Source organism: Chinchilla lanigera, unplaced genomic scaffold, assembly GCF_000276665.1.
Source record: "Chinchilla lanigera isolate Chin_1 unplaced genomic scaffold, ChiLan1.0 scaffold00052, whole genome shotgun sequence".
NCBI classification, from domain to species: Eukaryota; Metazoa; Chordata; class Mammalia; order Rodentia; family Chinchillidae; genus Chinchilla; species Chinchilla lanigera.
Genome location: NW_004955453.1, coordinates 15548439 through 15620527, shown reverse-complemented (window position 1 = coordinate 15620527; position 72089 = coordinate 15548439). Strand labels below are relative to the sequence as shown.

The following is a 72089-nucleotide window of genomic DNA, read 5'->3' as shown; positions in this document are numbered from 1 at the left end:
AATAAATTAATGAACAAACCTTAGCCTAAGGAAACCACCTTCTCGCCAAAGGAAATTATAGCTCTAAATACATGAACTTTTAGAGACAAATACATAAATTTAAAAAAAATGATACCTTATCGTAAAGTTTCTTGAAAGGGCATCAGTTCCATCCTTCCAGTGCAGGAGATAAACCTCCAAAGAATTCCACATCTTCGATTTAAATACTCCATGCAATCAGAAATTTGTTGTCTTGGGGCTGGGGATTTAGTTCAGTGGCAAAGCGCCTGCCTGGCAAGTGCAAGGTCGTGAGTTCGGTTCCCGGTACCAGAGGAAAACCAAAAAAAAAAAAAAAAAACAAAGAAATTTGTTGTCTTAGTAAAGCAGCCCACCACACTGTTAGACACCTTTTATTGTTAAATGTTCTTCTTTATATTCAGCTTAAACCTTCCTTCTAACAATGTCTCTGTAGACCCCAGTTATACCCTCTAAGACATCACTACAACACTCTAAATCTATCACCATGATTCTAGAAGGTGCCATGTGGTTTCTTGGCCTTTTGGCTGAGATTAGATCTAGAGGGTGCCACAGTCATGGGACATTTCAGATCTGTGATCTCTAACAAATACTGTGCACTTCTAGGAGTTCATTTTTATTTTTTTATTGCCTCTAGCTAAAACCCCCAGATATCTATCCTAGTCCATTCTGAACAGCCATAGGAAAGAAATCCAGCTCATTTCTCTATTTTTGGTCCTCACATTCAAACATCCTAACTCTCAGTTCTAATTTAAATTCCTTTTTTTTTTTTCTATCTCTGAGTCTTCTTTCAGTGAGGCAAGAGAACTTTTGGCCCTTGTCCACTCTGCAAAGGGGAACCAATTCCTTTCTTTTCCTCCTCCCACAACACATGCCCTTGGCAACTCAGCCTTCTCTTTTATGAGCTGATTCATGGGTTCTGAGTGAACAAAGCCCTTCCTTACGCACCCTCCTCTGCCACGTGTGGGTGAGTCTGCAACTTCCCAGTGACCAATAGAGCTTGGAAGTTGTGACTCTGTGCACTGTGCCAGCATGACCCAGGACACATCATGAGTTCCTTGTGCCCAAAATGTCACCACCGGGACAGCCACGTGTGGGAACACCACCTCCAAGAGAGATGGAAGGACGTGAGAACCAGCAGGTCCCTCCTGGCAGACCTATTGTGGACTCCAACCCTCCCACGCTGGCCAGCCATGAGCAGCACCCGCCCCCATGCCGAGCGCTTAATTACTTTGCAAGAGGACAGTTTGTAGCTGGACTTCCTCTTTGTTCTCAGCAAAAGCTGGGAGTGGACAACAGAACAAAGACGGGTTTCTGCAGAACATGGGCAAGGGAGAACCCACGCTGTGAATCTGGGCCTGGGCCCGTGTATGGAGGGGACTGGGGACATGGACGCTTGGGAAGCATGAGCATGGGACAGAAGGAGCCAAATCTCTGACTCAGCTCCGACAGACCAAGCCATAGCTGGTCTGGTTTAAGGAAACCCCAAGGGAAAAAAAAAATGCCTTAAGGGTTTCTTTTGTCTTCTGTGATCCTAGAGGGTCATTCTGAAAAAAAGAATCTCCTTTCCTAATTTTAGAAAATGCACTGGGTTGGAGGGGATGTGACATTTGTGTTACTTGCCTGATCTAGGATTTCAACTCTCACTATTAGGACATGCTTCTTCCTGTCTCATAGTATCGGGGTTTTGCAAGGGGGAACAATTTAATACACGGTACATATTTTATAAGATTATTTATAATAGTCACCCAAAGAATCATATACAAAAAGAGTGTGCAGGAAGTATGTCCACACATAAAGACCAAAGAATCCAGCTGAGGGTCTGAATCCCACAATAATGTCTTGCATGAGTCCATCTGAAGACCTAGAACACATAACCATGCCTCCTACAAGTCTAACTGGAGGCCTAGAGCCCATGACAATGTCTCATGCAGGCCTGTTTCAAGATCTGTGCTGGGAAGACCCAGAGGTCAGTGGTGGAAGCTAGAAAGTCTGTGCCAGCGGGATAAAGGATCTGTGCTAGCAGGCTAAGGTATCTGCACTGGAGCCAGGAAGCAATGCTCAAAGTAAGAACCAGAGCTCCCCCAAAAAGTACCACAGCCATCCTCAGCAACAGTGAAGTTCCAAGCTCTTCTGATGATGAGGAAAGCTGAGTTCCCATTAGGAAAGCCAACTCAACAAGCTTTTCCAGGAGACTGAGTGGTGCACCACCTTCCGCTCGGGAGCCAGGAAGTGATGCTCAAAGTGAGAACCAGAGCTCCCCCAAAGCGAACTGTAGCCATTCTCAGTGACAGCGAGGTCCCACCTCCTCCTCCAATGAGAATAGACAAGTTTATCAGGAAAGGCAGCATGACAAGATCCTGCAGCTGAATAGCCCAAGAGAACCAGCAGCTCTCTAACAGCTTCCCAATAGCTTCTCAACAGCTCCTAACAGCTTCTACTAGCTCCCAACAGCCTCTTTTCTTCTTCTCCAGTTCTACCTTCTGTGCTGCTGGTAACAGTCCTATAGTGGGCCTCCAACACTCAGCACCACACTGGTTCACTTCAGCTGGGTATTACAAGTTGACCACCAGTTGTCTGTCAATCAACCACACTGTCTGACCTAAATTTCTCATGGTACTTCATGACTACTGGGGCCTCCTTCAATATGATATGGTGGGATCAATGGTCTATTCATTCTTTTGACTCCCTCCCCTTCCACATCTGAGAAGAGAATCCTTTGATAATCTAACTCTGAGGTTACATCCAGAGGCCACCAATATCATCAAGAAAAATGGCTGTGTGTGATCTGAGCTCTGGGTAGAGTCACCTAAATTGCAAAGCTTGCTTCTCCAGAGGACTGTGGGGCTCTTCTAGCTATAACAGCCAGGAGAGGTACAGAGAGAGTAAGAGAGAGGGCCCAGAGGTGGATAGGGGAAGAGAAAAGCAGACAAGCTCAAGGAGGAATCCCCAGGTACCCATCCAAGACTGAAAATCTGTGGCTGAAAGACTTTTCCACAGGGAAACTAATCTCTGTCCCACCCTTCCCACACCCTGTTCTCCACTCCATGGGCTTGTAATAATGTAAAATTCTTTTCTTCAGGGAATAAAATGTGAATACCTATGGGCCTCCCATCCTATATGTCAAGATGACTTCCAACTCCTTTGGCCTTTTTGTCTCCAGAAAGGTGCCCTCCTTTCACTTTCTGCTACAAGTTTTACAGTAGGAAGAAGAAAGAAAACTCAGGAACTGAATGTCTAACCTGAGACAGGAAATAAGAGAAGTGCCTTATAAAATGCTTTCATTTCATCCTCCCAGCCACACTCAAAGACAAGTGTAATTTCATCATCAGAGGGAAATAAACCCTTCTCAGGTAAGGAAACTGAGGCTGGGGAAATAAAACAAGTTGCCCTGGGCCACAGAGCTAGGAATGGTAGCTGTCAGATTAAGCCTTGCATCTGTCATACAATACATACATTACCTGTAAGCTCCCATTAGCTACCCTGAGTTCCCATTAGCTCCCCTTAGTCCATTCGACCAACGCTGACTTACTCCCTTTCCCCTCATATTCCCTTAGCTCTTCCACTAAACTGAGGATCTCATGTAGAGCTCAGTGTAATGGGAAAACAGTTTCATTAACCCAACTTGGAAGGGTCAAAATAACCCCTAGCTCTGGGGTCAGACTTATTCATGAAACAATGACAGAAGATGCCAGATGGGGTAGCTGAATGGAAACTTCAATCATAACCCATGAAGCTTAAGTATGAGGTAAGAGTCCCAATTTGTCTACAGTAAATCTTCTCTAGAAGTCACAGATTTTAGTGTTCATGGCCCAATCTCCATAATTACCATAGGGGTGTCAGGAAAATTCATTTTTTCAAATGTGACAGATTCCCAAACCTGTTTTTCTCTTTAATCCATACCTGTGAATCCTAAAGAAATATGAGACACAATGGGGATGACAACTAAACCATAGACCCACAGGCTATCAAGGCTGGACTAGATCTGAGACTTCATCTGGCCAGACCTCCTTTTATCAGCCCTGGGAATGAACAATGCAGAAATGAAGAGTCTCCCCAGATCAGACTCTAAGAAGGTGAACTTAATTCCCAGGGTCCTGCGTGAGCTCTGGGGTGTTGTGAAAGCAATCTGAGTGGGTGTCAGAAAACCCTCACAAAACCCAGGCACTACCCCATCTAGGAAAGAAGTCCCTGCATCGCTGTCATCTCTTCCATGAGATCCAGCTAAATCTGTCCCCTCCTCCAGGCCTCCCACAGCATAAATGCACAGTCTAAGCTTGCATTCTTCTCCATTGTTTCTGTGTTGTCTCAGTCCAGAGAGGCAGAAAGAAGGCTAGGTATTGGGATAAAGAGCTCAATGGCAGGAAAGTGGGCTCCAGGATGGGTTAGGGTTCATGGATCAAGATGGGTAAGGCCAAGATCCCTACACCAAGCTTTAGGAAAATGAATATGCACAGAAGGGAATCTATCAAATGGCAAAGAATCTACTTCCCTATCTCTAGCCAGAACTGTGTGACCCTAATTCACAGGGACCCCTGTTTTAAAGATTCAGAAATCCTTTTAACAGATCATGCTTTCAGTTTTCTATTATGTTTTTGTTTGGTTTTACTCTCAGGAAAAGGAATTAGAAACTTAAATGAGGATTCCTTCCACCTATTTTGGGAGGGCCTAAGCCACATGACCAGTCCACTTTTTGCCTGGAAGACACCCTCCTTGTTCTAAGGGTGAGAGACCCTCTCCAAGTTCATCTCACACCCACTGCCTTCCATGTCAAGTTATGAAAGAGCTGGCCAATCACTCACAGTTGCCATAAACATTCTTGAATATTATCTTACCATGAAGAGGGTTATCGGACACAGGATCTTGCTGTGTAGCTCAGGGAAATATTCCGACAGCCACAGAAAGGTAAACAGAGACCCTAAACTCTCGCCAGCCCGGGCCAGTAGTAACACAGCCTTTTGCCTGGCAGTTCCAGGACGTTTCTTAAATGTAAGCACATATCCTCTTCTTTCTGTTTTCCCCTCTTCTCTTTTTGTTTTCTTTCCTAAGGATTAAGAGATTTCATTTTCATTGTTCCGTAGATGGAAAGGAAGGTCTTTCTGAGCCAACATCAAGCAATGTGTGTTTCTTATGGTTTGGAAATCACTTGAAATGCTCTGCTTTCTCCTCCCCAAACCAACCCACACTGTATCCCCAACCTGCAGGAGTTCTTCTGTCAGAGTCCTCCATTAAAGCTGCTGCAGAATCTATGAGTCCTTTTTCCAACCTGTCCTAGCAGGAAGGCACAGTCAATAGAATTGCTACCTTCCTATTTGAGATAGGGCATGAGTATTCCAAGGAGCATGAGGGTGATAGAGACCTAAGGCTTTCCCAGCAGCCACTCCAGGAGCCCCAGTGTCTTGATACCATTCTAGGCCAACACAGGCATCCTGACTTACTACATGCGGCCTGTGGATGGTTGCAGGCATTGTGAAACCTATCTTCTCACTTGGTTGGCTGGCCCCTACTGAACTTCCAAAGGAAACAGAGGTGTGTGTCAAAGGCATAGAAGGGATGAGAGAGCAGAATCGTGACTATCTCATTACTCTCCATTTGCCCTCCACCTCACCCAAGATCTCTGCTCTATTCTGTGTCCCAGGAGCCTGATCCTGGAAATCACTTACCACATTGCCTTCTGGAACACAGCGGATTCTACCAACAAACTCAAGAGATGACTGGAGAGTAGAAGCAGGTTCCTTCTTGTTGTGCTGCACTCCTGGCAATACCCACGTGCCTCCATGAAACCAGCTTCCCCTGAACTGTCCACTGTCCACAAGCCCAGCTCTTGCCAAGCCTGGATAATATTGTTGCTTCCACAAGGCTCAGCAGCCTGGGGTGGTGGCGGCTTCCCGCTTGTGGTCTCTAGTGCCTCAGCAGTCATGTGCATTCCTTTAACATCCTTCCCACTCTCCTGAACCAGCGACTTCATCAGCCTTTCTGTTTGGACCATCTGAGGTGAGCGCTGTTTCCTGCCGTGCACCTACCTGATGTACCTGGTGTGTTCAGTGCAAGTATGGAAGTTTTAAAAAATGAGGAGGGGATTTTACCCCACTGAGGAAATACTGTGAGAAAGAGAAAACAGAAACCATTGCTGGGCTTCTTCTACCCCAGAGGGCCACTAGAGATGGCTCTAGAACAGTGCTTCTCAAAGGGTGATGCTCAAGGCGGCAACATTAGCCTCACCTGAGAACTTGTTAGAAATACAAGTGCTTGGACCCCACTTAAACTTAAAATCAGAAACTCTTTGAGGGAATCCAGAAATCTTTGCTCCACAACTTTGGGAGCTGTAGCTCCCACTGGGGAGCATCTATTGGCTCTATTTTCCTTCCCTATGTCCTTGCCCTTCCCAAGAAACAGATAAGGGAAACTAGCAATCAGATTTCCAAAGCCACTGAAATTGAGTTTCTGCTACCCCTTCATACAACTAGACATCCAAAGATGACCCCAGAGATGGCATTTACCATCTGAATCACAGCTTAGGCTAAAAAGCGCACTTTTGCCATCCTTTCACCATAGGAAAGGAGATAGATGTCATTTGATGCAGTCAGTAGCTGGTGCATGCCATGCCTGCTACAGTCACAGATTCTTTGCACATAAACACATAAGATCAGACCACACTCTTTAACCTCTAATGCATGAATCAATGGCATCTTGGCTACAGATACTTCCTAACTGCTGTCTTCCAGCTGTGTCCAGCTGTGTCATGTGGACTGAAATGCTGTGATTTTTAATGGTTAGGAAAATTTTCTATGCTCTCTCAGCTCACATGTGGTGCATATTCACCCTTCTTATACAAGCTGCTTGGGAACCATTGGGAACCAATTCACACTTGTAATGGAAACCCTTGGACTCGGGTGGGTGGAGCGGGACCAGACTTCATTTTAAATCTGACAATCCACTGTAGCAGCTGCATGCCTGCAGCCAGTTACTTCATTTAACATCTGTTCCTTTCATTTGTAAAATGAGGGTAATAATATCTGCTTTTCAGGGTGAGGTAAGGATTGAGATGACATATGCACAATGCCTTAGCACAAGGGGTGACACATCCTAAGTATCAATCAAAATGTTTCCTTTCTTTCCATTCATCTTTGAAGATTATAGTACACATTTTCTATGATGAAGAAGTAGAGTACAGTAAATAGGGCAGAACCAGGAACCTGACTATCTGTGTCATTTCTAGCACTACCATTTACCACTTACATACCTTGGAGTAATTTACCTAACCATTATACACCTCAATTTTCTTCTCTATAGAATGGGGAATGACAACATGGGGGATGACCTACCCTTATTGGAGCATTATCATATTTAATTCATAGTGTCTGTAAATCTTGCTTATCTAGTTAGCACTAAGTAGATGTCAGCTCCTGCTCATGGTTAAACATTATCTATATTAACATAAACGTGGATTAACTATTCCATACTAGCTCATCATTCATAATATTATTATATTATTACTCTATAATCCAAGCAAAAAAATTGAAATAAAATATTTATCAAGTATGAGCCAACAAACAACAAAAATGGGACACAATCTTTGAAACTGTAACCACATTGTGCCACTTTGTATCTTGCTCATCTCAGTGACTGAAAAAATTAACATGTACCTTAGGTGAGAGTTTGGAAGACAGTGGCAAGAAGACCAGCAAAGAAGGTATGAAAAGTGTGAATGGTCCTGGAGGACAGAATGCTAAGTGAAATAAACCAGACACCAAGAAACAAACACTGCATGATCTCATTCATATGTGGAATCTGAAAACAATTGACCTTATGGAAGCAAAGCAGAAAAGTGGCATTCTGGTTTTGGTTTAGAACTTTTTTTTTTTTTTTTGGTACAGGGAATCAACCTCACGACCTTGTATTTACCAGGCAGGCACTGTGCCCCTGAGCTACATCCCTGGCCCCTGGTTTTGGTTTAAAATGTCCACCAAAGGCCATGTGCTGGGGCTTTGTTGCCAGCTAATGTGTTTTTGGAAGGGGATTGGATCATGAGGACTCTAACTTCATTGTTAGATTGATCCATGGATGGATTCATAACTTGATGGCATTACTGGGAGAAAATGAAAATTTAGGAGATGGGCCTAGTTAAAGGGGGTAAGCCATATGGGTGTGACCTTAGGGATTATACTTTATCCCTGGCCTCTCTCTCTCCTTCTCTTTCTCTCCCTTCCTCCCTCTCCCTCTCTTTCTCTCTCCCTCTCTCCTGTCTGCCCTCTCTCTCCTCTCACCCTCCTCTCTCTCTCTCTCCTCTTCCCTCTCTCTTCTCCTCTGTCTCCTCTTCCCTCCCTCATTCTCCTCTCCTCTGCTCTTCTCTTCTCTCCTTTTTTCTTCTTCTTCTCCTTCTTTATTCTTCTTCTTCTCCTCCTCCTCCTTCTTCTTCTCCTTTTCTTCTTCTTCTTCTTCTTCTTCTTCTTCTTCTTCTTCTTCTTCTTCTTCTTCTTCTTCTTCTTCTTCTTCTTCTTCTCTGCCTTTCTCTCTCTCTCTCTTTCTCTCTCTCTCTCTCTCTCTCTCTCTCTCTCTGTTTCTCTCTCTCTCTCTCTCTGTTTCTCTCTCTCTCTCTGCTCTCTCTTTGCTTACTGGCCGCCATGAGGGAAGCAGCTTTGCTCTCCCACACCTTTCCACTCTGATGTTTTGCCTCACCACAGGCCTAGAAACAAAGGAACCAAGTAACCATGGACTGAAACCTCTGAAATCAACAGTCAAAATAAATTTTTTCGCCTTTAAATTGTGTCTCTCAGGTATTTTGTCACAGCAATGGAAAACTGACTAACATAGGGTGGTTACCATGGGCTAGAGGCAGAAGCGACAGAGATGAGGAAAAGGTACACATTTCAGTTAGGCTAGAAGAATAAGTTTTACTATGTATTATACTTCATGGTGACCACAATTAACATATTAGTCCATTTTCTGTTATAATGAAATAGCTGGGATGGGTACTTATAAAGAAAATAGATTTATTTAGCTCAAAGTTTTAGAAGCCCAAGCAGCATATGACCAGCCCTGAGGAAGTCCCCCCAGGCTGTATCACCTTAGGGATGATGGCACCACAATGGCAGGAGAGATCAGGAGGTGAGACAGGAGGCAGAAGATGGGAGGGGCAGTACCCACCACCCAAGAAGCCACATCTCTTAAAAGTCCCACTGTCTCTGAACATGGCAGCACTTGGGACAAGGCTTCCAAGACAGGAACCCATGGAGACAATCTACATCCATACCATGAAAGTTAATGTTAATGTGTTATAAATTTCAAAAATGTTAAAGGAAAAGATTTTCAATGTTCTCACCAAGCACAAAGAAAAAGTTAAATTGGTAAGGGATGCATATATGTTAACTACCTTGATTCAATGTTTTTACAACCCATACATGTATCAAAATGTCACATTCTGCCCCACAAATACAACAATTATTTATCAATTAAAATTCATAGATAGATTTAATAATAACAATGAAAATAATCTGGAAATAAAGACAATCTTGGTTTAGCTGATGGTAACAGAAATGGCAAAGCCAAGTCAAATCCAAGATCAGGGTCTTTGAAAGGTCCTTGCACAAGCACTTCTAGAGAATTTTACCATTGCTCTGGGAAAAAACCCATCTGTTTTCCATCCCTGGGTCTCTGCAGAATCATTGTCACTACCACCTACTTTGCTCACACCCTTCCCTGCCTTGAAAAGCCTTTCCTTCTTTCTTCCTCTTCCAAGTCCTTCCAAACCTAGCTCCCTTCCCACTTCCTCTGAAATACTCCCTGTGGATCTGTCCCTCTCCATATCCTCCCACACAGACCTTCTTGTGGCTCATGGTCAGTTCTGTGCCACTTAGCAAAAATGTATCTTCCTTCCTAGCCAGTGTTCTGTGGCTTCACATATGCAAGTCTTCTTCTTCAAACCATCATGGTTTCTGAGGGCAAGGACCACATCTGTCATTGCTTCTGAGTCTGAAAGAAATGAGACTGAGCCCCAAACGAAACAAAGTGAGCATAAAGTGAACGGTAACTGGACTCTTCACACTATGTCTTTCCATGTTCCTAGCTTCTGGTTGCACCCCTGTGCTCAGATCCTGAAAACAAGTAAAAATGGAAACAGGAAATGTAGCACAGTGTTCTTTGTCAATTTTAGGGGCTTACTGCAGTTGGCCTGGTTTCTAACCCTACCCTGAAAAACCTGATGCCTGACTCTCATATGTGGTTCTAATACTGTGCTCTTCCTCCCCTCCCTCCCACAGAGCAGCACTAGACTGTGGTATAAATTTAGAGGACTTTCTAATACATCTTGCTTCCTTTCCTTAGCTACAAAAGAGCAGAGAGGTGCTAGATGGCAGAGTCAGATTGAAATATGGGTCACAATTAATAAAATATGTATTAATACAATTTAATATAAAAGTCTGCACTTTAGAAGCCCAATGCAGAAAAATACATGAGAGATCATTTAAGTTGGGTACAGGTTAGCAAGCTGTAATAAATAATAACTCTTAAGAAAGTTAATGCAACTAGGAGATATCAATAAATACCCAATTTTCAAGACTTTGGAGGTGAAAATTTCACCCTACTAATGGTCAGAATAGAAATAGAACACTTGCAATTTTAAAAGGAGGGCATAGAATATAGCCAGAAGAAGACAAGGCCAAAAATGGGTGGACATATAAACCACATCACAAAACGAATGCTAGAAGGAACTGGAAGTATTTAGCCTGGAGAAGAACAGTCTTAAGCAGACATGATCCTGATTTTCAAGTATTTGAAAAGCTTTTGTGTACTAAAGAGACAATTTTTCTGCTGCTCCCAAATAAGGAGAACCAGATTTCAATACAAAAGAAAGTTTCTTTAGTGCTCTTAAAAACATAATAGGTTGCACTGTAAGGTAGTGAAGTCCCCACCACCACCACTGGAAATACTAAGGATATTAGTGAAAAACAGTCCTTTCAGAAGGCTTCTACTTCCTCCAGAAGTTCAGCTCTTCCTGCTATTCTTGAGCTATTTGGGATATTCCATGGTAGCACAGGACACCAAGCTTATTCTAGATGAATTTACTGGCCAAACTCTATACCCTGTGTCCCACTGACACTGTAGCATTCTTAGATGAATCAGACTTAAGGTTGCTGATTGACTAGTTGATGGAAATCATATTTACCCCAAGAAAACAAAGAATCCTAGGCAAAACGCTTAATAGCATCACCAGAAAGCTTCCTTTCATGAAAGAACTCCAGGCAGCAAAGGAAGTGGTGGTAAAGACATTCAGAGGCCTGAGATCCCCACTTTGGTCAACTAAATCCCAGTAGGAGGTTTTGCTTGGTGCCTCTTTCAGGAGAAGATGGTAAAAGTTAGAAATTGGAAAGTTCATGCAGTTGCTACATAAGCTAAAATTTCAGCTCTACCACCCGCCAACTGTGTGACCTTGGGAACAAGATTTTACCTATCTGTGCCTCCCTCCTTCTTCTACAAAATAAAGATGTTTATCCCCATATTACATGTGATGGTTAATTTGCTGAGTCAACTTGACTGGGCCAGTACCCATATATGTAACCAAACATTATTCTAAGTGTCTCCATAAAGGTGTTTTGGGGCGAGATTAACATTTTAATAGGAGATTGAGTAAATCAGACTGCTTGCCTTAGTGTGGGTGGACTTTGTTCACTCAGTTGAAGTCCTAAATATAAATATAGCCTGATGCTCCCCTTTGTAAGAGGAAATTCTCCTACCTAATACTGAAATCTTTGAACTGGGACATCCTCTTTCTGATTCTAAGGCAGAACTGCTGGTTGGGCTTGAACTGGGACATCAGTTCTGCAAATCTTGCCAGCCCTTGTAATAAGATGAGCCAAATCCTTATTGGTTCTGTTTCCCTGGAGAAACCTAATACAGCACAGGAGTTCACATTAAGATTAAACAAGCTAATGCAATTTAAGCCATTTTATTCTGTACCTGGTAGGTACTAAGCACTTAATATTATGCAAAGTATTTTATAAAGCTGTTTTTGATAAACAAAAATCATCTAATTGGTTTTATTTTGTAGGGAAGAGAAAACCTTGTAACCAGGGTTGGAAAACCTGTAGGCAGATGAGCTCACAGGCCTAGTTGGGTGGGTGGTACCTGTAGCTTAGCTGTCAGTAACATCCTCAGGGGCTCCTAAATTCTCCTGTCCAAGGACCTTCCTCTGTGATGAATGTACCTACTACCAGTCTCTGAGTTATTGTGGCAACATGCCCCAGTCTTAAGCAAGAATGTCTTTGAAAAATATAATGGTGCAACTCTAAGACAAAGAGGGGAAGAGAGGCCTCCAGGACACAGAAACCACATTTCCCAAAAGACTGCTAGCTATGTCAGTCCTTCTTGATTTCCAAACTAAAGCCTTTGTCCAAAGTTTGGATATTTCCCAGCTTTACCCCATGACCTCATCCTTTATCTTTTTGCCTTTCTGGATCTGAAGCCTTTATCTGAGTCTACATTCCCCGTTGAAATCATACCTGTCCTTCCAGATAGAGTCCACATTTACCTTTCCTTCACCATGAGATTCTCTCACCACCCCATCACTGTAATCACTTATTTGTCACTTCCTAGGCTACATTAGTCAGCTTTCCTACTGCTAGAATAATACCTGACATTCACAGCATAAAGGAGATTTTATTTGGCTCATGTTTTAAGGGGAGTCAGTCCATTCATGGTTGGCTAGTTCCAAGGCAGAAATATCTTGGCAGAAGGGCATGATGAAGCAAAACTGCTTAGTTCATCCCTCCACATCCCACTCAGATACACCCAGAGGTATGCTTCAGATGGAACCCTAAGTCAATCAAGTTGACACTACCCTAACTGCCACATCTCATCCCTTGTCAACTTTATACCCAAACACATCTCCTTAAACCATACTTAATGTCCAAATTAAAGCAATATCAAGTTCATAATTCTGCCTAACATAAAGCCACTATCCTGTGTGGAGCTGGGAATGTAACAATACCTTCCTCCAAAGTCTGAACATTTCCAGCATTTTTCAGAAGTGAAACTCTAAGTCGCTTGTGAGACACAAGGCAAACTCTTAGCTATGGACCTCTATAAAAATAAAAAACAAGTTATGTAATCCCAAGGTACAATGGCACAGGGTAAACATTCTCATTCCAAAACAGAGGAACAGAGAGCTAAAGAAGAATTCACCAAAGCAAGACCAAAACTTAGCAGGGTAAACATTAAAGACTGTAGCTTTATATCTGGCATCTGGGGCACACAGTGGTAAAATGCAAGTTTCAGAAAAATTGGGCTGCCCCATCATTATGGCTTTGTTTGCTGCAGTCTGTATGGCCTCTTGAGAGAGAGAGAGACCATACAGCTCTCTTCAGCAGACATTCCCACGTTCCTGGCATCTCCTGGCCGCTCCTAAGGTCTTCACTGAATGTTTGGCTTCATTCTCATTCTCATGTCATGCCTTTTGAGCAGTTTCTTTTCTGGCCTCCTAGGCATTCCTCTGAAATCTAGATGGAAGCCTTTTTTACACCAAAACTTCGCATTCTGCATACCAGTAAAAACAATATCAGGTAGATGATATCAAGGTCAGCTGCCAACTCAAGCAGTAACCAGGCCACCTTAAACAATGTCTATAGCAGCCTTTGAGTGACTGAATGGCTCAGCATAGTTAAATGAATCCTGGGGAACCAATTCCCTGTGAGGGCCTTCTAGAACAGAGGATCCAGGGGCTCTCCTGGGCTTAGAGTGAGTGGGGTCTTGCTGATCTCTGAGAAGCCTTCAAGGTGTCTTTCTTCCTGTCCATTAACAAAGTACGTGGCATATTTTTAATGGTACTAATCTCTTCAGCAACCACATTTCCCTTAGCCTCAACTTACTCATAGTTCCTCTTAAGCATTTAAGTTGTTCAAATTTTTATTGAAAATTTGAAAAGGGCTCTACTATTTGCCCCTGATTCTCATTATAAATCTAACTAAAAGCAGCCAGAAGCATCCATGCCATAGCCTAAGTTTTGGGCTGCCTTAACATTTTCTCCACCAGATTAATTATTCCATCGTTCTTAATTTCAATCTCCTGCAAAGTCTCAGGACATAGGCAAAACACAAACAAATTTTCTGAGTGTAATACACATGGCCTCTAGTCTAACTACCAATAGAGTCCTTCCTTCCAAATAAAACCTCCTGAGCCTGCCCTCTACTGTCTGCATTACTATCAGTATTCTGGTCTGCATTTTTTACACTGTTGTTGCTCTTTTTACATGAATCCTCTGACGATTCTTAGACAGGATCTCAGAATATAGTTCAGGATGGCCTAGAACTCACTGTATCTCCCAGGCAGACCTCAAACTCACTGAAATCCTCTTTCCTTAGCCTCCCAAGTGCTGGGATTATAGGTGTGCACCACCATGCCCAACATCCCTCTGTCTTTTCTGAAACACTTTTCAATCTCCTTAACGACAGAGTCCCCTGTATCCTTCACCCATCCCGTCACCCAGCCCAGTCCCACATCTGCTCAGTTGTTCAATGGAATAATCAGTGCCCTTGCAACTCCTGAGTCATAAACAACTCCGAGGTTTTCTTCACTCTGGGGCACTGCTTCCCAAGTGTGGAAGTCACCTGGAGAATGTCCACAAACTGAAGAATCTTGGGCATCTCCCACAGACCTACATAATCATAAGTGGAGATTTGTAATCTGTATATTTTATAAGGTGCTCAGGTGACTGCGATGAGTTGTTGCATTTGGGTACCATTTCCATTAGACATGAGAGGTATTTTTCCTGTGTCCTTACACTCTCCCTCTGACTGACTCAATTCTTCCAAGACTATGTTATTAAAACTCATCCTTCATGCTCATCAGGCCAGCCTTCCCAAGCTACCTCACTGCATCTTCCTGCTCACTATCTTTCACTAGTCTTCCCTGTGCATCAAACATCCTTTTATCATTCCTTCCTTCTACCTCTTTTCTCCCTATGATTGAGCACTTTCTTTCTTCAGCAGCACAGTTCAAGCCTCCTCCTGAGTGGACCCATGTGTTAGCACTATCTCTGCCTTAGCCTTAGTCTTCCTAATCTGCATACTTTTTCAATAATGACTTGGGATGAACTAAAGAGTTATCTTAGCATTTATGCTGACTATTGAAGGGTAGTTTGTCTGTGTTATTGTTCCAAAACCAACACTCAAGAATATGGCTGATTAGGCAGAATATTTCTATTTGTTGGCTGTCTCTTATCATGAAGCAAGTTCTCAAATGGTGGAATGTTCTTCGTTTAAAGAAGTTTAATACCTTTGAGAGCATGTGAGAGTTTCCAAAAATTGAGATCTTCCTAAATGAGGTCTCCACTTCGAAGAACAAATACCATTTATGCCTATCTGCTCAGAATAAGTTTGAAATACACTAAATTCCAGAATACTAGGGTTGAAAGGGAACTTCATTGTGATATTTCTCAGGTGATGACAGTTTCATAGAAAGTTCTTGGAATGCAAACCAAGTGATTGAAAATTTCTTTAAAATTCATTTTTTGTGGTCTTGTTGTCTACTCAAAGGGCACATTTCCTGTCTTGTCCCATGAGATGGAAAGAGTTAGTGCTTCTCTCGGACTATATTAACTCTCAATATATTTGTGCCAGTAGTTCAAGACTTCAGTCAGGGATTGATTCTCAATGACAAGTTTCTCAAGGCAGCATTATTGACATCTTGGAGCTGATATAGTTTTGTTTTCAGAGGCTACCCTGTGTATTGTAGGATGTTTGCCAACATTCCTTAACTCTTCCCACTATATGTCACTTAGCACTATTATCACAACTCCCTCATGACAAATTCTCCAGTGAGAAGCTCTACTCTGTAGTATGCTATTCAGCCCCAACTCCCAGTGGTTCACAATCCAGTGGAGATATTGATATCTACACAATGCCCACAAATTCCTATGAAAACTCTATACCAGGTATACAAGCATGAAGAAAAGAAGCTTCACGAACATGGCATATCCTGGTGTGTTCAGAGTCCACAGAGAAAAGTGACATACCAGAAAGTCTTAATCAAATTGTCACCAAGTGCTTTCAACCCCTGCACTGCCCCCTCAGCTGACTATAAATCTGAATGCACTCTGTAGCAAAGTAAGTGTAAGCTATGAGTTATAGCTGAGTGGTGATCCCTTGAGATGATACATCATATAACTGCATCATAAACAATCTTCCCTTGGTATACATGAGGAACTGCTTCTCACACCCACCGTAAATGCAAAACTCCAAAGATCTTCAAGTTCCTGATGTAAAACAGTGTAATATTTTTAGGTAACCTATACATATCTTCTCATATACTTTAAATCATCTCTAGATGACTGATACCTATTACAATGTAAATGCTATGCAAATAATTATTATACTGTATTGTTGAAGGAACAAGGACAGAAAATAATTCTCTAAGCTCAGTAAAGACATACTTATTTTTCCCAACTATTTTCAATCTACAGTGACTCTGAAGATAGAGCACCCATGGACACAGAGCACTCATTTTTTTGAACTCAAATCTTAAAGTTTTCTTCCATCAGGCCTCTGCACTAAGGATGTTTGGACTGCTACATTGTGAATGAGAAGCCTGGCTGCAAACCAGAATAAACCAGCTCCATTCAATACCTGTGTAAGACTGTCAACTCCCAGAAGTAGGTGGTAGAAGTCAGGTACAGACAGCCCTTGCTGCTTCCTGAATAAGGAGATATAAATAGGTAGTAGTGGCCTACTAGGAAAGATGATGGTGCACAAAAGAAGTCTGTAGACTACTGAGTCACCACAAGTCCCCAGGCCTGGTACATTAACTGCTCATGGAAAGAACCACAATAACTCCCTATATGACCTCAGTTAAGCTACATCACCCTCCTGGGGCTTAGTTCCCCCAGTATTCAAGATTGGAACTGAACTATTAGTTTGAAATCTTTGAGATTCACAGTGTCCTTGAGGAATATCCTTTAGGAAAGCTATGCCTTCCCCTCTTGTTCTATAAAAATGGGCACATCTGCAATTTTGTTTTTCAATTCAAGCCATTCTCAGAACTCTTAGAAGCTCCAGGTGAGGGTCCCTGTACTAGGTGATTTCTAGTTAGCAGAGGCCAACTCTGAAAACCTGTGGCCATAACTGCCATGGATCAGATCCAATGAGCTTGTGTCCAGGTATACTTGGGTGGGTAAGTTTAGGGAGGGTCATTGCCAAACAATAAATGTATCAATCTATCCAGAGAGAAAGCATTAAAGTCTTTACTAAGAAGAGACACACTTTGTCATTTGCCATGGCTTCTGATGGTCTAGAATATTCTGGGGAATTCTCATTCCTTCACAGCTTCTCCCACTGACCTTAAAATTTAGTACTGTGCCTCTGTCCCTTCAGCTCATTCATTATCCATCTACTCTTGTATCTGCCTACACTTGAGCAGAATTACAAAAAATCACTATCTCCTATATCCATGGTTTTTTCTCATATGTTTGACTTCTTTTTCCTTTGTATTATCCTGAACACCTCACTCAGGCCCTGCCCAGTTCAGGTTCTTGTCAACACATTCAAGGGATAAAGTGACCTTTGGAAGACCCATCCAACTGACGTCCATTTGATTCTCTGTCACTGAGAAAAACTGAAGAAACTGTTTATTAAAATCAGTGAAGTCTAACAAGGGAGTGGAGACAAAGGAAACATCTAAATTCCAACACAGTCCCCACAGAGAAAGGGTGGAAAAGCCCAGGCCTTATTGCCTGGACATCATCATAGCTTGGCCTTGCAAGAACCAGAAATCAATGGAAATGTATATATCTTTTAATATGCCCTCATTACAAATAAAAATAGTTTTACATCAATACAGGGGTTGGTTGAAATGTGTTCCAACTTTGCTAAACAGAGAAAGCATCAAAACGCCTTCAATAATATCAAGCAAGGCAGTCCCTCTGCCAAACTTGGACAGAAGGGAATTTGCACTGCCAGGGAAAATCTGTTCTTCATCAATGTTTCAATATTCAAGGAAGCCGGGGACATTTTTCTGTGATTGAAGCAAATTGCCAGCTGCCAATACTGTGATTTAATTCCCTCCTTTTTTCCCCACTCATTTGAAATAATTGCCACAGGCATTTTGTGGGTCATGAAGGCCAGACATATAACAAAGATTATATTGAGACAAGAGAGAGTAAATATGAGAGAGGAGAAGGAAGACAGCGAAAGCAGAAAAAGAAAAGAAGGGTAAAATAAAAGTGGGAAAAGAGGTCTGGATAAAAAAGACACTGAAAGTATGCAGAAGAAACTGAATAAGTAAGAGAAAGTTCAAGACAAGCAGAAAAGCAGAAAATGAGATGGAATGTGAGCAAGTGGAAGAATAATCAGATTAAAAGTCACAGATATAGAGGAAAGAAGACCAAAGTCAGAGTGAAATAAATATTAAAGATCCGAGGGCCTGATCTCCCCTTAAATTTCAGGCAAGAGGCCAAAGGATGAAGTTATTTGCCATACGTTGCTGAGCTTACTAAGGTCACCTTCTGAGTCCAGCGTGAGTCTTCATTCTGCATCAGGTGGAGAGCAAGGCTGAGTCAGGGGAACAGAGAATAGAAAGACGCTACAAGCATGTATGTACACATACACACAACTCTGACTTCTTCGAACACTTGCACTATCTGACAGAATCTAAATTCCCACTATCGAATATTCATAGTTTTCTCATTCTTCAATGCTAGAAGCTTCCCATGAAATGTACCTAAGACCTAGAAGACACAGTTTGCTCCCTTATTAGATCATACATGGTACAATCAGAGAGCTGAGAGGGACACTAGGATGTCACTGGACTAATGTCTGCCCTCTAGGTGGAACTTCAAGGCCCCCAAGCTCTCTCACTTCTCAGGATAATGAGCATGCTGCCAGGGGCCACTTCCTATTTGTACCCCAAACTCCAAGACACCAATCCTTACTTTGGAAGGGCCAGTCACCCAGCCTAAGATGAGAGACTTTCTGGTGAAGGCATTAGTTATTAGTGTTCAATCCATCTTTAGTTATAATATTATACCAATGATAAATTATTCTGATAATGATATCATGATTGTTAAAATTAGACAAAGGTAGGTAAAAGATATATAAGACTTCTCTATTTGCAAGTTTTCCAAATTTCTTTACAGAAAAAAAAGTCCTTCATATAGATTTTAAAGACCATGTGTGAATTTAAAGTGCCCATCAGTGCCTAGGTCCCCCATCCCTATTCCCTGGCCAGTGTCACCTCTCTTCTCTCCTCTTTCCCAGTCCTTCTTCTAAAACAAGTAGACCTACACACAGACACATGATGCACTAGACTGCCCATCTAGTGTCTGTTCTTCTAATCAGATCCCATAAATAGCCCCTCCCTCCACGCCCCCCCCAGGAAGTACAGGTGCACAAAGTGATGTGTAGTCCACTGCTGAGAGGACAGATACAGGAAAGTGTTACTTACTGCCTATGGAAATTTCCATGCAACATGGAGGAGTTGAGTATCTGTGACAGACACTATATAAGCTTCACAGCCCGAAATATTTACTATTTGGCCCTTTACAGACAGTTTGCAAATTCCTGGACTAGAGTATTTTTAATCTTCCTTCCAGTTTTGATTTGGGGCCATTTGGGCAGGGAAATTCAGGGGTTTGGACTCCAGGGAGACACAGCCCATGCTAACAAAAGACGTGAAAAGACAGTGGCCAGCACAATGGCCTTCTGATGTATGAAATGTAGGGCAGGAGCGTCACTTGCCCAGGTCTGAGTGTAGGATTGTCTCTACCTCACTGACTACCTGCTGACTAAGCCAGGCTCAGAGACAGTGCAGGAAATGACAAATTCATTCTAGTTATGTGACTACTCTTCAGGACCATGGATGAAATCTTAGTGATGGTGTTTGCCATATCTGCTGGAAGGAGAATTGAACATTCTTTATCCTGTACTTTGAAAGCCTCTTGGGCAGTAATTTATTGACTATGAATCGCCAGGCCTAAGAAAGTGTCTGGCATATTATTTATAACTAAGGAAGGAAGGAGAAAAGATTAAATGGATATTTTCAATAAAATTAGGTAAGTATAATAATCAGTAAGATGAACAGTAGATATGATTCTATAGAGAACAGAGAATACTAGGCACATGCTGGCCCGGTGCGTCAGGAAAGCATTCCTGGAGAATTTTAAAGAATGGGCTAGATAGAATTCATGATGGGATGAGGGAAGGCCAGGCAGAGGGAACCTGAAATTTCATGGCATTTTGAAATAATTGTGATCAAACAGAACTTCAATGCCATGAAGGATGCTGATTCTTGTCTACATGTGCAATACTCTGCACAGGCAGGAAGTAGTAGACTTTGAATATGTGTGTTGGGTAAATAAAAGGATGTGATTCATCTCCATTTAAACCCATAGAAAAATCAAAACTGGGAGGAAGCTTACAAATATTCTAGTCTAGGAACTGGCAAAATTTCTGTAAAGGGCCAAATAGTAAATATTTCAGCCTGTGAAGGTTATATAACATCTGTTACAGTTTCCAACTCCTCCATGTTGCATGAAAACTCCCATAGAAAGTAAGTAAACAAGTTGGTTGACTTCTTTTTTATTTTTATTTGATCTTGTAGTCTATCTTATTGCAATTTTTAAAAATTTGTATCAGTACATGTTTGCAGTATGTAGTTATTATATTCATCATGTTGTGTTCTAATTAAACTTTAGATTAAGTGTTAATAAAATGTTATTTACAAAAATAGGCAAAGAGCCAGATTTGGCTCAAGAACTATGGTTTAGCAACCACTGCTTTAGTTCAACATTTTCATCTTATAGTTAAAAGCCAAAGAAATGATCTGGTTGCCCAGGATCACGTAGCTCCTTGGTGGTAGGACCTATACCAAATATTAACCTTCCACTGTAAGCATTTGAGTAGAGAATAAGTAGCATAAATATCTGGGGCAAGAAAGAACATGGTAAGCCCCAGACACCAATCTTCACAGGGGAAGCATGACTGAAATTAGATTCACAGTCTCAATGTAGTTCAAATAATGAAAAGGCAAGATAATGTAAAAAAGAACATAAACTGATAGTTGACTGTCTTCTCTCTGATGCATTCACAATACATTCTCATTTTGTTTCACTGAACCTCAAGTAGAGGGAGTCAGGGGCACCCAGAGTACACACCAAACCATGTTCCAGGACAGCCTGACAGGCCATGGATCCGATTTGACACTGTGTTTCCTGAATGGAGTATTGGTCAGCTTAAGAACCTGAGTCTCTAGGTGAACAACACATGACCCAGAAGCAGCCAGTTTGATCCATGAAAGAGCACAACCCAGTCTACTGCCCAGGAGGGGAACAAGCCTCTGATCACAATATCCTCAACTCAGAACACATGCACTCTAGGGACTCCAGATGTTAGAAGCCACTGCAAGATCATCCAGGCACAACTTTTTATATAATACATTGAGAAATTGAGTTCTAGAGAGAAGCTACAACTTGCCTAAGGTCCCAAAGCAGATGAGTGGCCAGAGTGGTTCTGGGTATTCAGTCTATCCCCAAATTCTCTACAGATGTTTCTCTGAAATCCTGCTGGAGTCCCCAGTCCACTCTTCCTTGCACATGCAGTCTTATCAACTTGTAGTATACAGGTGTACAGATTGCTAGGCATTGGCTGCAACACTCTCTACAACATTTCATCACATTGACTCCCTTTCCCTTAGATTCCAAGTGCCTTGCGGTGAAAAATGGATTGGCTGCATGAAGACGGAGCCTCAGTGTGAGAAGGTAGATCCTCCATGCCTCAGACACTCCCACTCTTCAGTAAGAGTCCCAAGATTCATTTCATTCCCCAATACAGGAGACTGTACCCTACTCAATTCCACATCAACTCACTGAACTCTGACTAGTTCTATTTGTGTTCAAGACTATCTGTCTTGTCCACTAGATTGAGAACTCCTTAAAGGTAAGAACTGTGTCTCATTCATCCCTCTACTCCCAGCTCCAAATCTGGCACATAGACAGGTGTTATGACCTGACAGATAAATTATTATATCCTTCAGAGTCAGGAATGCATAGCAGAGAAGTTAGGAGATTATGTTGACTGGAAACAAGCAATCCTGAGTTCAAATTCTGACTCACACAGTTAATTGCTATGTGACCATGAAAAGGTTATTTAATCTCTCTGAGGCTTAGCTTCCTCATGTGAGACACTGTCAGAATGAAATGAGACAATGCTGTTGAAGCAGTTGGCAAAGCTGCTGAAATTCAGTAAACACTCAATAAATGTCATGGAAGGGCAAGATCAGACTGCCAATATCATGGGTTGGTCCACACATAAGCTGATTGGGTTACACACAATATGGTCTCACAGTTATCTTTATTTAGGTATAAGGGGAGCCTGAGCAGAAGATAAATGAAGCATATCCATCCTCATGAGCAGAAAAACTAGAAAATACGTCCCCACTCATGTCCTGAAAGAAAGAACCCACCAGGTCCTGGCATGGTCTGCCCAGTATCCAGGCCAGCAGACTCCTCTCTCTCTGTAACCCCAGCCCTGCACGGTGTCATGGCCCTCCTAGCCTTCTACTGACTGAGGGAGCCCCAAATACTTTTCAGAAAGCCAACAACCCATAGTCTTTTGTGAAGTCCTTCATATCTTAGGCTGGCCTATGACATTGGAGAGATATAGTTGGGAGCTGACAAAGAAGAATACACTGTTTTCAAGACATCAGTACAAAAAAAAAAAAAGACATCAGTACAGCAGTACTGATGTTAGTTACATGATGTTAGCAGTACTGATGTTAGTTACATGATGTTAGTAACAGTACACCTGTTAGTCAAAGCTGGCTGAGCTCCAGCAGAGCTGTGAACACAAAAAAAGGCATGAAAGATGAATTGTGGGTAGCAAGAGAATGAGATCTTCGAGCAAATGGTCTTATATGCTCACAAAACTGGATAGTGTGTAAATGCGACAAGTTTCTTGGGAGGTCGAGCAATAGAATCAAAGGCAAAAGTTGTGGCAGCTCCAAGGTGAACCAAATTGATCCCAGTTGTAATTAAAATCACAAACAAAAGAAGAAATAGGAAGATAAATGGAAAAATCAAATCAAAGCTCCAAAACAGGAAACTGTTTAAGGAATAAAATCTGAGCAAATTAAATATATATACATGGAATAATATAACTTAAAAAAAAAAAAAAACACATTTCTGAAATGCTAAGTCAGAAGGTTGTGTATACAACCTAGTGTGGGCCCTCAAGGTCTAGTTCTGGGGAAGTAAAGCAATGGCATACTGGAAAAGTTGGTATCTCCCACTCCTCCCATATTCCCCCATTCCAAAGAAAGCCTGATTTGCAACATTTGCTCATTTCCATGCTGTGAATATTTCTGCCATAGCCAGTTTTGAGCTACCAATTTGACCATTAGATCTGAGAAGAAATTTAGCAGTTTAGAAATTTAGCAAAACCAGTACAACACCCCACCCACTCACCCAGGACACAGCAAAGTAAGTTGACTCTGAGGAGCATAAAGAGAAGCAAGGACATTGTACATACAGCCCCCAAGGAAACTGAAAGAAGTGAAAAGATCAAAGATTGCTCAAACGCTTGCCCAAAATAAGGCAGACATAGCATCAGACCAAGACTCTGCTACCCACTGGCTGTATGATCTGGGAAAATTCCTTAATCTCTCCTTTTCAATTTCCTTGAAAAATGTGGCAGCTAACATTGGTTGGGGGACGTTGTCAGGATTAGGAGAGATAATGAAGGTAAAGCTCTCAGGGCAGTATCAGGCACTTGGGAGGCCCTGGCCAAGGATCCTATCCATTTCTAGCAATCCTTCCATCCTCCTTCTTCTTGGAACGAGTAAAGTTCTTTACACAGGTTAGTTTATTGTGAACATATGTCTTCAGACTTCAAATATTCTATACATTTGTGTTCATGGGTTCCAGTCATTTTATGGGGTCCTAATTTGGGAATTCAGAAAATATGTTTCACATAATATAATATGAATTGCACTGCAGAATTGACATTCACATATGTATCTGTCTTTGTCTATAAGAGCTTCTGGAAGGCAAGGACATATACCATTCTTCAGTTTATCCCCACTCCTTAGGTTAGTAACCAATATACAGTGAGTTCTTGGTAGACATTAAGGAGAGGAGTTAATGAACAATTTTGTCCCTGTTGCACGGTACCAATAGAAAGAGAAAACAGAGACCAGCAAACTTGGATTTGAACTCTGTTTCTCTCAGATATTGGCCAAATTACCAAGTAAAACAAAATATCTATAAAATGAGATCATAATTGCTGACTCATTGGTTACTGTGAAAATAATGACAGTAAAGTGTCTTAGGTACTCTGCAGATTTTTTTAAATGACAATATAATTCACAAAAGTACCCAAATCTTAAGTGTGTCCCACAAGAACATTGAATATACTCATTTATCCACCACCCAAATCAAAATATCAAGTATTTCTACTAGCTGCAGAAAGTTCCTAAAGTAGTTTTAAATCATGACTAAAAAATTTTTGGCACTTTGCATTTAAATGTGGGGTATTTGTCCCTGTTCCCTGAAACTGAGCAGGACTGTGACTGTCTTGACCAAAAGAATACAGCAAGCATGACACCAAAATTAAATCAGAAAAGGACACAATTTCACTTTATTTTCTGTAATATTTACTCTTAGTATCCTGGGCACAAAGTGAATCTGACCACCTGAAGTCACCATACAGGAAATGCCTTAGGGTGGTACTCAAGTCAAGAGTCGCATAAGAGCCCCTCAAGATGTCAGACTTCAGAGAAGCCATTTTGAATCCTCAAAATCAGACTAGTCATCACTTCCACCTGGAAAAAGAAGAAACAATAAAGCACTGCCTGACTTCCTGGTTCATGAAATTGAGGGGAAAAAATGAACTGATTTAGGGTGGTTTGCCATATTAATAGATAACTGGAATAGTTCACATGTGCCCCTGTCCAGTCAATAACATTGCCCTCCTCCTCTGAGTTTTTATCCTCTGAGATAAAAACATTTCTGATCTTTATTACTATAGAGTAATTTTGCCTTTTCTCAAACTTCATGAAAATAAAATCACCCAATACAGACTTTGTGACAAGTGTCTTTCTCTCATACAATGTTCCTAAGAATCATTTGTGCTGTTTGTATCAACAATTATTATTGCCAAGCAATAGTCCGTGTTATTAATATATTGTGACTCATTTATTTGATCTCCTATCAATAGACATTTGAATTGTTTCCAGTTTGGAGCTTTGACTAATAAACCTGATTTCATCAGAAATTCTTTCTTAGACATATGTTTTCATGTCTCTTTAACATATGCCTAGAAATGAAATTGTTAAGTCATAGGTAACATGTATATTGATATTTATTAGAAAGCATCAATGTCTTCAAGTTGGCTACACTATTTTATTCTCCCACCAGCAGAATATGAGCATTCTAGACCCTCTTAATCAATGCTTCATATTGTCATTCATCTTTATTTCAGCCATTCTAATCTGTATGCAACAATATCTCTACAGCGTTAGTTTAATTTTAACTTCCCTATGACTAATGACGTTGAGTACCTTATTGACCATTTATACATCTTCTTTGTAAATTCCCTGCTTAAACTTGGACACTTTTTAAAAACTGGGTTATTTATCTCATTATAACTGACTTGTAAGTATTCTTCATATATGTTTGATACTAACCCATTGGCAAATATTTTCTCATGTTATAGCTTGTCTTTTCACTTTCTTAATTGCATCTCACGATGAAAGAATATTTATTTGTATTTTGATGAAATCCAATTTATCATATCTTCTTTTTCTAGTTAATAACTGTGATCTGCTTAAGAAGTCTTTGCCTATACTGAGATCATAAAAAAAATTCTGTTTTCTATTAAAAGTTATACTGTTCTAAATTATACCTACAACTTATTTCAAATTAATTTCTTTGGATAGTGTGAAGCAGGAAAAAGAATTTATTTAGCCTCCATACAGATATCCAGTTGCTCTAGTACCATTCATTGAAAAGACCTTCTGTTCCCCCCTTTGGAGTACATTGTTGCCTTTGTTGAAATTTGAGTGAGTCTACACCTGTAGGTCTGCAATCTAATTAAACAAACGTTCTCTGGGGATCTCTTTTTTGGCTAGGCATTATCTTTGGGATATTTTGGGGGAGGAGACAGAGTAGAGAATAAGACACATTCCCTATCATTGAGGAAATCACAGTGGGTTTCAGGTCTCGTGACCTGAGACCACCTTCACTAACACTTACCCCACTCTTCAGAACTCCCCCTGGAATCCAGAATGGAGAATTAGAAGAATGTTTTGCCCTTTGTTAGTTATAACAATGTTAAGACATTCTAGTCCATTCTATAGCACTCTAGTCAGTTCTATAAAGCAGGTGACCTTTATCAATACAAGCCTTAAACTTCTCCATTCTTGAAGAGTGATTTAGAATGGGCTCACTCCTGAGATCATTCTCACACAGTAATGTGCTTCACTAACCTGATATAAGGTGAGAGTTTTATATGTTACCAGGTATTCTATGATCAACCAAGCTTAGAGACCTCTAACCTCTGAAAGAGGTGAGGTAGGAAGATGCTTAAAATTTTCTTAGAAGTAATGTCATTATAAGAATGTAATTGATTAGTCAGATAAAATTATTGTATTTGTTCAAATACTTTCCAGCTATAATGGGGCAAACACAGGAAAGAAGGGACACAAGGAAGAGCCTGGAAAGGGTTGAATGCCAGAAATACAGTGCAACAATTTCATAATTTTACCTGAGGCCCTGCTTAAACCTCAAGACCAATTTTTATCAAGTTGGTGATAGATTATAGGTCTGTTAGCCAATTTAAGTTCTAATATGAAAAAAATTCAGAGACAAAAACTAATTGAGCATAAGATAAGGCAAGCTGATATGACAAACTCCTAGGAAAATGTTATAAGCAACAGTAGCAAGTTTTAAAATGTGACAGAGGCATGGTGACACAGCAGGTCTGCAGAGGATCAGAGTATTTCCACAGTTGTGAAAATCCCTAAAGATGACAGGCCAAAGAAAACTGGTTCCAAGACTGCTTATGGAACGAAGCAAGGAAAGGTTGGGACTAGGTTTGTCTGTAGTGCAATTTTCCGTGAGTCACACAAATTTTTTCTTTTCTCAGTTGAGGGTGGTGAACAGATGGCTGCAGTGTTGGGAGAGAGTGAATCCAAGGATCTTGCTGAGAACAAAGTGGAATAAATATTCTTTGGACTAGGACTAACACCAGAAATCATAATGATCTCTGCACAAAATCTCCAAAAGGACACTCCAAAGGGCACAGCCTCCTGTGGAGGGAAAGAAGCCACTAATAACCAGAATGGACCTGGGTAAGCCACTTCCATTTCCTAGGCTTTGATTTACATTCATCGTGAAACCCTATAGTCATGGCCCCTAAGTTTCCTTGAATACTGGGTGGCGTTTGCTGGTTCACTAGGTCTTCCTAAGAAATTAGAAAGCCTACTGTGGTCACTAAAAAATTACTCTGCCCACAAAGCCCCACCCACTTTTCCTCATATCCAGTTGTACCTCTTAGGCCAGGGCCTGGGGCAGGATTCTCAAATGGGCTTGATGGCATGAGAAGAAAGGAAAGAGGGTGAGGGTGCCACAGCTCTCCTGCCCAGCAGCAACCCCTCTCTGTGCCCAAGCAGCAGAGTCTTTGGAAGCACGTGTGTAGTCTTCTGCTAACTCCTCCCCTACCCCCACTACCCATCATTAATTCCTCATCTTGGCGGGGAAAATGTGGACAGTTACTCACCTAGGTCCCTTCTCCTCGAGAAAGAAAGGACATTGCAAAAAGCTAAAAGAACTTCCCACTGTGTCTAGAAAGCCAGTACTAAAAATTATAGTGCATCTTACAACTTTAAAATGCTCAGGCAGATTCTAAAGTGGCAGGCTCAACAGTTAGGGCTAGAATAGTTGGGGGATTTGAGCATTCACAATAAAAGCTAAAGCATGGCACCAACACTCTGTCTTTCTCTCATATACTCACACACAATCGACTCCACGACCTACCTCAGCAATGACATCCAAAGACATCCCCCCACTAGAGGATGCAGAAGAAGTTGACTATGTTCTCTTCCTTTGAGTGTTTTCACTGGCTCACTTTGGCTTCAAAATAACAGGACATGCATCTTAGAGGACTTCAGAATAGGTTTCCACAGTGACTTCACAATTTTTGTCACTATTAAGAAAAATAATGACACTGCCTTACTCAGTTGAAATCCCTGTTAGTGGTGAAGACTTCTAAATTCCCCTTTCCACAGAAATCACACTACCATCTCAGAAGTCTGCAGTTGAGGCTCAAATGAAGAACAGTGATTGCAATCATGATTGTGATATGCAAAATGGAAATGGATTTGAAAATTCTGTATTTCAAAAGATATACTCTCTAAGCACATCATCTTCCTTGACAATATTCCTATTGTTTTTCAGGATCAATCCCATAAGGGATATGCTGGCTAAGACATGAGGAAGGGCAGGTCCACACTTTACCTTCAGGGCCCTCTGTTGGCAGGTCATCAATTTGACTCACCTAAAGAGACCCGAATTCTTACCCTTCCCTGCTTGCATGCCTAGCACAATGTAGGCATACATTAGGTCTGTGGAATGGATTTTCAAATTCAAGGCGATAACCAAGTAAATGGACATATCAACACAACAGAATTTCAGAGGACATTGTGACCTAGTACAATTTAACTTGTGTAAAACAGATATGAAGGCAACTAAACCAAGAACAGATTTCCAGCAGCCAGCTAGTGCACTCATCCCCTTCTTTAAGAGAAAGTCAGAGTATTTTTCCTGGTTTCTATTTTGAATCTTCTCACTAATCACATAAGCTCATTTCCTCTTTTTGAAGGAGTGTGGAGGAATCCCTAATAAACAGAGGACAATCCATCGAACTTTCTGACATAAAAACAATGCATAGCTTGGAAAGACAAGGAATTCCTCAGATTATATTACCCATAACCTGCAAAATGTCTATAGGCCCTATCTTTTAAAACTTCTTTCTTTTCCCATAATTTGGAAGATAAGTTCCCCCAAATCCCTTTTAATACTCACAGCTGTGTCCAATGTGTTCCTGAAGTCCCAAAACCTCAACCCACTGATGTGAGTAGTGATCCCTGAGGTTCTCTCCTTCAACCATGAGAGGGGTCTGTTTGCAAAAGCAGCTCCACAAAGTATGTATCCTTATCCAGGAAGGACAGAATCTATTTTACATCATGTATCATGCATTTGAAACATTTGTCATTTTTTTCAGACAAGAATTCAACAATCTACTCCATCCACAGCCAGTTCTTTTTATGCAGTATCAGCCAAATAGATATATGGGAACCTAAATGTCTGGAACTCAGTCTAAGATGCCCCATGCATTCATAACACATTTACAATGATGAGACAGAGAGAGAGAGAGAGAGAGAGAGAGAGAGAGAGAGAGAGAGCAAGAGAGAGAGAAAAGGGGGGAGAGGGAAGGGGAGGGAAAGGGAGAGAGAGGCAGGGAGAGAGGGGGAGAGAGAGAGAGAGAGAAAGAGAGAGAGATTATGAGGCGAGTGGGGAAACTTCTTCATCCTTAACTTTCTGTAAATGCCAAGGTCTGTTTTGTCCTCATCTTAAGTAAATGAATTACAAGCTGTAAATATATCAGTTCCATGAAAAAGGAAGTATACAAGGTACATTCCATTCCCAGATCAAATTAAACATTTTACTCCAAAGCTATCTATTTTCACTCGTACCAAGCCCGATCTGAGCTTCTCTGTATTAAGCAAGGATTTTGCACCACGGTAAAAGCTACCTTTTCCAAATACTCACCCCCTATTCTTAATCATATTTACCTCCCCTGATGATTTTGTTCATTTTTTCTATTGAAGGGGTGTTAAATGAATCTTTTATTTTTCTTGTTTCTTTTTATCTTTTCCCTAATCTAAGATCTAACTCTTATCTAACCATGGAGAAAATTATTTGCAAAACTGAGAGAAATGAGACAATGTGAGAAAATTACTCTCGACTTGGAAGACATGTCGAACCCAAGGCAAGTTACGAAGAATTTTCTCCCAAGTAAGATTCACATGTGGCTAAAACTGAGTGGCCAAATTTATTCCCAGTGTCTGAGCCACCACAGGAGTAAAGAAGGCCTCTCCAAGTGTCTGTGGAGCCATGCCCTCTGAGAGCTGTGTGGTTTGTAGAAGAACCTTTAGAGAGCTGAACAGGGACATGCAAGCCTTTTGGTCATACTAGGTTGGCTCTACCACTTCATCCTTTGTTAGTTTTTAAAATTTGCTTTCAAAAATCTTTCCAACTTATGCTCCAAATACCTAAGTTTCAACACTAGAGATTCCTTGACATTCCACAAATTCTGTATATGTAATTTGATAGAACCTGAGATCTTTGCCTCTCAACAGGTGACCAACCTGTAGATAGAGACCATAGCTTGTATCTCTGTATCCCTATCAGTTACCCTGGTGACTGGCACACAGTAAGTGCTGGATGAAGACATTCTGTCAAGGGAATAAAACAATGAATGAAAGCTCAAAATAGGCCCAGCACTAGCTAGGCAGATCTTGGGAAGGAGGGGAGAAGAGAAGAAAGGAAGAGGAGGAAGAAGAGAGCAGACGGTTAGAGGTTAGAGGGAAAGGGAAAAAGGAGAAAACAGCAGCTGCATAATAGAAAGTTCTGATTCTTCAGAAAGATAAGATTTTCTTGCATGGAATAGTTGAGGAACAATTAAACCAGTGTACATAGTTCCCTTATCTGGAAAACAAATAAGTGAGATGAAAAAATAAAATTATATCTGCACAAGGAAATAAAGAATGAGTGGGGGGTACACGTGCATGCGTATGCATACTACGTGCATGCATGTGTGTGGAGGAAGAGGACAATGATAAAGACGAGGAGGAGGGAGGGACGTAGGGGTGGGCTTGGGAAGAAAGGTAACAACTATTGTCAAGGGAGCAAGGTTGCAGACCAACTTTTGCCAGGTCAGCTATATCTATTCATCAGGCTCAACTGATGCCAATAGTCTGGACTCCTTTTTGCCTGAGTAAACAAAACCTAAAAGATTGTTAGAGTTTATGTGCTTGTTTTCTTAGCTCTTCTAAAAGTGCTATCAGCCAAAGGCATTGCTCATGCCCTACTCTTTCAACACCCTCAGTTTGTTCTGTTTACCAAGCAAACAACTGGTGTGAGGCAAACACCATCTCCAGCTCGGAGAAGCTGCTCTGTGGACTTGCTGACCTGTTTGAAGACCTGAAAAAAATTAACTTTCTCTATTGAATCTACTTCTTACCTTTTTGAATGAAAGGATCCCTCCCCTCCCTCAGATAGAGAGCTCTGCTAAAAAAAACCCTTTCCCATTTGTCTCTCAAGCCTCCTCACAGCCATCATCATCCACGTTGTCACTTAATCCCATAGCTAGAACCTACAGGTTTGGCCTACATGCTGATGATAAACCATACACTGACTTTTATTTATTATATCACATGCTGGGGTTAAGGGCACTTCAGGTAAACTTCTAGAAACTCATGCCACATGGCATAGGTATACGTGCACACGTGCACAGGCAGAGAAACAAACTCATAATCTGGGACATTTCTATCACATTGGTTTCTGAAGTTATAATTTTATTAAGAAGCCCTTTCATGTGGCGAGGACTTATGCCTTTCTGCCATAGAAACTGCTTTGAAAGAAACTAAGAAAGTGGGGAGTAGGGGAAGGGATTTCCATGTGTGAACTAAACGAGAAAGCTTATTTCAATTAAATACCTACATATTTTGTCATTGTCTAGAATGAGTGTGACATTTCAGTAACACAAACATTTTCATTTGATCCACTCCATGACTATATATAAATCTTATGGATTTGTCCAATGTTTATTGCCATTATTTATAATGGTTTGCGAGTATTGCAGATGTTAAGTCAATGCTATCTGTTTTACATCAAAAACTTCTAGAAAGTAATGACCCTGATGCTGAGCAGTGTCCCAAACCACAGAGGTTTCCAACATTGACTGCACATCAAATGCATTAGGAGAGCTTTGATTAAATATTAATTTAAGACCATGAATCTTTGAGTCAAGATCTCAGGGGGTGGGGAAGGTCTTAGAACCTCTGCTTTTACCACATTCCCAGGGATCAGCAGCAGCCATTTCAGCCCCTGTGCAAGGCTTGGGACACATGGTCTAGCAGTGCAGCTGAGGGTGTTAGCGGGGTCTTCTGAATGAAACAGCATCTGCCAGCCTCCAGGTCTCTCTGGGGCCAACGCTTCTCACAGTATCTAGAAGAGATGAGTGAGGAAAACCACCCATGTCCTAGGCAAGGAAAGACCTCAGAGAAGGTATTTTGAGCCAAGACATCAGAAGATTTTTATGGTAGAGTTCAGCCCACCCTGTTCCTTTTGATTGTGCTGATCCCTTCTCTGTCCCCCAAGTAGTCCCTCCTTCTGGAGGCTTCCTGTCAACACTAGGGAAAAAATGAAATCGTTAAAGATGACTCAGGATTTCTCTTGTTATCTGTCCAGGCATGTTTCAAAATTGCACCTTCCAATATTTGTTCTAATTCAACATTCACCCAAGCTCTACCACTGTACCTTTCCCCAGCCCCCAAAGAGATGCCAGCTGAGATCATGCTATAAGCAATAAGGACAATCTTGAACCTCACATTAACCTCCTTCCCTCATTTATTCATGGTATTACAGCCATGAATGGTATTACATTTTTTCCTAAAACATGATAGAAGCTCCCCACCACCTCCTATAGGCACTGAATGCATAGACAAGATGGGTGCTGAGAATTCTAGTTCTCACTTTTTCATCTCCTTATTTGTCAATATTTCTCTCTCTTTCTCTGCCTTTTCTCTGCAGTTTTCCTTTTTATGCTGAGCAGACCACCAGCAAATCCTAAAGGGCTATACCTTAGCAAAGCAGAAAGAGCAAAGTAGGAGTGCCGAACTGACCTGCTGGGCTCTGCGACCCTCTTTGAAATTTTTCCTGAGTCTGCCATCCCAGGGACACAAACACGTAAATGTCTAAGTTCTTTAAGCTATGGTCTCTTCAGCATTTATAAGAAAGTTGCTGACTGCCCCCCATGACCTACAGCTGTATTTTTTCCAGCCCTAAATTGTACTGCCTTCTTTTTTTCTTAAGCAATCTTCTTTCTGCCCCACTTCCCACCACCCCTCATCCTGAAACCCCCAGTCATCCAGTGGTGAAGTACCAAACAAATTGGCAGTTCTCCCTTTTGACCCAGGTTTACACTAAGTACTAACGTTTCACAGCTTTCTCCCTACTGCTCAGATATTTGTATCTAGGATTCCTGTCTCACAGATGTATTCTTACAATTCTGGGCAAGACTTTGTTATGTTCCTGCCTCTTTCCACCAAGAAAGGGATGAATTTTTTGTTGCTATCCACCAACACCTCTTATTCTGGTATCCATTCATGGCTTAAGAGAGAAGTTTGGACAGGGTAAATATCCAGGATTCACACCTGCATATGCACCAATATTGGCCACCAACATTAGGGGGTGCTGCCACCCCTCCCTGGCAAGGACCTCCCTGCCAATTCCCTGTTGGAGAGGCCAACAGTGCCTCCCTAAATAATCTGCATACATCTGCAGTTAAATTTTACAAGGAATCTTATCACATTTTTTCCTAAAATTCCAAATCCATCACATCTATGGAACTCCTTTTATCCAATTACTGAGTAATTCTGTGGGTGGAAAAGAATAGTGGAAAAGAAGACCAACTCATCTTCCAGTGCCCATCAAAGTCTCAATGTCTTCTTTCTTGTTTGTCAGCAGCACTGGTGCCTTGGCACAACCTAACTTGCTCCCTACCCAGGTTTTTGCCCTTTCCCCTAGGTGATACTTGTTTCTCATGGGTGCTCTGACACATATGAAGAAGGGATTATGTTTGGATTCCAGCTCCAAATATTTGTTACACTTAAAAATTAGCAACATCTGCAGGTTTCCATGCTTGCCATCATCTAGAGTCTTGCAGACAGATGCATTTATTCATTTGACACTCTCTGAAATGTAGCACTAGAGCATAGTTTATGGGTCTCGAGTCTGTGAAAAGGTGACTACAATTACTCTGACTCCCTAGCTCCCATTTATGATGGCTGTGGGCTTCCCGATTTCTTTGCACTAAGATAAATTCACAATCTCTTGAGCTAAGAAAATGAGACTAAGACATGAATCCAATTACCACTGTGTCATGAATTCTAAAAATTGGAGAAATTTTGCTCCCTAGAATGTCAGTGGGCCAAAAGGACACATAAATTACTCTTTTCCATCTGGGTGGTTGGCATCATGTGGGTATAACTGGTCTAGTTCAACTGGCTTGACGAATACTGAAATTATGCACAGAAAATCCCATTACAGTGTCTGCCAAATCCTTGCCCATAGATAACACGCTGAATTTTGCTGCATCAAGTGTTTTGTGAAAGAAGAGACCACCTGCCTAGAAATTTCATTGCCCAGTGAGTTTCTCCAAGAATAGTGAGTGCCCCTTGACAGCCAGATCCAGTTGCTATTTACCTTCATGTGCACAACTCTGATGCCTGCAGAGGAACAGCACATGTCAGTCAGCTCTTCCCAACCCATGAAAGAGTGAGAGAGTGAGAGAGCGAGAGTTGGGGAGGGGGAAGAAGCAAAGGGAAAGGAGAAGGGGGAGAAGGGAAGCGGAAGGAGGAAAGGGAAGAGAACAGGAAGGGGAAGACAAGGGTGATGGAAAAGAGAAAGGAAAGGAAGGGAAGAGGAGAGGAGAGGAGAAGAGGGGGAGAGGAGGGGAGAGGAGAGGAGGGGAGGGGAAGGGAGGGCAGGAGTTGGAAAGTAGAAGAATCAGAACAAAAATAAGCAAAAATAAATTAAACCCAAGGCTTGGACCCTGGGCTCAATCTCCATACTCCAGTTATCCTGGAACAGAGTTTCACATGCCATTCCCAGATCCGGAATGTGTCCCACACATCCTGGTTTAAATCCCATGGCCTCCATAATCTCCTGATGCTTAACAAGAAACCCTAAACTCAGCCTGAGCCAGAACTCCATACCCTGGACCTGTGTGAGGCCTGATGCCTGGTGTGGACTTCTGACCTTAAATGACTCCTTTTGCGATCTTAAATCTTGCCTTTCCCTTCCCTTTGACAGGCTTCCAGCCTACCCTCAGGGCTCATGTTGACCACACAAGCCCAGGGGTCCAGGCTCTTAGCCTCAAAGCTGCCTCAGTCCTATGACTGTTAGGCGGTGGCCTGCACTGCGTCATGCTTTACCCTTATTCCAACCCAAAGTGCTGTTTTTAGAATCTCCCTGACAAAGAATACTCAGCTGGGGAAAAATAGCTCCCTTTTTTGTGTTTTATACTCTCCAAGTTAAAGTCTAGAAGTCACACCTCAAAGAAAGCATCATATCCTCTTAGCCAGAAGCACACAATCACACACTCACGCTGTCTGTTGAGGCAGTGAGGAAAAAACAAACCCAGGAGCCTACACACCTGAGATCCACCCCTGACTCTTACACGACCTTGCTGGGTGATCTTGGGGAAACCCCTTCACCTTTCTGGGTCTACAATTTCTCTTTCAGCTTCAGTATGTGCATCTGTGAAACCCAAGAGATCACAGACCCACAGCCTGACTTTCCCACTTAACCTAACAGCATGATTATGGTTTGCCTAACACCACTCGGTCCCTGTGATGGCTAACTGTGAGGGCATTTGGAGGTGATGAACATTTGCCTCATAGACTTTGAGTAAGGCAGGTTATTCTCAATGCAAGTGGGCTGCATCCAGTCAGTTGAAGGCCTGATAGAACAAAAATTCTGGTCTCCCTAAACAAGAGAGGATTCTCCAGAAGACAGCCTTCAGATTGCATGTGCACCATCAGCTCTGCTGAGTCTCTAGCCTACTAGCCTACATTGTAGTACTTGAATTCATCAGCCTCCATCATCATCTCACAAGCCATTTCCTCAAAATGTATACTATTTGCCCTACTTCTCCAGGAAATTCTAACATAGCCCTCAGTAGCCCCAAAAGAATGACCACCTGCCATGTATTCAGCCATTCAGTGATTCAGTGGGTACTGGGACAAACAAAACACTCCACCTATTTGGAAAGACAAGACTAATCTGGATGAGACAATGTAGAGCAATATACACATAGGTAAAGGGTTGTGGGCCTGTTGCTGGTACTGTAGGAGTTCAGAGGAAACTTGAAGAAGATGGCACCTTGCTCTGGGTCTCCAGGCAGTTGGAGTTCTCCTAGAGAAAGAGGCCAAGAGGAATGGCCTATCAGTGGTGATGTAGTTGGTACATTTCCTCCCTCTGGTCCACCCAACACTGATTGGCATCACTACCTATGCAGGTGGCCAAGGGAAAAGAGTGTCATACCCATCTTCACCACCCACTTCTAAGCACTCCTGTCCTCACTCCTTTCCCATATAGTCAGGTATCTTCAGACCCGACCCCTATGTACCAAGGAGCCATTCCCCTGCTCTTCATCCCTGGGCCAAGCCCTCATTGCTCTGCTGGACCATGAAGTGACTCTTCTGTGGTTTTCCTGCCTTTGCTCTTACCCCTTCCAAGTCCTTGCTCCTCACAAAGCAGAGTAATCCTTCAAAAATGGCCATCTAGTCACACCTCTCTCTACACAAAACTCTTCCCACATCTCTGCATCTGCAACAGAACGAAATCCAACTTTAATTTAGTGTGACTTCCCATGCCATGCTGTACTATCCCCTGCTCTCTACCTCTTCACATCAAGAGCCACCTGCCTCTTGATTCCTACTACATAGCTTTCACATCCTCAGAAGTCCCTCATCTTTCCCACCTCCTGGCCTTGGCAAATGTGAGCCCCTCTGTCAAGAGCTATTTCCACTTTTCTCTAGCTTACTTCTATCTCCTCACATCTCCATTTTTGGGTTTTCCCTCCTCCAGCCTCCTCCAACTTCTACAGGCCTATTTAGGGCTCCCCTAGCAAAGCACTCTGTTCCTCCTCCCTCGAAGCATGTATTGCAAACACTAGTGACAAATTTCTATCTTTCCAAATAGATTTTAAGAGACTGTGTCTGATGTGCATCCCCCAAAATTGCCAAAACACTGAAGTACACAAAAAAGGGATATTTTAAGTATGCTAGATCCGTCCTGTTCCCTAAAAATATATCCATAAACAAGGTGGGCAACACCTCACAGAACCACATTCTAAAGACAATAAATAAGTGCACAACACATACATGCAATCAGAGCTGTGCTGCAAAGAAAGCAGTAAAGGAATGAGCATGTGGGGGAGGCAGAGATGGAAAACCTGCTTCAAGCATAGGGTGGTCAATGAAGGTCATTCAAGAAGCTAACCCTGACCTAACGAATGCAAAAAAATCGGTCATGCAAAGGCTCTGGGGAAAGTCTGCCATATTCTGCAAGTGTCACAAAGTTACCATGACTGAGAAAAGAGGGAAAATAAGAGTCCTCATACCAGCAAGCACACTGCATCATAAACTCATATCCAGCCACTTGCGGGATGAGTCATTCTGGTAAGATGGTTTTGTTCCCTCCAGTGGGAAGGGTACTTGGTAGTAGAAGAGTCTCACAGCATTGCCTTTTCTACAAAACATTTCACAGCATTAAGGTCTTGCCTTCCAAGCTAAATTCCTACTCAGTGAGGTGAGCCTGTGCAGATTTAAAATGCGCCATGTGCTAAAATTAATTATCAACCAACAGAGGGACAAAGATGAGATTAGTGGTGGTCTTTTTTGCCTGGACAGGGAAAAGTTTGATGGGGAGGACATAAGACTTCTGATTTCTTTCCAATCAGCAAATCAGGATGTGTCACTTTGAGAAGATGGGCTTTAAATGTATCTGCACATGGATGCCCTCCCACAAGTGCCTTGAACCAAAGAATTACCCCTCCACTCTTCCCCTTTTCAAGGATCAAAAGCCTGGGATGAGTTGTCCCCTTTCCAAAGTCTAAGAGTAAAAGTCGAGAGACCTTGACCTAGAGATAGGTCATGGCAACCACAGTCACACCCACATTATTCCAAGGTCGTTTGCACCTCAGTGCACTAGATCTAAAAATGCCCTGCAATCTGCTCCTGGTCTGGTTCCACTCTTTGCCTGTCCTAAAACAATGCCCAAGATATACTGAGTGTGAGTAACTGTGGATAACAGCAGGAATGCTGGAGCCGAAGACTGTTTACATGTCCTTCTGAACAACCTGTTCTCTTGTTCCACCATCAAAACCAGAGTTCCCTCCCTCCAACCCCCTCTGCTAGCCCTCAGAGACGGTCCACATTCCTAGCTTAGGCAATGCATTCTTACTATCCTAACACATACCACCAGAATGGGCCAGGCAGGCTCTTCAGAGAGCCAAACTACCCACCCAACACTTGGCTTTGGCCAAGGGCATCAAGCCAGGCTATGGCATCATAGCGTCTAAGGTCCCTTGATAATCCACATCAGCTCAATTCTTAAAATTGATCGTGGCACTGCCTGTGGAGCTAATGAGAGTTACATCAGACAACCCTCCAAAGCCCAGATTGATCAGCTGTTAATTAGGATAGATCTGATGGTGAATGCACCTCTCTCTGAACAGAGGCTGCTGCTAGATCTAAATCTAAAATAGGTTTAGGGAAGAGGTGGTTGCTGTTTACGTGAACTATAGCATAATGGGAACTTCTGAGTAGAAAGGTCTCCAAAGCATCTTTAGGGTGGAAGTTCATCACTATAAGTCACCACTGAGTTTGCATGCTTTGTGAGACAATGTCCAATGCCAATGCCTTCTATGAGCAGGAATTATTCATTCTTTGACCTAAAACATGTATTGAGCTTTCTGTGTGCCATGCACTATACCTTGCTAGATGAGCAGAGTAATGAAATGACTATGTCATGCTCCCTGCCCCTGAAAGAGCCTCAAAACAGGTGACGCAAATGTTTATTTCTCTTGAGAAGGCATAGTTCAAATACCTCTCTGTGAACCATCCAAGATCAAAAACTACAAAAATGTCATCATTAGCTGTAATGAGCATTCTATGTGCAAGGCTGTGTTGAGGGTCCTGGTGGATCTATTGCTTTTTAATTATTACTATTAATTGTAATATGAATAACTACATTTCAGTGCTTATCACATAGCAGAAATAGTTGAACATGCTCTTTTCTCACTATCTCATTGAATCCTGACAAGCCCAAAAGGTAAATACTTCCATCTTGACCTTACAGGTGTGTAAACTGAGGCTTAGATTGACTTGTGTACCTTATTCCCTGCAAGGATTCGAACAACCCAGCTGAGAGATGCTGACCTGGCTCAAGCCTTCCGCTTTATGAAATTTATTCATTCAGTCTTTATCTCTTCTAGTCAGTGGATGTATTTATCTGCCAAATGGTAGACATAAACACTCAGATCCTAAATTGCAAGGCCATTTAGTCATTCAATATATATTTATTTTGAATTCCCATGTAGTGAAAATATGATGATGAAATAAACACAGATTGTGCCCACAGAGATAAACACAGTCTGGTAGAGTACATAGGAAAAGGACAGAAATAAGAACAGCAATGGACAGAAAACAAAGAACAAGTGCTGAGCCAAATGGAATGTGGGGCGGCAACATGATATCCATGCCAATGTTGACCCTCAAGTTCTTATATCTGGGCCTCTAGGTTCATGGCTCTCAGTATGGTTCACACCTTGCAGCTGGAAGCTCTTCCACCCAGGACCCTGTGCCCAACCTGAGTCCATCAGCACCCACTGCATTCACATCACAGCCTAAACAACAGCAAAATATTACTCCGTGAACAGCTCAGATGTAGAGAAAGAAAAAGCGGTGGCAAGAAAAAGAACAGGGGCCATAAGAACAACTCCTTAGAACCCAAAGAGAATCATCAGAAATGGGAGCCTAAGAAAGTGTTTAACCTGGATTACCACAAATTCAACAATAAGGAACTGGAAGAGGTATGAGGGGTAGTATTTCATGCAACGTGAGAGCTACAGAAGTCCTTGCTCGGGAAACCCCAACATTCTAAGTCCACCAGACGAAATGTCAGAGATTACCAAGTTCCTCAACAGATGGTACAGTGGTGCTGTAGGTTTCCTGTACTGGGTTGCTTTCAGGATTCAGAGCTCCAACAGAAACCCTAGGCAGTGTGTACATAGGCTCTGTGCTTGCTCTGCTTATGCCAGTCTTTGTCACCAAGAGGTAAAAGTACTAACATCAGGATCAGCTTCAGTAAAAGTATTCCTCATCGAGCTCTTGTTGTCTAAGACGTGACAAGAATGCCACCCCTGCAGACAGCTGGAGGTCAGTACACACTGGAGATTAAAGGAGAAAATGAAATTCCTATGGGTAGTGAGTCACTGGCTTCTCAGGGAGGTAGAGGAAAAAATTCATCTCTCACTCAGAGGTCCAAGCCCAAGTCTTGCTCTTGTGACTTTGCTTAGGACAACCCCCTGGAAACAAAGAGTATTGGCTTCATTTCCACAAAATGTTTGGAAGACACAGCAATGGCATGGTCCCAAATGCAGGCTTTGGCACAACCATTAGACAGATTGCCTCACTGGTTTAAGGAGTTAGAAATGAGAGGACATCCATGGCCACTAAGCTCACACTCTGTGCTTATATTCTGGCAGAAGCAACCACATTCATCAGCCTTCTAATGTCTATGAGGTATGGTGCCCTACACATGTGTGCACCTGAGGGTCTCTTGGTGACTGTCACTGCCATTTTGCTAATAACAAAAAGCAGATAGCCAGACAGAACGGCCCAGTGAAGGACCCAGAGGTGGTAGACACTCTCTGTCCTGCCTCATCATTTGCATGATGAAGACGGGCATCTGGCTTCCGGCAGGATCCATCGATGGCTTAACACTCAGATCTGTGCAGCTGACACAGTGAAGTCTTCACCCACAACTCTGGAATCTGAGCCTCCCTATTCACGACAATAACACTGTGTGACTGAGTTGAGTTTAAACCAGAACAGAAAAGCCTTTCCATCGGTGAGAAAGCTGTGGTTGGAAACTACCCTTGGAAATTCTCAGGGGTGGTTTTGAGTGATATGATGGAAATTAGAAAAGAAGCCTACAAAGTATCCAGGCTGAAATCCTTCTGGGCTCTGCCATCAAAGTTCAGCTCTCCATATGTGAGATGATGATCCCAACGACAACCGGTTCATCAAGGTGATAACCTTAGAGAAGTGTAGCACCATCATCACTAGTGGCCTGGAGCAGCCTCTGGACAAGTTCTTTCATGCGGTATAACCTCAGGAGCCTCAGGGACCTGGGGGGTGGGCTCTGGGCTTTTGTCATCTTCACCTGTGAAGTTCCCAGAAATCTACTCCCTTGACACAGAAACTAGACCTTTCCCACTTCCCACTTTGTTTTGTGGGCTTTTATTAATGATAGATCATTCTTAGTCCACAGTGGCTGATGCAGTTACCAAAGGCTAGAGAGCTAGGATCAAGGTTATTATATATTTTAGTGATTCTCCTTGTACAACCAAGGCTACTGCCAAGAGTATAGGTAGCATCTGAGCAGTAAGATGAACTACAGAATGCCTCAATGCTGCAAGCTAACAACTGGGATGAGGAAGCTGCAGTCGGGAGCAGCATGACACTGGAGGACGTAAGTCGGGGACAGTTGAATGAGCTCTTACCATGCATCCAAAAATCTCAGACATCCTGCACCAGCATCTGTAGGTTGTGGTGATTGTCGGAGGCAGGATGCAACTGCTGTGACACAAAATGGAATCAATGCCCTAAAGAATGCTGATATTGGGATTGTTGTGGGGGCCGCAGGTTCTGACATAGCTGAAAATATATCTCTCTCATCCTTACTGAATGACAATAGGACAACTTTGTCTTTAAAGTCACAAGGTGAAAGAAGGCCACATTAGACTGTCACATTTATGACAATCTAAAGATCATTGCTTATGCTCCAGCCCAGAACAATTCCGAGTTTTGCCCTCTCTTTGCCCGGCATTATTGTTGGCCCCACACTGCCTGGTGCCACCATTACCATCTTATTCATCAAATTGAGCACAGAAATAAATCTTTCATTGTCTAATTTATAAGAAAGCTTAAAGTGACATTATAAACCAAAAACTCCACCACAAGCAGAACAGGCTGACAGAAATAACAGCTTACTATATAGTCCTGCTTGTGTACTAGCTTCATATAAGCACAGGCACTTTTGTTGTTTTTGTCATCATTTATGCAAAGGAAAATTATAGCCTAAACACTCTCATTAAGCTCTGAGTGATATGAGTAAAAGATATCAGGTACCAGCAAAAAAGCACCTAGAATTCAGCAAATCGCATATCTGATCACCAGGAAAATTGGAGAAATTTCATCTTCAGCAAGTCTTTTCAGAACTAAAGCCATCTCGGTAGAGATTGTGTCATAGCTTATAGCATTGATACCTATGGCCTTCGGAGGGTCAAATCTTTGGATTTCACTCTGCTCCTGGCTCAGGATTAATTTGTGGATGCACCACATATCATTCTTATTTGGGTGTAAAAGAGTGAAAACTTTTCATCAGACTTTACTGTGAAAGCTGTTGAATAATGTCTCACCGCTGCCATCTTTTTTCCCAAGTTCCCTAACTTCACAGGGGTGGTGATCTGCATCTTGTGGCCACCGGCTGTGAGATCACTTGTGTAATAATGACATCACTAAAACTGTGTGAGAGAAAGACAAAAAGTGCATGAAAGGCAGGCACTCAGTTGATTCTTTGTACTTTACAGCTAAAAACTTACAACTGATCTACAACTTCAATCTCTTTCCCCACCCTGTTTTAAAACATACACATTTCAAGATGCTGGTGTGTTTATGTACATAAGTTCGTATGATATTAAATCTTTCATACCTCACACATTTTCTGTGGTTACCCTGCCCCAGAAGGATAAGCGCTTGGTAAAAATCTTTAAAACTCCATTCTATATTCCACTGAAGGTCCAATTCCCTCCCCCTAAGTTTTCTATGAATTCCTGGGGAAATTGGCCACTTTGCTCAAAAAATCAGTTTAAGATTTGCAGGAGGTGAAAAATGGGCCAAATTTGCATCATAAGGACATGGGCAACCTCTATTTTGAGTCTCCATGATTTCCATGGCACAATTTCCCTGGCCACATCACCCTCACCCTAAGCACTTGCCATCTCACCAGTCCTCTCTTGCATCCCTTCCTCCAATCTCATCTCTTTTCCTCCCCCTCATATCACCCTTCACCCCTGACCCTGGAACTCCAGACTGGCCTTCTCCAGCTCTTACCCCAAGACTGAAGGCAAAGCCTGCTTTGCATATCCTCGCTGGAGGTACTCAACTATGCAAAAAGGCCTTTGATTTACCACACTTTGAAGCCAGTGTGGTTTGAAAGAGTAATATTTATTTCTTGTAAAACATTTCAAGGCACTTTGCAGCACTGATCTTATGCCAATCATGTTTCATGCTTTTAATATGGGTCTATTCCTGTGTGGGACACACAGTTACAGTGACAGGCTAAGAGACTTCAGTTTAAAGTAACAGGCATTTTGTAAAAACAATGAAACAAAAATAGAAAGTAGTAAGTGACGTATAAAATGTCCATGGTTCAGATCATCTCTAAGTGATTTCTAATGTCCTTCTCAATTCTAACTTTACATGACTCTAGATCATGGACTTTGGTACCCAGATAGAGCATAGGACAGGCTTGGTGGGGCATGTACATGTCTACACCAATCTATCTGGGCTAAACGTCTCTCACTAAGGATGGTAGCATTTAAAGAAAGGTTTATCTGACAGCATTTTCCTTTTAATGAACCAGAAAATTTACAAGAAATCAATATTGAGACTTTGCCTCAGGTTCTTATGACATGCTCGTTATCTTTGACTGTTTCTTACTTATAAAATTAGATTTGGCTGCAAATCTGTCTTCCCATCCTTCCTTCTTTGAACAACACTGATCAAGGGACTTACAAGTTTGGGGCAGCATGCTAGACACTGGAAATCCATAGAGTCCCAGAAGGAAGGAGTTCTAGTCCAAAAGGAGAAATCAACAAGGAAACAAATGTAACTTAGGCTCAAATTTCCTTCAGACCCTACAATCTAGCTGCAGTCTCTGACCTTTTCCACTGCAATTTAGGTACAATATACAGCTCCTTCTCTGGCACTGCCACCCCAGGACTGTTCCCATCAGTCACTTTATGATTTTAATATCTTATATGAAGCATTGCTGGAGTCAGGATCACCTCTAAAGTCTTTTTTCTCTCCTGAAAGTCCCTGGCCTCCTTTTCTTTTCTTGTTCTTTCTCCTGACTCCCCTATCTCAGAAGAAACACAAATCCCTCCCTTTGTCCCACACAAAGCAATCCTGAAGGCATCTTTTGTTATTTGATCATACTCATGGGTATCACCCTCCACCCATAGTGACTCAAAAATATTTCGTCTTCCAAATAAATACAGGGTCCTCTTCCAAAAGTGTTTTGGAGAGGGATGCAAGAGGGTCTCTCTCTGTGTTCAGACCACATGGCTGTGCTTGGAAGGGGATTGGTCTTTGCAGCACTTGAGAGAAAAGGCAGTCTGGGTGGTAAAGAATAAAGGAAACTGTAGTGGAAGAAATGTATTTCTAATTTTGAGTGAGTCCATTCCAGAAATGTAGGGAGTTGGCCAGCGGACTTGCCAATGTTTGGGTTATGTTTCAACCTTGATTGAACATCAGAACTATGCACAGTGCCAACTCCCATGTGCTTTGAGCAGAGCTGGGTACATTATGCTTCTCTGTGTTTGTTTTTGGGTCATCCCCCCCAGGTATCTGGGATGTTTCCTCCGTTAAAACCAGGACATTTCCTCCCTCTAGCCCTCTGTGCAGGCTCCAGCCCTAGCTGTTACTCTTAGGAAATGCTAAATCCACTTTGGAGCAAAAATATAGAAATATTTCTCCAAAATAATGCCCTTGATAACTTTTATGAGCAATATCAATTCACTGATGGTCTCTTGATGTCAAAGAGGTCTTTTGGTCCATTGAGACAGGGGGATGTTTGATTGTTTCTTTGGAAATTTCTGCATGGGAGAAAAAGAAAAATTCAGAGCACAGGAAAATACTTCCTACAGTGTGGTCTAGGAGTCTCTGTTCATTCCCCTCTGAGAGCCAGCTCTCCTCTTTCTACCATGACCTTTGTGCATGCAGGTTCTGCATCTTGATCTGGGACCCCAGATATAGTCTTCTCAGAATTCTTGCTAAGGCAGCCTATATAAAAAATCCCAGGTAGACATGATTACCCTCAAATACCTGAAGTCTTATCCCATCAAAGAGGCATTAGATTTACTCAGCACAGTGCCAGAGGAGAAGACTGAGAACAATAAGTAAAAGCTGCTAGAAGACAAAAGATCTTCACCAGGAAAAAGAGGGTTTTAGACCAAAACTATAAATGAGCCATTTATTCTGAACCTCTGAGGTTAGATTCTGCATTCCCTTATAGTGCTAATTTCCATGGGTTTGGAATACCCTGGGAAAAGAACTTGAATTGTTTCCAAACTTGAGGTTCATATATAGAAACAAGCATGATGAAGTTGGAGTGTGTAGGCAGAACATGCTACTAGCTAGATTTCAAGGGGAAAATCTGTGATGGGAATAGAGCAACACAGAATGCTGGATGCAGCATTAGGCATGGAAGCCGATGGTGATAGCAGAGGTTCTGGGAACTGCGAGGTGATACCCCTGCTTTCATCTGCTCTAGTCCCTGTCACCCTGGTGACACACACAACCCATAAAAAGGAAAATGACCTTGTGTAAGAATTAAAAGGGCCATAAGAGCTAAAGACTCAAGAAATTCAGAGAGGACCACAGAAGAGTAAAACATTAAAGGACAAAAATTATTAAACAGTTCAAAACAGCAGGGAGAAGACACCAAGTTCTAGGACAGAAAGACCCTGGCACTGGCTAGAGGCCAAGCGCAAGCTCAGAGACAGAAGCTGGGACCCCGTACTGCAGCATCAGAATTATCGGCCTAAAAGACAGAAACTTGAGGGGGCTGGGGATTTAGCTCAGCGGCAAAGCGCCTGCCTGGCAAGCGCAAGGTCGTGAGTTCGGTTCCTGGTACCGGAGAAAAACCAAAAAAAAAAAAGACAGAAACTTGAGTTCCAGTAACGACCGAACAGATTCAGGCACCCGATGAGGAAGCCCTCAGAGATTTCCAGAGGTAGGGGGATTCCTCAGATTGCCGTCATTACCCCCATGAGGACCAAAATCCTGCAACCTCCAGGCAGAGACCGTAAAACTATCAAATTATGTATCTGCATATTTTTGAATATTTTTCTAAGGTCAAATGTATTGAAGTATAATATGAATACAGTAACATTTGTCCTTTTAGGTGTGGAGTTTAACAAATTCTCACAGAAGCATGTAGTTGTAAAATCTTTCCCACAAACAAGGTATAGAACATTTCGCTTACCTAAAACATTCCCTCATGTTTCTGTATAGTCAACAAACACCTCCCTTCATCCTTAGCCCCTGGCATCCATCTAGTTTGTCTGTACTATTTGTCACTTCTCAAAGAATGTCCTATAAATGGGTAATAACATACACAGCCTTTGATCTGTCAAGTGTGATTTTTTTGCACTTAGAGAAATGACTTTGCCTATAGACATAGTATATTCCTTGTCTTGCTTTACCAGTAGTATTCCATGGTATAGATACACTACAGTTTATCCATTTACCAGTTGGTGAATATTTGTGTTGTTCCCATTTTTTATAATTATGAATGCATTTGCATGCAAGCTTTAGTATGGACATGTGTTTTTATCGGGCAAATACCTAGAAACTGGACGGCTAGATTGTATGATTAAGTATCTGTTTAAATTTATAAGAAACTACCGGCCTGTTTTCCAAAGTGGCAAGACCATTTGACATTTGTACTGTCTATTACTGTAGTCTCACAAGAGCCCAGTCTGAAAACACTAAAGTTCCATTCGTATTTATCCAACATCCAAGAAGTTAGAAGTGTCCAGAAGTAGTATTATCATCTCTGGAAATAATGAGTGTCCTGGCCCTGTGGGTATCAGGGTGGGGCTGGTCAGGGGTGCTAGGTGATTTGGCCCTTCAGATTTCCTCTGATTCTGTTTTCTGGGATGCTATGAACATGAACATCACTCTGCCCAGCATTCCTGACCCCACCCTCATATTTCTTCCCACTTGGCTCACTAGACAAATGTGTGTCTCATTGTTTGACATTTTTATCAGTTTGACTGATGTGTTTCCCTGAGTTGATATTTTTCATGCAATCAATTGGATCTCTTAGCAGCTTTTGCAGAGAAGTGGTAAGTTAATGGACCACCCACATTCTGTTTCAGGTTCACCTGCTGACCTTTCTAGGGCTGGACCTATTTCACTCAATTACTCTCTCCTTTAGCTTCCCCTTCTGGGGGTAACAGTGTTCAGCCTTTGGAATCCTGCAGAGCATCCCAAGAATAGGAATAACTGAGTAGTGATGCTGGTAATCATGAGTAGAAAGACAGCTTTAACTCGGTCCTCTTTCCAGGGGAGTCTGGAATATGACAGATCTCAATTTGTACAATCCTGAGAAAATCATTCAACCCTTTTAAATCCTGGGGAAATGGGCATTCTTAGCAAAGACTTCATTTAGGTAAAGCACCTTGCATAGTGACTGTTATAGCACATTCCCTTTGGGAATCATTATTTTTGTTTTCACTGTCTCTAAATCTACCCTCTCTCCTACTCCATAAAGGGATGGTGGTCATCTCAGACTGCATAGGGATATAGCACTAGACATAGACCAGAAGCTAGGGTCCAAGTTGGAACTAGGGATGCCATGGTGACTCATAGGAAGTGATTTAGGGTATTGTTTCCTCATGGTGACACTAGCCCAAGATTAATTTAGAGTGATTTCCAATATTATTTCTGAGCTCTGGACCCCAGTACATTTTTCTGCCCAAAGATTTTACATGTCTACATGTTCCAGGGCTCCTTGACTTCTCTCAGCTCTCTTGGGCCTCTGAAAGGAGATTTTACCCAAATTCTTCAGGGTGGAAGGACAGCTGAACAGTTCTGAGGTACTTTTCTCCTAAAACCCAGAAGTAGAAAGTAGATATGACTAGTCTCTGTTGATCTGTCTTTGCCAGAGAACTCAGTAACTTTTAATACGTACAGATTTTGTTTATGAAGAGATTTCCCTAGACCAGGCCTTCATTATCCCCAAGAACTGGAAAAGACAAAGCAGAACATGCCCTCACCTTGAGAAATGCCTATGAATAATTCTCTAAAGCAGCACAGCTAATTTTCCACCTCTCATCTGTGGTCCTGGTCTCTCCCATCTCATCTCTCTTCTAAACCACTCTCAACATCCCTGGTTTGTGAAACAAATTAATTCATCCCTCTCTCAGAAATGTGACCAGAAGACCAAGACAGTGGGTTTCTACCAAGAACTGACCAGTGATGGATACAAGAGCTGAGTGAGCAGGGGATGTCTCTCCTACTTGGCCCGACCTGGCCTGGATCTGGGTATGGATAGGAGAGTGAGAGTCTGAAAACACTGAAGTTCTACTCCTATTAATCCAGAAGGTTAAAAGTATCCACAGGTAGTATTAAGTGTCTCTGGAAAGAGTAAGCTTCTTGTCCCTGGTGGAGACCACACTTGACTTGAATCCTAGCCACTTTGTGCCTGAGTCACACAAACCCAAACAAGTGACTTCTGGAATCAGTGTCCAGACTCCCTATCTATAAAATGAGGGTAGAAATGCTCCCTCACAAGACTGTTTTGGGGATTAAAGATCATGTATATAGAGCACCTGGCACATGCTAGGTATTTAATACACCATAGTTACTTTTATTATCCTTGTGTGTCTTTTTGCATAAGACAACCCAACTGAAATCCTACCACCAATTTCACCAGTTTCTCAGATGCATGACTGCAAGGGAAGGGCAAGGCTGGCTAGGGTCTTGAACAGAAGCTCTCCTATCTCCATTTGTATAGTCTGAAGAGGGACATAAGCAGGTTCTTTGCTTTTCCACAACTTTATCCTTGGAGGGAAGCCTCAGAGTGATAGTTGGGTTAGAATTGAAATCCCTCAACTGTCCCTTCTCAGCTACTTAACTTTTAGAAACATCTTACTCAGGAGGATGTTAGTGCAGGTGGCTGGCTTTGCACAATCATTATTAATTTTTGATTATACACATCATTCTTGGCTTTCCAAATGTTCCCTCACCCTCCAAAACCCACTCCAAACCATGGAAAATTAGAAGTTGGCCTTGAACACCATGTTCTGCCTCCACTTGCCCCTCACAGGCCATACCTGTTTATGGGACAAACAGAGGAATCTGATTTCCAAGGCTGTCAATTTGGAAGCCAATCTACTTGATAAAAAGATTGGAAACAGCGTCTCAATGACTTGCAGCTAAGCCTGAAGGCCTTGGCCTCGGGAGAGGCTCTCACATTACAAAACTTGATGGAAACCACTTGTGTGGGGGCTTGAAGACACAAGGTTCAGGTCACTTTGTTCCTGCTGCGGGAATCTGGATAGGAGACAGAGCTGTCTCCAGATCCCAGCCTTAGATACCACCCGAGCAGTGAGCTGGCCCAGAAGCATGGGCCTCATCTCTCCAATCAGCTACTTCCCTCTTTCCAAACTCTCCACCCCATCTCTGTTTCCATCCGTGTTGGAAATCAAACTCAGCTCTCCCTTCCTGCTATTTTGGGTTGACCCAGGTAAAACAGCATGCTTTGAGTGTCAGAAGAGAGGGGAGAAGATGGCAGGAAGATTTAGATGGATTTCAGAGAACACCATTTCTCTGTCCCAGGGTTCCAAGATCAGGTTCATAGAGACCCAGTCCTCTGAGATCCTCTGATAGCCTCAAGATGGAATAAATATGGCAATCAACAGCAGAACCTAGGAGGACATTTGAATGTAGGAAGCACAATTCTAGGAGTCACACACATGGACAAACTATCAGACCACTGAGAATGACTTTTTAGACCAAACCACCAAAATTAACAACAATTACAAATACAGAAATGAAAGCAGGTTAACAAGAACCTCAATCCTCTCAAACAGGCAGATCTGGTGTGCGCTCCACCACACATTCCTGGAAATATGATCCACAAATTCCCTTTGGTGCTTAAGTTATTGTGAGTTGGGATTCTGTCACCTGTAAGCACAAAGTTCCAACATACAGTAAGTCACTTGCCCCAGGTCACACTGTGGGTGAGAAGTACATTTAGGGTGTTAACTGAGACACATTTCTACCCTTTCTCCATGGAGCCTTTTATATGCCTCCTTCCCAAGGAAAGTTCATCATCAACTGTCAGAGGTGTGGGGGGAAGGAAAATTAAGTATTTTGTTCAATAGCAAAATGTACCAACAATTGTTCTAGGTGTTGGGACTGCTGTGGTGAGGAAGACAGCAAAGGACACAGGTAACTGGGGGACAGGTTTGTGGACAGACTGGATGGAAGGACAGGAAGAGATGAGGCAAGCAAGAGCTCCAGCTATGCTCTGTGGTGTCAATTAGGGATGTCTTCTGTCCGATGCCAGGACAGCTGAGCGCACTGCCTTCTGAGAAAGTGCATCCATTAAATGTCTTGAGTATAATTTTCTGCAAACATCTAACTTGGCAGTTACCACATTCCACTTTTGTAGGACAAAGGGCAGAGCTTAAGTATAACACCTGGCCCCTTGCATTTAGTCCCCCTACATAGATGAGAAAATTGAAGCTCAGAGAGATTAATAGCAACCACTCTTTCATGTCTCCCTCCCTGCAGGGCTGATGAGGGAGCAGATTAAACAGAGGTCTGAAAAGCCAAGGGTGCTTCACAAATATAATGTCCATTATTCAAGGAGGTGGAAACTCACATTTCTTTGATTGAATCACCTTTTTGCTCTACTCTAGGTGGAATCTGGGACACTGAATAACACATAGCTGACTTCTACAAAGTCCTGTCTGTTGAAGGGTCAGAAACAGAGACACATTAATGTGAGACTATCTTCATTGCATTAAGACATCAGCTACTCCAAGGAAAATCCCAAAGTGAAACTTATGGCTCATACACAAAGCCTCTGCAAAAGCCTGCCTTGCAGTTAGGAAAACAGGTTAGAACCAGATCCTCCACTGACAAATTCTCCCTAAAAAGATAAGAATTAAAGGGGTTATGATATAGTCTCAACTGGCCATAGTGGCACACACCTGTAATCCCAGCTACTCTGGAGGCAGGAGGATTGCAAGTTCAAAGTCAACCTGGGCAACTTAGTGAGAACCAGTTTCAAAAAATGAAAAGGGTTGTGGATCTAGGTCAGTGGAGCATCCCTGAGTTTGATCACCAGCACCACAAAAAAGATATACATTCTCATTTAGGAATACAGATTTGTGTATTATTTGGATCTTCAGGGGTGTTTCAGACAGAGTTCTCAGTTGCACATAATAGGAATGGACTAAAGGTTATTATGCTAATTTCTTCTTCAGAAAAGAAATGAAATAGAGCAACATCAGGTAGAACACAGAATCAACAGGAAGAATCTCACACTTGGGTGTTGGGTCAGGGGTGTGCCTTCGGAGTACAGTTCTTGCTTAGCATGCACAAGGCCCTAGGTTTGATCTGAGACAGAGAGAGAGAGAGAGAGAGAGAGAGAGAGAGAGAGAGAGAGAGAGAGGAAGGATGAGAATGGGGAAGAAAAGTCAAACTTATGTCCAAGAAACCACCTGCTCAGGGTGCCATTGCTACTACCACTTGACCCAGGACACTACCACTGCCAGTACTTGCATTATCTTAGACCCTGGATTCTGGGTACCACCACCAATGGAAAAAGTGCAATACCATCCCTGATTCTTGTTGTCAAACTTTTTTTTTAATTTTTTTTTTATTTTATTCAGAAACTTTTTAAGATGCAAAGCCCTGTAGAGGGAGCACCTGCCAGATCTACATGAAGTCACACAGCTATGGCCCAGCCTCCAAGACTCCAGGAGAACAGATGTGACACTTGACACTTCCTCTGTGAGGACCAGAACCTGCTTCACTAGACACACAATGGCGAATCCTCCTAAGCACCAAAGAGGTTGAGAGGACAGACAGCCGGCAGGGCACTGAGTGTCCTCTGCTTGTGTCTTTTTATGAATCCTTCCATTTTTCTGCAACCCACCCACTGGATGCAGATCACAAAATCTCATGAGGTTTGGGGACAGGGGTTTCTTCCTGGGGTCTTATTCTGTTCTTTTCAGCAAGTGAACACTGAAGGTTAAGAACCTCACCACCACTACTACCAGCAGCCCTTCACTGGGGTCCCATTCAATCATGAAAGAAAAATTTGGGAAACTGAGACTCAGCCTCCATGGACTGTATACCTCCACCTTTATCTTACGCTAACCTATTCAGTTGCTCTAATCATTCAGATTTCTCACCTCAGCCCCTCAGCTTGGGGACCTATCTTGCTCTCACCTCCCACCCACAGCCAATCCCAAAAGGGAATCTAGAATATTCATGAATGCCCAGATAGAGCATTCACACAGAGCTGTGGGTCCAGGAGAGGTGCAGAGCAGACTCCATTTTCATTCCAGCATGGAAACTCCACCCTAGCGCATCTTCCTGTTTTTAACAAGATAGATCTGCCTTCTCTGGCAAACATGCCTAACCAAGCCCAAAATCAGGATGCCCCATCCTTGGCCTTGAGCCTTCACCCGCCAAAACAAGTCTTTCTGGGCTGGCCAGAAGATTCCAGATCTTAGAACGGAAGTTTCTCAGCTCCAGGCTCTGCGTGCTGACTCATTTCTCATGGATAAGTTAAACCTCCTTTGGGAGAGAGAGCTAAACTACAGGTGCCCCAAACTCAGTTCCAAAAGCCCTCCAGGAGCAGTGCTCAGAGGGAGCCAGGAGAACTGGAGACAGGGTGGCAGGACTGGGAGGGAGCCAGAGCTCAGGAAATGAGCTTCTGCCCTTCGGGTAGTTTCCAGGAGTGACTCCTTGCAGCCAGACGGAATGGGATGCATACAGCTGCCTCCCCGACGGGGTTTCAGTGTTTGCTTCCTCTCCAAAGCTGTGGCTGGAAAGGACTGTCATGAAAACAAGACTCAGAATCCTTCTTCAATTTTCCTTCAGCCCAAATGTAGCAGAAATGCAGTCAACAAAAATACTAGCAAATAATATCATTGGCAATATCAGTAACTCTGCACAGGATTAATCGATCATGTTGCTTAAGAAATAATCTTTGTTTGGTTTTTACACTTTTAGATCCTGGGAAGCAAGACTAGTTTAGAGAGAAAGATAGAGGATTTAGGATTGTGAGGGAAGTGTCAGCTGGGCACTTTCTAGGTCTAAATTAAATGGTCTTGATTCTATTTAAAATACTATATGTATGATTTTCTTGTGAAAGAGGAAATATTCATTCATTGTGGAAAAGATTAAAAATTCAATTAAAGGGAAAGATTTTTTAAATCTTCCCTCTGAAATCCATAAGTTCCAGATTTTTTTCTATGTACTTTTCAATGCTTTGTTTTTATAAAAATGGAATCACACATATTTTGTAAATTTTTTCTCAATTGTATCAATGACATCTAATCTTTTATTTTAAATACTCGTGTAGTATATCATCATATGTACATTCTATCACCTATTCAACAATAATTATTATTAAATACTTAGCATGTTTCCAACTTAGCATCATAAACAATGCTGTAATTAGCTCTTGTCTTCCTTATACTGGGTGAATTTGTAAATCTGTTCCCCTACACATTAATATCAATAATAAGAAGAATCTTTATTTCTTAACTATATCTAAATTTACTTAACAACTGGCTTCATTTGTTTTGGTAAGAATATCATGACAATCTTTCTCTTTTGGTTGCATTTGTGAGATAAGATCAATATTTTGTTCACCTTTTAGTTTATTTCCTTAGGCATTACTTATACTCTGTTTTACTCACTTTGGGGCCATGTAGACTATTTTAACACTAGAATAATAGTGCACACAACTTGAAAGTACTAAGTAGAGATTAAAGCAAGTAAAGTTCGGTACTCCATAAAGATGTTTTGCGAATAAAAAAAGAAAATAAGTTGCTTCCAAAACCTGTGGCTTTAGACCTGAGGGCGTGCCAATAGTTTTCAAAACAGTAGTGCTGCTTCAGATACATCTGTTTGCCCCCACACATACTTATGTCCATCAACCTTAATCATTGTCAATTCATAGAAAAGGGGGAGTTGGGGGGATACGGTGTGAAGTGCAGTGGAATTTAGAAGTATCATGGAAAAAAAAAGATGTCCCCCAGGGAAAAATGAAGCATGGGGAGCCAACTTTGGATCAGATGATTTCCAGTGCCTTGGACCAAGAACTCTCTCAGTGGCATCTAAAGTGGTACAAGGACATGAGCCACTGGTTAGTCCTGTAACAAACATGTGAAGTTACATGCTTTTTTCAGGTGATATATATATGTGTGTATATATATAGATATATAGAGAGAGATATATATCTCTTATGGAAGAGGTATGTCTGAGCAAAGTTTTATTTGCAGACTGCATAAGAAGGTCACCCAAGGAAAATGTTGTGGATGCTCACAGGGATAGAATCCTGGGCCCTCACTACCCTAATGTGAGATCCCCAAGCCTTTCCAAAGACAACTGACTTAGTTAATAGCACACTGAAACCCCCAACCCAGAATACTAAAGACCTGTCAGGACCCAGGTAAAAGAAACAATGACATGTTTGAAGTGTTCTTCTTGGGCTTCTGATTTCCTTTCTTTTACCCTTAACATGCACAGTCTCTCAACGCTCCCAACAAACTTTAGAGGTAGATTCCATCATTTTTCTCACTCTACAGATGAATGGACTGAAGCTCAAACCACTACGGTAAAGCCAGAACTTTGAGCTGTGTTCTCTAATTCTGATCAGTTCCCTTCTTCCAATAACTGCCTGGCTCAATCACTCCTAGTATCTCACTCCTAGTGTAGTGGAAACAAAGGCTCAAACAAGACCCCAGAAATGCCAGCTTTCTTCCTATTGTACCCAAAAAGAAAGGAAATGAAGTGAGGTGACAATACCTAAAGTCACTTTGGAGTTCTGAGCACAAAGGAAAGGTCCCATGTTCTTCCCATCATAGCAGAACAGAATCCAATCCTTTGCGGATTTCTAAGAGATATTGAGCAGTCAACTCCTTTCAGAAAAATTAAATATAAATGTGTAACGCTGCACCTGCTTATTCTTTGAAAATCCCACGCCAAGTTGAATGGCTTGGAGTGAGCTGTTTAGTAACCCCAAGGATCACACAGGGACACAGGATGGTAATGCAAGACACGCATTTGTTCCTCCCCTTTCCTTAGCAGCTTTCCACCAGGAGGCTGTGAGGTCAAGACCACCACATGTTGCTGAGGACAAAAAAGTTAGAGCCTGAGGTTCTCCAGAGGCCTCTCCCATCCCGCCACACCCACTGTGCTCTCCCTGACAGCCCTGTTGTGTTCACATCTACTGCTTCCGGCGACCCATCTGGCTGGGCAGCAGGGCTGAGTGAGGGGAACAGACACTGAGACACAGATCATCTGGTGCTAAGTGTTTGTTGAAGCTGAGGAGAGTCTGGTATGCTGGCTTGAAGGCTGCTGTCTAACATCAAAGCAAGAAAAAAGTTAAACAAATAAGCCATCTGAGATGGTCTCTGAGCTGGGGGAGCTGTCATCCCATGAAGTCCCCATACTCTGCCAAGTGCTCTGCCATCAACGAGGGCCTCATTCAGCTGAAATGGAAACTCCTACTGATGGGTATTTCAAAGCCTTCCATCTCCCATCCTCTCCCACCTGCTTGAATTCCTTTAAAAAGACCACAAGGCATTTTCTCTACTCTCAGAAAGACAAAGTGTCGCCCACCTCCATCTCCAGCCTCTCAAGGCTGTCTCTGACCATCCCTTCTCAAAGACCAGCCCACCAGCTTGCTGTCCAGACAAGCTCGCATTACACCAAATCCCCAACTCTGGCGACACTTCTCAGAGGCCTCCCTCACCCAACATCCTCACACCTCCGCCATCTTCACCACATACCCTAAATTGCATGCCAGGAGAAGCACAGATCACAAATGTCCCACAGCCACGACTGCAAAGCCAAAGACATACATCATATTGCAGGAAAACAATTATCCTGTGAAACTAAAACAGCCTCAGAAATCTCATCTCCTCCACATTCAATGGATTTTCTCTGGCTCACTCATCAAACTGCCTCCTTCTAGCAGATTCTGAGACCTTCTCCTGCCCTAAAAAGTAACAGGGTCCTCAGTGGAGCTCCAAGATACCTAAGAAATTAGATATCTTTATCCGCATTTCATGGGGAATAAATGGAGTATTGCCAAGCTCACACAGCTGCAGAGAGCCAGCCTCTGAGATTCAAACTCAGATCTGTTGACAACCCACATTCTAGCAAGGGCAGCCTGTGACACAAGGGATGTGCTCAAAGTTAGACATGTTCAGTGGGTTAGAAAAACAAGGAACAAGATAAAGGACAGGCCCAGAGATAGGAAGCAGCAGAGATGAGCTAGGAAGGTAGGTTACCATCAAGGTAAATTGCTGAACTTTTACTAAAAATTGCAGGCATTTAACCATGGCAGTTTTTAAGCAGAAATGTATTAAGGGAGAGGAAAGAATAAAGTAATAAAACAAATCTCTAAAACTTGTATGTCTGAGCCCCTGCCTCCAGAAAAGCTTCCCTTACACCATCCAGACCAGGTGCAATGGTTTCTCAGAAATCTAAGCCTCTCCGCGCCCACATGGTATGAAGCCCCATGCAAATGCCATTAAGCTGTCACCCGAGGCTCCCTGCCACGGATTGTCCCCGGCTCCAGCTGCCCCTCAGGACAGCACAGTCACAGCAGTGGTTTAGGGGGCAGCTGTGGCTCACAACACAGAGCTTTGCTCTCCAGCTGGGCTCTCAGCCTTGATACAGAGTCTGTGATTTGGGGCAGGAAAGCTCCCGCCTCCCCACACCAGGCTTTAAGTGCATGATAAGTCACATAAGATCTCCCATTAAACCTGTGTTATACCAAAGTCATTGGCATGAACTCCTGTGCTGTCTCCGCCTAGGGCAGGCCTGGGATCCCGCACAAAGATGTACACTGAGCTCTAAGTACTCAAAGGTCCAACCCTTCTAGCTGGGAAGACAGCACCCTGGTCCCACTGTCCGAGGCCAGTCACAACCTTGCTATGGGGTTGGGAACAAGTCCTTGACTTCTGCCAGGTCTCAGCACCTCACTTGGGGAATGTGCCACATGCCCTCCCTACCCTGCAGGATAATCAGGAGAACAGGAGAACATGGGAGCCAACTTCCTGCTTGCTGGAATACTGGGAGAGACAGAGGATAGGTAGACAGACAAACACAACCTCTTCAGATTTCCAGAAAAGTGTAGAAAGCAGAAGTTCTCTCTCAGCTTCCTCACAACACATTCCTACTTTCAAGATGGCATGTCCTAACTTCTGGAAAGAGAACGAGAAAAACACAAAGAGTGATCAAAATATACAATGAATGTTTAAATTTTTTTAAATTTATTACAGTAAAAGATGCATTGCCACCGATTCCCCTCAAAATATTTCCCGTCTATTTGAACACATTTATCCCAACATTCTTGCCACTTTCTGAAGCAATTCTGGAAGCCCTCCTTCAGGAGCATCTTTATGAGGTGTGATCAAAAATATGGTGAATGTTACTACAAAGTCCCATGGAAACAAAGGCAGGCTTCTAAAAATGTGACAGTGTGTCCTTATCACCTTATTCAGCAGGTCTGGCACTGTGCAACTTCTGGCTCTTCCTTACAGTCAAATGGCTATGAAAGGCGAATGTTTTAAATCAGTTCAGGACATCAAGACAGCCAGAGCAGCACACCTAAAGATGAAGCAATTACTTGCAATTCAGTTCCAGGGAGATAGACACTGTCTAGAGAAATGAGGAGTGGCATGTGCTTGGCCATCCCTGCTCCATCTCTGTTGATCTGTATGCTCTTGGGTGAGTTAGTCACTCGCTCTATGCCTCAAGTTCTTTAGCTGTAAAATGAGAGTATTCGTAGTGTCAGCAGCTAGAGGTGCATGGTGTCTAGCACAGACGTGGTCCTCGGTGAACAGTGGCTGGTCGTGTCAAAGGAAATCTTAACTTCCAGGCTTTTCTGTGTCCTCACCTCCACCGCAAACACCCCACATCTAACTTGTAGGCGTGACCCTGGGTGAGCCTCCTCCCTCCTCCTGTGCCTACCCCTTGACCAGAGGGGATCTCTGGAGATCACTGCCAGCCACAGAAACAGAGCTCACGCTGCCTCCAAACTGCTGCGGCTGTGCATGACTGACCCAGGAGACCGAGGTCCCCGCAGGGAAGAGCCCTGTCCTCAGCAGCTGACAGAGGTCCTCAGTGTGGCATCAAGGGCTCGCTTGTTGACTGTCGCTTATGTCCACTGACACTGTCACCTGCATCATTTGTCAGCATGGGCCGTGCTGGCACGTGGTTTGAGCCTGAGGAAGCAAGATCACTTCCACCACATGGAATCAAGCGCTTGAAACCTGCAGTTGGCCTTACTCCTCGTCAGAGGTCGCAGAGAGTCACCAGCCCCTCAGCCTTCAAGGCTTTAGTCTTCAATTCTGACAGCTAACCTGGATGGAGACACAGTGCAAATAAATATGGGAGCGTGAAAGGTCAAGCAGGTTCCAAGCAAGGTCAGAAAGGCTGCAGAAGAGCAGCACCGGGACCGTGTGGAGCGGGGGTATCTTCACAGCTCTCACAGGACGGAAAACAGATCCACGCAGCACAGGGAGACTTTTGAAGGTAGAGGTTGTAGGGGCTGCACTTCCGGGGCACCACAAGGGGGTACAGTGAGTCCTCCCCTTGTCTCTGCCCTGAACCAGACCAGCCCGTGTGGACAGGCACTTCTATTCTTTGCGTTTCCATTTTCTTTTATACAATGGACCACTCCATCCGTCTCAAGAATGTTTCAAGAAGCAGATGAGAATGTGTCTTTAAAGTGAAAACTGTAAAACTCTGCGTGGCTGCACCCTTCTGAGCCCAAGGGTTTGGCTCAGATGAAGAGGAGTGTCAGGCAAGCTCTCGCAGCAGATCCAAACTGGGGGGCTTCCCCCAGAAAAGGGGGCCCACAGCACCAGGCTAATCCACGGTATTCAAGCAGGGCTCAGGTTGTGTCTAAGCAGCTTTGGTTTTAAAAGATTAAGCGGGCAGTGGTGCGGAAAGCAAAGCTGACGAGGCAGCTAAGTCTTGCCCGCAGTACCATACTGCCCTCTGCAGGCTATCTGGGAGAAGGCACCCAGGCTGGCGAAATCAGGCTAAGTCAGACTGCCCGGGGTCACCTACAAGTCGGTTCCCCTGCCTCCACCCAGGGCAAGCCCTCTCCAGGTTGAAACACAGACAGGGACAGGAACAGGGCACTGCCCCCACCTTCAGCAATCTGTTCTGTCTTCAAACAGCACAAGCCTCCCCCGGTGCCTGACCCAAATCTTCCTCTCGCTGCAGTGCCGTCTCTTTCCCATCTGCCCTCTGAGGAGCCTGACTCTGAAGCCAGGATTTAGAATGTTCTAGAAAACAGTGAAGCCTTAGATCCTTCCTGACTTTCTACACCTGCTCTTCTGCAGAAGAAGATGATTTCTCCAAACTCCGGTGCATTTTCTAGGCCATAGAGACAGCCCCTGAGTAGAAAAAAATCGTCCCTGCCTGAATGAAGGAATGAGCCTGGGCCTTTCAGGTCTCAGCGGTGAACCCGGAATCTGTGACTCTCAGGAGATCTGACACCAGCTCCACACCTGAGCTGAGACTAGGAGGGAGCTCTCCAGAGCCTGTTGTACCGTCCTCCTACTGTACTGCCTTCCCGCAGTCTCCAGCCTTCCCCTGGCTGTGCAGTTCAGAGCAGGGCACCGTGCAGCTGGCTGGCCAGCCTCCGGCCATGGGTTCAGGCCGTGCTCCGTGTGCCCTTCTGCAGACCCGGAGCCACTGCAGCCGGCCAGCCATGTGACGTGAGTGATTCACACACAGAGATGCCCCCACCAGCTCCCCCTTTCCTCCTCTCTCAGGCCATCACAAAAGGCACAGTCTCAGCACAGAGCTGCATTGTTCCTGGGGTCAGGAGGGGCTGGAAGCTGAGGGGAATTAGAAAGACAGGGAGCCGGGCAAAGGGCGGTTTTCCGTGCAGTGTACGCACCTCACACAGGCCGAGCCCGCTTCCTGCCCTGGCTCTGGCTCTGGAGCTCAAGTTCACATCTCCCTCCCTTACAGCCCGCTTTGGTTGGGATTGTGGGCTTCGTTTATTTTCCACTCTGTGCCCATGTGCATTTCTCTGAAGAATACGCACGTGCTGTCTTTTTTTCTTCTCTAACACACATCATTCTTGAGAGACCAGAAGATAAATCAGAGTGCAGCAAACTTTGTCTTTTGGGGTACATTCTACCCTTCCTCCTGTTTCCTACGCCCAACCAAACAAAGCACAGGTAGGTGGATGTTAACAGGGTGGAGATAGGCAAGGCCAAGACTGGGGGCAGGGGGCCTAATTATGTGCGAAAAGGAAAGACCAGAACCTGGTCAACCTTCAGTAGAGGAAAGAGGAAACATGGCCAAGAGTGAGGCAATTGAGGATTTGGGAAATAACTCCAGTTCTGACTCTCTAATTATGAAAATATTCAACTCTAGGTTGTTGTAAGTTCCTAGCAAATAAACCCTTGACATTAGAAGATTTGGGAGGCCAGGTGGCCCCATTCAGATCACCTTAAAGGGGGAAGCAAGTCAATCTGTCTCATGGCTGAGCGGCTCAACTCATTAGAAAGTACTTCCAAAAGCACAGGTCAAAATCTGTCCGAGTGTGCCTGACTATGGAAACAGCCACCCTTCTCCGTGCACCCATGCCCCTTGCATGTGACCCAGCAGGACTGATCTCACAACTTCCTTAGACCAAATATAATGTTATGCAGTTCCCAGCTTAGGCTTCAAGGAACCTCCATCTTTCTGGTCTCTGGACCATGTCATCAGTAAGAAGAGAGCAGGACAGGATGCTGGAGAATGAACAAACACAGGAAAGTGTGCGAAGTCATCCCAGCTTTGGAGCTAAGAGACCAGACGAGCCACCACCCACCTGTCAGCTGACTGACAACAGACAGGTTGAGCCCCAATCCAGCTGGCTGGCTCTCCATATCATGAACCAAATCAATGATGACTGTTTTAAGTCAGGGCTTTGGGGTGCTTTCCTGTGCAGAAAAAAAGTAAACTGTTGTACCCTATAATATAGCCCCACAGGCTACACTGAAGAATCCTGTTCCCCTCTCTGTAGAGACAAGCCTTTAAATATTGCAACATTTAATTTATTGTCTCTGCACAGCGGAATGGTTCCTGGGGAGGTCGCACAGATTACCCACCGGGCAGCCTTTGCCACTTCTTTCCCACTTCTGCCAGCCCTGGCGCAGCAGCAGAAACCTTGAGTCGGCGTCAGCATCTCCCAGAGACAGCTTGTCCACTCCCCAGGGCACGCTGACAGCCACAGCACGCCAACAGTCCAACCTTTCCAGCACATTTTATTGAACATTAAGAGAAACTGAAAGACTGAGGTGAGGAGGGCGCTAAAAGCACAATGAAAATACTTAAATCAATTAGGCTTCTTGAAGCCACTTCTGACCTAAATCTAAACTGCCAACAAAGTCTCCAAAATAAATGTTGGCAGGCTTCGAATGGAGCCCTGGCTCTGCAGGCCGCGGCACTGGGAGAACGGTCAGAGGCTGCTGGCTTCCAGCATTTGCCACGTGGAGCGCACAGTAAATGCGCTGAACTTGGTCTTGGGATCTGTTGGGGAAGGTCAGCCCCCCACCGCAGGAGACAGAGCAGACCAATCCCGGCCTCCGCTGGGAACCAGACCTGGACGGAAGTGGTCTTGTGGGGAATGGCTGCCCTCAGTGGATGTGCTGGCTGAAGACTCTGCTGCGGAGTTTGCCAGTTCCAAAGGAGCCCTTGCAGCTTGGCTTCCTGTTTTTCATTTGCGCTCTCCGTGTGTCACGGCGCAATTATTCTGGGAGACGTTCTCAAAATGGACACGGTCTCCAATTTTCTTTCCCTAATAACAGTCCAGGAAATAGGGGTGAGGGAGGCAGAGAGACAGGAAAAACCCCAAACCTCAGAAAAGGATGAAAACACTTCTAAACTCAATTTTTAAAATGAGAAAATCAAAATCACCAAGTCATAGCACACAACCCTCTTCTCTATCAACCCAGACCCCTTCCACTGGGTTGGTGAGGGAAGCAGAGAAACTTCATGGAAATAAGAAGTGTGCATTCTGCTTTCCCAGGTTCAACAGTATTTGGAAATTTCCCTCCCTGAGAGCCTAAAAATCATCAGCTTGGGATCAAGGGTCAATGTCCAGTTGCGGGAGCCTGGAGCGACGCTGTCCCCCAGCAATTATCTTCCAACCACGTAAACGGCTTTGGCCATGGCTCAGAAAAGAACAAAGAAAGGGCAGCTCTCTTCCAGCTCTTTTCTGTCTTCTACTGGACAAATTTATTGGGCCTGGTCTCCAAATTCATTCTCATTCACGGTCAGGAAAGAAGTTTGAAGTGAGAGCGCGCATATTTAAGTTGTTTGGAACTGTCTTGTTTTTGGACTTCAGACTAAAATATTATGCTGTGTGTGTGTATGTACGCATGCCTGCCTGTGTTATGTGCCTGTGTGTATCCAGACTTATGTGTGTGTGAATGTATCCAAATGATTGCATTTGTGAGCATGCCTGCCAATGTGTGAGCACCAGTTTATATAAATAAATCAGTCCTTACCATATAAACTAAGGACAAACGCCAGTGTAAGCCCACAAATGTGTACACTTGTTGGCCAGTATATACATGAAATTGTGCCTTTGTGTGTGCACCCATGTGAGCTAGTGAAGGTACAAGCAACACATGTTTACAGTCCGTGTTCAAGGTGGAGTGCACAGATGTGGAAACCTGCGACAAGGTGCACCGGGCACGCATGTGCCTGTCCATGCAGGTTGGGCCCCGGCCTGCCCCAATCTCTGTGAGCCCAAAGCAGCCTTTGTCTGCCTGCCTTTGGAATCTGCCAGCTAATGGCAGGGGTCCCCCTCCCGGGAAGCAGCACTCCTCCCCCGTTCATTTGTGTCTCCTCAGAGGGCTGACTGGCCTGGAGTTGCTCCAGGCCCCAAGCCTAAATGGCAGCCCAGGGGCGCAATGGACGGCTTCCTTAATTGCCCGTGATGGTTGTGGGTGCAGTGCAAACAAGACAACAGCTATTAGGCTGCGAGGCCTGAGTCGGGCTGCATTTTGCGCCTGTGTGAATTTAGTGTTCCTGTGAGTTGAGAGGCCAGAGTGGGTTAGAGCTACTGAGAGCTGCTATTATGGTCTGGCACAGGCTGCCATTACTTCTTAAGACCCTGAGGCCATTTCACCACACTCCAGAATTGCAACACTCCTAGAATGTCCAAAGCTAGGTGCCCCAGCAGTGAGCCTCCCCCATCCCTCACCTACACACACACACACTCTCTCTCTCTCTCTTACTTTCTCCTCTTTCTTTCTCTTTTTCCCCTATTCTCTTGCTCTTTTCTTTCTCCTAATTTTTCTCTTTGTCTCTGTCCCTCCTCTGTGACTTTTCTCTCTCCAGCCTCCCTCTCTCTCCTCCCCACTTTTTCTGCCTCCCTTCCTCTGCTCTCTTCTCCTCTCTTCCAGATCCTTTGCTGCCAGCAGCAGATTTAAAGCTGGACAATGCACAGGGCATCATCCACCCCCACCCCCGACACACACACTGCCAGCTGCCCTTTCTCCCGCTCCACCCTCCACCCACAGCCCAGCCTCTCCCTTTGATCCCTATTCAGTCTGTCCCTTTAGAGCCCTGAGTCACAAAAGGGAGATTTGTTATACCCATGTCGACCAGTGCTCATCCCCTTCCTTCCTGCCTCCGAGGCTTCAGCTCACATGGAGGACATAGATGGTCTGCGATGGACAGAAGACTCAGGGAGGCCCAGGAAGTTGAAGGGAAGGTGCCTGACTGTAGGACTTTTCCAAGGCCTCAAGCACAGAACTGTTGCTCTTCAGGCACAGATTAGAAGAACATAGCTTTGAATCCTTCACTTGTGGTACTTGAAGGAATTCGGAGCAATCACAGCAGACATCCTGATTCCCTCCTATACTGATCAACTTTCCCATTGGGCAAAATATGTGGCATCTTCCATTTAAAGGAGAGGTCTCTCTTAGCTCACTATTTCAGAGGTTTCCCTCCATGGTAGGCTGGCTCCAAGGTGGAAACAGCGTGACACATGGGCATGATGGAGGCAAGCTGCTCAACTCATGGCATCCAGAAAGCAGAGAGCAGGAGAAGCATCTGAGAGGGAGGAACCAGGGACCAGGTAGTCTCCAAGGTCACATGCTCATGACCCCATTCAGCTATGAGCTCATCAGTGGGAAAGCCATTGATGAGATGCCTTTGAGTCTCTTAATTCAGTCAAGTTGAAAAATCAGGACTAACCAGCACACTTCCCAAATCTGGGAGAAGTGGGTCAGGAAAAGGGTGAGACCTGTTTTATCAACCGTTTGAGGTGCCCTCACTCAAGTAATTCATCACAGCACATTGACTATTGCTACCAATGTTTATGAATGAGTAAATGACAAGTGAATGAATGAATGAGTGAATGACTAGAAAGCTAGGGGATTACCCTTCCTAGAGATTCCTGAGGATGAAATCATCATTAAGTGAGTGATTTCACCTTAAAATGAGGGATGACATCTGTAGGGATCTCCAGCAGGAGGAAATAATATACCTCTGGTAATTCCTCTCCTTTATTGTACCCATTTCCTTGTCTGTAAAATAAGTGAGCCACTAGTGATCCCAGCTGTTCTCATCAATAAAGTCATGGAAATTAAAGCACTGTGACCTGGTGAGGTTGAAGGCATTTCAGATTCACTGTTCTCATCCCATGAACAGAACACTCTCTGGGGTCATTCATCCCGACCAGAACTACAGGGTTACCCAGGCAGCTTGCCCGGCCTGCTCAATACAGATGGAAGAGTATGGCACCATAAGTGCAGACACACAGAGCTACTGCCCTTCCTGTCTTGTGTCCCTTGTCAGATGTGAGGGCGCTGTCTGACTGGCTGCTGAAGGTATGAAAGTGAAGGTATGAAAGGCCAGCTCCCTCACCTCAGGTTGGGACAAACTCTGAAGCATAACTTGCATTCTTCCATTCTTCTACAAATCAAGAAAAAGTTACCTTCTGCATGTTTACCTGAAATTCCATGCTTGCTTGACTTCTGCCCCTCTCTTCCCTGTACCTGGAGGAAATTCATTAATAAACTATATGTACACTAGTAGTCATCTCAGGTATCTCAGGGTCTGTTTCTGGAAAACTGGCCTTAGGCAAAAAAGTACTCAAACTAAAATGTCTACAGTCTCTTAGAGGATATAAATATGAGGGTGGAGGGAAACCCTCACACTCTTTCTACAGACGTTAGCTGCTCTTCACTTGATTATCCCCAGCAGGAGTGGCAGTCATGCAGCAAGATATCCTGACTTCTAAAGTATTTAAGAGAATCCATGGTTTTAAAAATGATTTCTAGATTTTTAAGTGAGGAAACATCAGAGATCCTTTTATGACACTGTGCAAGCCAACCAAAACACATCCATAGATGGAATTCAATATACTGTCTTCTAGCTTCCAACCTCTGAGCTATCGGTTCAGATTCCAATGAAAACTGATTAGAGGTCTCTTTTGTGTCCAGCCAAGATGGCATCTAATCAAAAATGATCAAGTTTCAAAAGAGCAGGCAAATATGACCTACAATGAGGAGACTAATCCACCAGTTACACCCAATTTGGCACTGACATTGACTAGCAGACAAAAAAATTGAAACACTATTATAACTATGTTCTATATAGTTAAGTAAAATCTATCAGACATTTTTAAAGACCCAAATCAAACATGAATGCACAGCAATAGGAATGATCCAAAAGGACATGTAGAGAAAAAAGACAATTCTAAAAACTGAGCAGAGCATCATTGAGCCGTGGGACTATTCCCAGCAGCCTTAATATATATGTAATTGGAATCATCAACTTTGAGTGGCCAAGAGAGGACAGAAAAAAATATTTAAAGTTATACTACTTAAAATGTTTCCAAATTTAATGAAAACTATAGACCTGCAAATCCATGAAGCACAGTGAATACCAAGCAAAATAAATAGGAGGAAAATCACACCACACAATCCAGTTGCTCAAACCAGGGATAGAAAAATCTTAAAAGCAGAAAGAGAAGAAGATACATTATACACAGAGCTAAGGTGAAGGTGTTGAGAGGTCTCATCTGGAACTGGACAAGAAGGAAGTGCAGCAACATCTCCCAGGCATGGAAAGGATAAACTGTCAACTAGAATTCTATACCTAGTGTCTTAGTTACTTTTCTTGTTGCTAAGACAAAATATTCAACCCCCAAAGTTGAAAGAAGGAAGTTTTACTTTGGCTCACAGTTTGTAGATGTTTCAGACCACAGTCAGCTGGCTCCAAGGCAAGATGCCATGTCAGAGAGGCATTGTAGAGGAGAAATAGTCCATAGCAAAGAAGGGCAAGCAGAAGGCAGCAAAGAAGCAAAGCAGCAAAGCAGCAAAGAAGCAAAGCAGCAAAGCAGCAAGCAATAGCAACAGTCTGCTTTCTGTTCATCAGATTCCATTCATAAGGGTGGGGCACCCTTAATCCAAGCATCGCACCACTAATTCGATGATCACATCCTTAATTCCAGCATCACACATCCTAGATTCAATCACCTCTGAAAAGCCCCATCTTTGACTAAATAAGTCTTTAGGGGGATATGGATATCTAGGTACAACTCATAACACCTAGTGAAAATAGCTTTCTTGAAAAGGGCAAAATAGACACATTTCCATGCATAAAAAGCTGGTAGAATCTCTCATGGGCAGCCCAACTAGAAGAAATGTTACACAGTCTTCTAGACAGAAAGAAAGTAAAAGCAGATGGAAATATAAATCTACAAAGGAATAAATAACACCAAAAAAAAGGAGCTCATGCCATTTTAAAAATTTACTCAAAATGAATCCTAAACATAAAATATAAAACATGTAGGTAGAAAATATAGAAGAAAGCCTGTGTGATTCTTAAAATTTATTAAACACAATACCAAAGATACCTGTGCCATCCTAGGAAATTCAAACTAATATATATAAAATGCAGACCAGTGGTTGTGTGGGAGAGAAGAGCAAGAATGAAAGTTACAAATGGCCACAAAAAAACTGTAAATAAGGTCCAAAATGTACAATAGATATTGTGAAATGGGAAGAAATTGTTCAAAGGGAAAAAGGAACTAGGGTGGAGAGAAGGGGAGGGAAGGAAAGGGAAAGGAAAAGCAAATACAAAACAGTTATACTACTAGTTTCTCTTAGTTCATTGAAAAGAAAGGTTTGTGCTAATATTGTTTAGAGAATTTTTATGCCCATATCTTGGACTCGAGTAACTGCTTTAAAGATAACAAAATGCAATGGATTAACTATTGTTATTCTCCTATTGTTTTGGGTTTTTTTATTTTAAAGAGAAAAAAACTAACAAAAGAACAACAATAAAGACAAAAACAAAAACGATGCATGACCTCAAAACAAAATGACAGGAATGAATTAACAATGGTTGCTACACTACATACTGTTATCTTCAACAAAGTTGCTCAGTCCACCAGACGTAAGAATGCAAGATTGATCAAACAACCAAAGATAAAAACAAATAATTTTTAAAAATTTGTTTTACTTCTTTTCCATAAAATAAAAAACTGTGACTAGGATGACAATGACTTCATAGCTAAGTGAATATGTCAAAGCTTATCAAATTGTAAGCCTTAGATATGTGCAGTTTGCTGTATGCCAATTACATTTCAATAATCCTGTTTTTTAGCTAGGCATGTTGGTACCCATGCCTGTAATCCCAGTACTGAGGGACGCTGAGGCAGGACAATTGCAAGTTCAAGCCCAACCTGGGCAACTTAGTGATTTAGTGAGATCTTGTCTCACAATTAAAAAAAAAAAAAATACAAAAGGCTAGGGATGAAACTCAGTGGTAGGATGCCCCCAGGCTTGATCCCTAGTACTGCAAAATTCTTAAATGCTGTTTTTAAGACAGATTTATTCATTTGTATCTGGAAGATAGTAGACCCTCAAGAAATACTTGTTGGACTTCAAACAAAAACTTATTTAAAAAGATGAACTACTCTTAACCTGTACATCCTAAGAAGTGTCAGAGGCACTGCAACTGTCGGGCCAGCAGCCACCACCCTCCCCCGACCCCCCTGCACCCTCCACGCGGAAGTTTCTTCAGTTCCCATCCACACAACTCAATGCCATGAAGCAACGGGAATGTATGTGAATTTCCATCAAAGACCAGAGTTGCTGCATTTTGTATAATCTACATAAAAGTACACCTCTTATCACACATAGTTCTTTCCTTAGGCTGAAATAAACCCTTGTCCTCCACAATAGAGGCACAGATGTGTAAGATCAAATATATGAGTGAGCTGTTTGTTCTCACCTGCTCTGTGTCAAGATCCTACCAGTGTTCACTAATAACCTAGTTGCGAGCTCAGTATATTTCTGTTAAAGTCTTGTCCTGTAGGTAAAAGCCCTTAAACAATCACTTCAGAGTCAAATTCATGACTCTGTATCCAATGACCACCTCACCGATGCTCATTTATATTTTAAACATTTCCCACTCATCAGCATGTGTTTCTCATCTCAAAAGTATTTTCACAGCAGCCCCGTGGGAGTAAATAGCAGACGCATTATCCCCTCCTTGCAGATGAGGAAGCCCAGGCACAGGGAAGTAGAGAGATCAGTCCGACACCCCAGACAGCAGCACAGGCCCTCAGCCATCCGGCAGCACTGTGGGCTGGTGGTCTTGCTGCCCGCATAGCTGATCCCGTGGCCTCCCAGCAAAGTGTGGTTGGAGAGAGCTGTTCTGTGAGGCCCACTACAGGATCACAAGACCCAAGCATCTCAAACCTTGTCAGTCACAGGGACACTGGGCCTGCCTTTAGTCACTCTGAGAGAGAGCCTGACTCTGATGGCTGAAGAAGTTGGAAGACTCCATGGGTCTGAAAGTCAAAGTGGATGCCCTTTGTCCCACTCAGGTCTGTCCCCAAAGCCAACAAGCAGTTTAAATAGGTCCCAGACAGTGTCTATGCCGGAAGGCCAAGGGCAGAGAAAGCTGCATGCGCCTACCTTCTGTCACCACAAGAGCCACTGCAGGAACAGGCTCCGAGGTGGGAGGCAAAGAGGGGCGGGGCTGCTCTTGAGAGAAAAGAGCAAGAACAGGCTGATCTCACAGCTGAGCCCTGGGAAGCTCTGGCCCAGCTCCACATTCCAGCATTACCAGCTCTTGCCCCTACTACAAGGCCACAAGCCTAAGAGGTCAGCTAAAATGCCAAAAGTCAATATTCAAGTAGCAGACCCTTATCTCCAAGCAGCTTTAAAATTAACTAACCAGCCACCAACAGGGATCCACAGCTCCAGAAATCAAGATGGAGAAAGTAATTTGAGAAGCCGGTAGAGGGTGGTGATTATGATCACAAACTTTGGTGTCGGGCAAACCTGCTTTTAGAACCAACTCCTGAGCCTCTTGGCTGTGCAACCCTGGGCAAGTTACTTGTCCTTTCTGAGCCTCAGTTTCCTTGTCTAGCCAGCAAGGATGGTATAAATGCCCACCTCATTGGGTTGCCATGAAGATTACATACATTCAAGCATGGAAAGAGTTTAGAAATGTACAGGGCACACAGTAAGTGCTTATTAAGTGTAAACTGTTATTACTGTTTACTGACTGGAGTGAACCGAGGAAGCGGGGCTGGGCTGTGAGCATTCCCTGGATGGGTTCCTGTGGGAGGAGAGCGTATAATGACGACCCAGAAGACCCAAGGCCAAGCAAGCCAGGAACAAGCAGGTGGATGCTAAAAGCAGACAGAAGAGGCCATCAAATCCTCTACATCCTTCTTCTCTTTTCCAATTATTGTTCTCATCTGACCGATGACATAGAGGGAACTCAGCTGATTGCATGGCCAGACCCCACAGCAGCTCAGATTTCAGCATAGCCTCCAGTTCCTCTGCTCTCTCCTCCGCCCTTTGTCAGGACTGGATCCCCTCCCATCTGGGATCTGCTGGGGACAGGATGTGCCCTCCAACAACCCCCTTCCAGCCCAGCTCGGCAAACAGCTGACTGCTCCAAATCACTTGGGGCCTCCACTCCGTGGCACCTGTGGAAGCGTCCTGAGCCTCAAGACCTTGGTAGAGGAAGGCCTGTCATAGGAAGAAGGAACCCACCTCACCGAGTTAGAAACTCAGGACACAGACCTTCCAGCCACAGTGTGTTGCAGTGCCTACAAAGACAGCTCAATGCTAAATAAACACAGGGGGTAGGGAAACGTACGTGTGGATAAATCACCCAGGTCCTACTTACCAGAAGAAAATAAGCCCAGGTCACAAGGTTGGCTGCAACATGTGTCTTAGAGGCAGAAACCAAGATAAAAGGCCCTGGGAGTTCCGAGAAGGGAGTTGAGCCTTCCAGCTGGAAAGCGGGATCAGGCATTTGACCCGGGTGGCATTTCTGTGCCCCAGACAGCCAAATCCATGGCGATTTAGCTCCTGACTTTCTCTGACGAGATGCAGGAACAGGTGGTGATAAAGACAGCTCAGAGTACTTGCCCTTAAGACCTTGAAGAGATGCCAAGTCTGGAAAGTGAACAGTCCTCCTCAAACCTGCTGCATCCTCAGGCTCTGAGACTCCCTGCTCACCCACTCCACTCCTGCAAACTCCCAAAGCGAGCCCAGTTAGATTTCCAGGCAGAGAAAGTCTCACCCAGGATCTGCAGGTGACTTCAGGCCAGTATGCCTAGTTCTGAGCCTATGATGGAGCCCTGGGGAAATGTAAAGCGTCACTTCTGCCCTTGATGCACCTTGAATCCTTGGGCTCGGGAGTTGGGGGAGGCATCTCTTGCATTTCAGTCATTCAACAAGCAGGAATGCACCCCCTCTGCACCTCTACCCCAGTATAAGAGCTGGGTAAAGAACAGAGAATTGGACAGGAAGTCCAATCTGTGCCACTTCCAGAAACCTCTATCTGAAGACCCTTTTCCTCCTTTCAAACATCTCTTTGTAACAAAGGTGCTCACCCTGAGGTGGCTTGACCCTTGCCCACAGATATGTCATCAAGTACAGAAGAAAGATTCCCAGGACTTCCCTTTGCTCCTGCTGTGCACTGAATTGGAAACCCACCTGGCTTAGTCCTAAGGGGCTATTGTAGCAAATACCATAGACTGCTGGCTTATAAATATCAGAAATTTGCTTATCACTTTTCTAGAGTCTGGAACTTCATGGTCAGGGCACCAGATTTAATGGCAGATGAGGGTCCATGTCACATCCTAAAGGCCCCACTTTGTTTTGCCCTGGAGGTTAGGATTTCATCACATTGATTTTAGGGGGACACCACATTCCAACCATAACAGAACTTCTTGCGGAATTGCACACCTAATAAGAACTGAAAGTGAGAATGCATTTCAATTAGTATTCTGGGTCCCCAAAGAGAAAATTTCCTGGACAAACTGAACAATAAAAAAAGTTAACAAATAGTAGAGCACAGGCAACGTCTAATCAATGGAACCCAGACACAAATAATGATTTTCCTAAAGTAGACTTCCTGGGCAGGTGACCTATGTAGCTACTGAAGGCCTGGAACTCAAAGGTCCTGTATCAAATTTGATATTCTTCTATAACTGTCTTGAAATTCTTAATTCTACCCTTGTGTTTTGTCAGTGAAATCAGGTAGGACATGGACGACCATGTGAGTGGAAGAGATAGGGGTGGGTGCCTACCCACGTTCCTGACTGCCCCGTAGGCATTTAGCACTTGCAAAACCTCATGAGGACAAAATTCTGGTGAGCTCATGATGTGTGGTAGTTTAGCAAGACTCAAAGCAAGTACAGAGTGTGTTATCTCTGCAGCTGAATTACAGAGGAGCTAACAACTCTGAAAAGGCTACATTTTCCATTCAAACCAGTTTCCATTCAAACTGGCTTTGAGTGGAAGAAAGGAAATAGCTTCTAGAAAATATGAACAGTAAAGGAACCCTATTATACCATATCCTTTCTTTCTTGTGTTAATTTCCTATAGGAGTCA

The 72089-nt window shown here is 43.2% G+C and overlaps 3 long non-coding RNA genes across 5 annotated transcripts in view; 1 reads left to right on the top strand and 2 right to left on the bottom strand.

Moving 5' to 3' along the window:
* LOC106149760 overlaps positions 1-257 on the bottom strand; it is a 248115-nt gene extending 247858 nt beyond the window's left edge. For both annotated transcript variants that reach the window (XR_001236128.1, XR_001236127.1), the window contains exon 1: positions 116-257. This is a non-coding gene — a long non-coding RNA (uncharacterized LOC106149760). The remainder of the gene's footprint in view (positions 1-115) is intronic.
* A 24344-nt stretch (positions 258-24601) lies between these two features.
* On the bottom strand, positions 24602-29475 carry LOC102019662. The gene is made up of 3 exons (XR_262745.2): positions 29075-29475; positions 28028-28196; positions 24602-24813 (listed from the first exon to the last, which is right to left on the bottom strand). It is a non-coding gene; the product is annotated as an uncharacterized LOC102019662 (long non-coding RNA).
* LOC102019884 lies at positions 26367-53336 on the top strand. Of its 2 annotated transcripts, none has more exons than XR_262747.2 (3): positions 26367-26488; positions 27138-27342; positions 51828-53336. It is a non-coding gene; the product is annotated as an uncharacterized LOC102019884 (long non-coding RNA). The 2 variants fall into 2 exon arrangements; XR_001236126.1 differs by lacking the exon at positions 51828-53336 and adding an exon at positions 29939-30848.
* The last annotated feature ends 18753 nt before the right edge of the window (positions 53337-72089 follow it).